Source organism: Chroicocephalus ridibundus, chromosome 9 (assembly GCF_963924245.1).
Source record: "Chroicocephalus ridibundus chromosome 9, bChrRid1.1, whole genome shotgun sequence".
Classification (NCBI taxonomy): Eukaryota; Metazoa; Chordata; class Aves; order Charadriiformes; family Laridae; genus Chroicocephalus; species Chroicocephalus ridibundus.
Window position 1 is genome coordinate 15,623,073 of NC_086292.1, and position 65,769 is coordinate 15,688,841.

The 65,769-nt window shown below is 39.4% G+C and overlaps 1 protein-coding gene across 3 annotated transcripts; it reads right to left on the reverse strand.

Annotated features, from left to right (window-relative positions):
* Positions 1–6,346: 6,346 nt before the first annotated feature.
* On the reverse strand, positions 6,347–48,050 carry RPS6KA6 (ribosomal protein S6 kinase A6). 3 transcript variants are annotated; one of them, XM_063345911.1, is made up of 22 exons: positions 47,773–48,050; positions 38,107–38,166; positions 34,590–34,706; positions 30,754–30,835; positions 29,820–29,900; positions 29,224–29,303; positions 26,272–26,378; positions 25,957–25,994; positions 24,099–24,241; positions 23,217–23,287; positions 21,923–22,011; positions 21,408–21,472; positions 17,661–17,763; positions 16,212–16,336; positions 15,785–15,910; positions 15,117–15,206; positions 14,354–14,512; positions 13,741–13,902; positions 13,266–13,342; positions 11,446–11,563; positions 9,397–9,537; positions 6,347–8,528 (listed from the first exon to the last, which is right to left on the reverse strand). In XM_063345911.1, exons 1-22 carry the CDS (start codon positions 47,851–47,853, stop codon positions 8,403–8,405), a joined length of 2,241 nt encoding a protein of 746 aa, XP_063201981.1. In that variant the 5' UTR covers positions 47,854–48,050; the 3' UTR covers positions 6,347–8,402. The 3 variants fall into 3 exon arrangements, with proteins under 3 accessions (XP_063201981.1, XP_063201980.1, XP_063201982.1); XM_063345910.1 differs by having other exon boundaries at positions 26,267–26,388; XM_063345912.1 differs by lacking the exons at positions 24,099–24,241; positions 25,957–25,994; positions 26,272–26,378.
* Positions 48,051–65,769: the final 17,719 nt, after the last annotated feature.

A 65,769-nucleotide genomic window follows, 5' to 3' on the forward strand; every position in this document is an offset into this window, starting at 1 on the left:
GGCACCGCAACGGGCGCAATATAATTTATTTATATTCACCAATATTCGGTGTTTTGAGGGCGCTGTTATATCCGTACCTAACTAGTACCCATTTCTCAAGAGAAGAGCAACGAGGAGTTGCAGCCCCTCTGCGCAGCAGCCCCCCCGCTGTGCTCCGCCCCTGCTACTAGAGCGGCTTTCTCACCTCTGAAACTAATAAACTCAGCCCAGAAGTTGTTTAAGACAACACAATGCCTGTTTCTAACAGCTGGCTACGCGGTGAACATCCAGTTTAGTTACAAAGACCCCAAACAAGCCTTAAGGCTTTCAGCATACCCAGCTGCCAGATTAGCAACGCGCTGTGCCAGTAGCAGTGCTCCACAAATGCAGTTAATGCTTCCTTCTCGAAAGCTTTTAAAAGTAAAAGCCAATATAACTTCCTTAAATGAAGAAGCACCTAGCCCTTTGCAGTTGTGAATGCCGGCACAGACTGGGATGCAAAGCTGGATGTTGACAGCCACCTGTTCAGGAATAAAGCAATTTGCACTATTAGCCAGTATTAGGGCATTAAACTTCATTGTTTAGACACTGGGGACTTGGCATAGTATTGCTATGGGTGCCAAAAAAAAAAAAAAAAAAAAAGAGCAGGCACCAAACTGGCTATGGCTAGTTCATATGCCCTGAGGCTGGAATTGCAGAGCCGCAAGGCAGCCCTTGCCCAAGTGCTGGGTGAAACCATCCTTAAGGGACTGCAGAAGAGCAAGGAAGAATACTGAGCTGCTCTGAAAGTTCTCTGCCTTTCAAGAAGCCCAGCATCTATCTTTAAGAGAAATTCCCCAGAAGTTGAGAGGAAATTGTTAAACAAAAAATAAATATGGTTAAATCCCTATTTTGGCAAATACACCAGCAGACACTGGCTCACTCTTCCTGCTACATGCTAGTGCTCAGGCAAAGATACATTTGAAGTGGAGGATGGCACACATGCTGCCCCACTGCCGTCCTGCTAGAAGGGCACCACATTCCGTAGTAGATCTTAACCTTCACTTTAAAGACAACAAACAGTCTAAAAGGAGCTCTTAATTCATGATTTCTGCTAAGACCAGTGTATCATTTAACTGTGGTCTCAGTCCTTACCTCCTGCTCGCCATCCTCGGGGTCTGTCACTGAACAGGTTATGCTCGAGGAAAAACATAGCCCGGTCTCCTCAATGTCCCAGTTCCTTGGTGTCCATCATGATAATACAGCTGTTGATGATGTGAACTTGATCTGCTGACTACCTCTGGAAAGCTACTCAGCTGAAGTAAGCATATTTTAAATATCTTTGAGAGCATTTTCTTCACCTTAGAACATTTTCTACCCCATAAAGGCACAAAAGACAGACGTGGGAAGGTGCCTCTTACAGTCATAAAGCTTCAGAGATGAATCACGGGGACAAGCTTCTGAGAACCAACATTTGCAGGAAAGCAAAACAAGCAGGGTGTGATTAAGGCACAATCCGAAGTCTCCTTTCCAACACACGGCCTCTCCCTGTCCTTGGTTTCTGAAAACGCTCACTGGCATCTGATGAGCAAGGTTGGTTGTTTTCTAATCCATGCCTTGTCTCTTCTCCCAGCAGCATCTTCACCAACCTACGGGATCTCACTGCCTGAGACTTTGGGGTTTTCAAGGCTTTTTTTTTTTTCTTTAAAATTATTTTAAAGTAAACTTTTTGTCTAGTTTGGTTATTCTTTCCTGCCTACCTTCAATGAAATTGAGGAAATCACCACCATCTTGTAAACTTTTTCACATGTTGTCTCCCATATGGTTCAGCCACCCACTCTGTCCAGCTCCAGGCATAGCTGTGCAGTTCGCTCTCCAGCTGCGGGAGGACTCCCCAGAACCAGGACCACCACTGCTCTGCCAAGCCCTGGCCTGGCCTCGGGAACCCCCCAGGCATGCTGTGGGCCAGCACTACTGGGCAGGGGCAATGGAACAGCCCTCTGCCACAAAAACCTTTGTCTCCATTTAGCTCCTGCTTTTTCTTCCCTATTTCAGTTACCAATTCATTATGGAAAACATTAAAAAAGGCAAAAAAACCCCACTAAACCAAAAAACCAAAAACCAGGAAAAAAACCCCAAACCATGCTGAAGCACTTAATCCTTCCCCAAATTGCCGAGGGGTTCATCTGCAGATGACCTCAGAGCTCCTTCCTTCAGCAAGAGCCATCCCAGGCCCAGGCAACTCCTCCCCCAGGCAGGCCTGGAAGTGCTTCACCATGTGAGCAAACATCACCCAGGGGATGGTCTTACTTCAGACAATTGTGGAAAAATCCTTTCTGTGTATTTGGACTGACAGAGTAAGTGAAAAATAAGGTATCCATAACCCATTTTGAATACAAGCAGCAATACGAGGTACCAAATACCATAGAATTTTAAGTCCAGATATTGCAATTTAACTCCAATGCAATTTCATGCAAGTATCTCCTATTCTTGTCCCGTGATGGGGATTATTAGCTGCACGCTGAGCTGTTCCATCACTTACCAGTGAGGAGATCAACCACATCTGACTTCACAGTAATGGTTCACGTACAGGACAGAAGAGTTGAATGATCTGCAGCAATTTATCCGCTTAAATCCAGAGACGAGGCGGTGTCAGGAGGCAGAGCTGCCTAACACAGCTCCTGAGACCTCACACAGCAAATGCTGATGCACAGACTTAACTCTGACCAGGTGGGCAGGTCACTTTTTAATGTGATTACTCTCATTCATTACCTACATGCCTGTATTTTCAGAGGACCAGACCTTTGCAGGAAAATTATTTCCTCCTAATATACAGAGCCAAAGCTAAGTACCTGAAAAACATACGGAAGGCAGATCATCCATCCCACCCTGAAGTAATACATCAATCCTATCAGTGAATGTATGTTTTATTGAAAGTGTGGCATGAAACACTTGACTGTGAGTATAAATTTATAAACAGCTCTTGATGTATGTGAAATTTTTGGCAAGGTTTACCAAATAATGCAATCCACAGTACACTTAATTTAGGAATGTTTGCTCATTGGTTTTTATATTAATTTTAAAAAAGAGGTGATGAACTTCCAAATCATAAATGATGGCTTTTTGTCAATTATAAAATATTATGAATTTGCAACCTTTTTATTCTAGTACTCAAGGAACTGCCAGCTATTTAAAACTGTACCTTTATCAATATTCACAAAGTTTAACAAAAATAAATACAATTTCGAGGTTGTCTTTGGCATGTCGTAATTCAAGGCAATAGTATCTTTTAGCAGCACAGTGCAAAGAAGAACAACATACCATACAATGCACTACTAGATTCAGCCTTACAAGAAGAAGAGGACGTAGTACAATGCAAACTTTAATGTCAATATATACAGAGCTTTAAAGAAAACATTTTTTTTAAAATTAAATGAAATAAATACAATATGATACAAAATCCACAATATGCTTAGAGAAAGAAATGACAGTTACAATATCTGATAACGGGGACCTTTTGTATAGTTTCATCTTTGAAGTACCTCAGAGAGCATGTAATTCATTGCACACTGTTTTCAATTAATGCCCTTTTGTAAATTGAGATTTATAGCCAGTCACGTGCCAGAAGAGTTTTAGCTCTAATCAGAGTATCAGTGCAAGATGCCAAAGTGCTTGGGATATTATGACAATGTAATTACGTAGCAGACACTGCTCATAAGCCTAATGCAAAACACACAAAATAGGAACACTTTGTCCTGCAAAGGAGATCTACCTCGAGCATCTTTTCAGTTCTCACATAAAAAAAAGCCCCAAAACAGGATTTAACGTTATTCAAACTCGCTATTTGTAATACACTATTGCCCAAATCTTAGTTATTAAGAAACTTCATCAATTAAATATCTTTCAAAGCTTTCAAAGAAAGTTTGCTTTCATTACATAGGAAAAATCTCAAGAAAAACAGTCACCAATTATTTTGGGGGGGACTTCTAATTACGTAAGTTATTATAAAACTCAAGTTAGCTTTAGCTATACAATAGATGTGGGGTTTTCTAAAATTTGTATTAATTCTTCTATTCTCAAAGGAAAATGTAGATTTATCAAAAACGACGTAATTTGGGGGAGTAAACATTTTAAAAAAATACACTGAAGTAGGGTCAAACAGTACTCAAAATGTGCTTAATTAAAGGGGTGTTAATGCAGAAGGATAGGTACGGTGTGAATGACAGCGGAAGTGTCTTACCAACAGGTTTTCAACACACACCCCCCAGAAAGTTTTTCAATCAATTTTCAAGTAGTTTTATTTTATTTTATTTTAAATCACATAGAGCTCCCACAGGATTACATAAGGGCTCTATTATCACAGCTTCAGAAGCCTTCTGAAAACTTTGAGGAAGAAAAACCTGCTCCTCCCTACCCTCCCACAAACATTTGCAAACTTCCAATTCTGAACAGGACTGACAAAATTTAAGTGCTACAGAAGTACATAAAACCCCATGTTTGCATTGATGTTTTAGCCTCATTTCATGGATACTAATCAGGATAATTACTACAGCATTGTGTAATTCATTTAACTCAATTCTTACAAAGTATCTCAACTTTTTAATTGTAACATTTGAGGGCAGAGAGCTGAGTACTGGATGCAGCAATCTGTCACTGCAAATGGCCAGTTTATAAGTATATTGCAAGTAACTTCCAATTGTTGAAGTTTCCTAGAGTAATTTTAACTATTGTACATATTAAGATTAGCTTTGGAAAATGAATTAAAACATGGAAGACAGAATTCAAGCTCAATATGACTGACTCGGGTGAGTTCTGGATGCAAGGAGAACACTCAAACCATACCACAACATAGGCCTCAGCTGGACAGTACGCTTCGACCACCTACCCCTTAGGCTCTTCACATGGTCGAAGAGAATTTGCTAGTTTTAAGCATAATGGGGGAAAAAAAACCACACAACATGCTACCAACAGCATTGAGACTACACAAGCCACAGAACAGTGGCTTAAATGAATCCACCCATGGGAATGCTCTCGGGTACGGGCACTCTTCATTATGCACCCACCACTGGCTGACATCGATGCATAGCTTTTGGATACAACAGAGTTCCTCACTTTTTATCAAAAGGATAACTGAAGATAGAAATTGCGATATCAAAGGGATGAAAGAACAGCAAAACGTGTCAGGAGCTTGCTCCAGCTATAGCTGATGTCTGTGGGGGTCTACTCTCGTTAGTGAGAATCTCTCAGGCTCTATGTGCACTTGAGAACTCGCACTTATTTATAATTGCCATTACCAAACATCAGAGTAGAAGCTATGCTGCTAGCATTAACAGAAGCAATATCCAAAATATTCTATAATTTAAGATATTAATTAGTTCTCTGGAAATTCCTCTTACTACACAGTATGTACAGCTACTTCTTTGTAATTATAAGCCTGTGTAAAAATTTAACTTTTTTGTTTTTAAAGAGTAAATCAGTAAGATAGAAAGTTGGAACTAGTTTGTAATCTTGAACTGTTCAGAGATGATATGAAAGCGAAACAATTTACACTAACCTTTCACTCCAGCCAAGAGCACATTCAAACTAAGTGTTCTTCCATTTCAAACATTTAACTGATTACTCATGAGCTTTCACCCATGCTACTTTTACGTAATTGCTTAACTGAACAAAACCTGTTTGAAAAAGGATGAGAAGTATGCAAGAAATTCTAAGAGTAGAATCACAAAGATGATGATCATTGAATACTATAAAATAAAAGTAAACTGCAAGTGAACTCTTTTGTATCCCTGCATATCCAAAAAGGTTTCAAAGACTGATATGCTGAAATATTCACAGCAAGTGAACCTCCCCCCCCCCACAATTAATGATTAAAATTGGCACACCAGGATACACTGGCCAGCCTGTCAGATATAACAAAGGTTTCTGTCCATATGTTTTCCTTGTAATAATAAAATTTTGTAATGTCCCAGTCACTAAAACCTTGCTTTAACCCCAGCAGTACCATTTGCACTAGAGGCTAGCAATGATATAAAACCAGCAGGGATAACTTCATAGGGGATGGTTTAAGTTCTTTGCGAAGAATCAGAATATCCATCTTGTCTGTGTACTTTTTCCTCTTACCACCTTTGTGCTGCACACCGAGAAGAACTTAAGTACCTTCAGCTGCTTTTGTGCAAAATGCTTTTAAGGTGCTTATAATGTGGTGCTTCTAAGCAAGCTAAAAGAAAATACCAATATGAACACTGTAAATGATTAATGAATAAAGCCATTAAAGACCAGCTGCTACCTTATGGGAAAGCTGAAGACAATTCAAGTTTGACATTTTAGTTGTGTTCCACGCCTTGCATTACCCTCTATCTCCAACACAGCTTTTACTAGTACATTTCAACCCACATTATACCTTGACCTTGGCTAAGGTGGCTTTATTTCTATCACTTTGTTTTGGGTTTTTTTCCCCCCCCCTCAGAGTGAATTCAAATTCTTCTGGCAGTCATTTGTAAATTTACAAAAAAATTATACCAACAGACTGCAGATAAGAGGTTTACAGGCATTCTCGCTGGCAAAGGTCTTCAGTAATGAAAAGAAGGATGAACCAGCTGCATAAGGGGCAAATTTTGTACTAAACAATAGGCTTTCCAGGAAGCAGTTGTGTTCTTTGATAAGCTTTCAAGCGGTTCAAACAGGCACCTCAAAACTAGGCACAAATGGCCCCTAAAGCTTCCAACATCTATCAAACACTCAAGAAATTTAGTATGGGGTATGTTCTCCATGATACAAATAGCACACCTATGTTTGCTATATTCATTAAGTCTCAAATCTACATATATTCATACCTAACTATTTGGCCAGATAATTTCCATCTTCCCCCACCACAACAAAAGAAAGCAGCTTACCTAATAGTACTTCCAATGCCACCATGTACTTCACAGGTATAAGCAAAAACCAGCCAGCACCCTCTACCTTTTAAGATCGGAGTTACTACTGCCACTCTCGGCAGCTGGGCCAGAATTCTCCTGAAAGCTTTTTTTTTTTCCCCTGTCTCAAAATGTCGAGTTCTGCCATCACTGGTGTCTCGCAACTGGCTACCAAATGTATCTGAAACGGGAAATTCAATGATGGCAAATCAGTCTGAACTACATTTGATTTTTGGTCACTTGGATTCTGTAACTGTTCACAGTCTAGCTGTTGGTCACTAATATACTTAATATATATAAAATGCATATCATCCTACTATGACAGTACAATTGCACAGTAGTGTCTACAACTTTTGAAAATACTTTTAAGCTCATCATCTCTGAATGCATTAGTTCCCAGTCTACTAGTGGTTAGTGCTGGTTTTGAGTCAGAAAACCCAAGATAATTCTGGCCCTGAAATTAATTTCCTCTCCATCACAGCATTTAGAAACAGCTGAAGTCCTAACATCAAGACAGAGAGGGCAAGCAGATATTGTCAGTAACTTGTCCATAACTGAAGTTTCTTGGTCAGAATTCCCTTATCTGGGCACACTGCAAGGCTTATTTATTTTCCCAAGCTACCCCTACAGTTAGGCAAATAGAATTTTGCATTTATGTTCTGTAATATTTGTACATGCGGCAAGAGATTCAGATAGAAGCAACGTTCTATAAAAATCAAATAAATAAAAAGTTAACTCCACGTGCCAAGTTTGTTATAATAAAGTGTCAGTTTGTCTTACATGCCAAATAAACTTAATATTGGGTATTTTCAGTGGAAACAACTGCCGAGGAAACAGTAACATAGTCGTTGTACAAATGGATAGACAATATAAATAACAAAAACTTTGTTAATTAACCTTTTTTTTTTGGGTCATGAGTGATCAAATCAAGTTTATGGGTAAAGTGTGGAATCTTACACATCCCTTTTGTTTGTATTTTCACATAAACTTATCAGTTACTGGCACCATGCAAACACAGACCTTCCAAATTAACACTAATGCATTTAACACTGGCACAATACATTAGTCAGCTTTTCATAATAGTAATGAAAAAGTTAAAGGAATTAAGTGCCCAATTACAAAATTAAGAACTTATTCTTCACAACAGGGTCTGAAGGTGCGAAGAAAAGAAAACTTACACTGACACTTTATGTACAACTTGGTCATTGGCAACGGTCCCCTAAACCATTTTTTAAATGAACCCAGCAAAACTATACAGAATGTGAAATAATATTTGCAACAGATCTCTTAAAGGACAGTGTAGAGAAATTCATTATGGTGTACCTGATGTTTAAATTAACTTAACAGATACGGTCTGTAAAACAACACAGTATGAACCTGTGGATTTTTTTCTTTTTAAAAAAAGGACTTTTACAGAATTCAAGTAGTGTAGCAGGAAACCATAGATGCCTTTTGATCACAGGTCAGGCAAAATAGAGCCACTTATTGGATTTTCCCCTTGCTTCTGTTTGCTAAGGTGTCCCAGTGGATCTATAAGTCTGTTGATGTTAGCTTTTTCATGCTCCGTCGCTGAGCTAAACTGGAAGCTGCAACAGGCTCTAACACTGGCTGAAATGTCTTGTGATTCAGTGCAGAATATGTAGCAGCCATGGCTCCCTAGGGAACAATGAAACATATAAAAGGCTGTAAAGGTCATTTTTATCAGAAAATAAAGCGATTTAATATTAAATTCTTAATTAACTATACAAAAAACGGACTCATAGCAGGTCATGCACATTCTCTAAAGTTTGTTTTTAAAAAAAAAAAAACACAACAAACTTATTGCTGAATCCTCCAGGTTTCTTAGCATGGGTGTCTGACATTTCTTTTTCTTTCACATTCCTTAGATGTAGGAGTACCCTTTTAATGTGGGTCAGAATTAATATCTTCCAAGCAACATTGGCATCAATTTATCAAATACAGCCACTTCAGTGGCTACTCGGGTCCTGACTTATGAAGACAACACAATTAAGACTGGCTATCACAGGTCCTTGGTTTTGGAATCCACTAAAAATAATCAAGTCAACTTAAATGCCTGCATACAGCAGAATGTTTGTGTGTCACAAGTCAAAAACACAGAACACACACAGAAAATACCAATGGAAAAAGTGCAGCATAGTTTATTAATTTATGTTAGGAAGCACAATATAAGTCAGTCATACAGTCATAGAAACAAATCCCAAAAGGTTTCTTGAATAAGAATGCTAGGAGACCTGTGGCAGGCTCAGTCTCAGACAACTGTGTTAGCAGGTTTCTATATGACCAAAGCTACCATAATTTTTGAAGACAAAACACCTCGAAAGATTAGTTTACCAATAATTTGTCTGCTTATGTAACTTAAATATGTATGTTCTAGGAACAACAGAAGAATGCCTATTTCTTTTCTAAAGAAAAGAAAAACTAGTTCTGCCTGTAGCTCTAAAAGTGACCCAATTCACTGTGCATCCACCAGCTAGAGCAACATTCCGCCTACAGGTTGTTTTACCTTTACTAGATGTGGTGCATCTTGCCTGTTTAGTTGATAATGTGGCAACTGGTCCCTACAGGCTATCCACGAATGTTTTAATACTTGCTCTGCTGTATACCGCTGATGTGGATCTACATGAAGCATATGGGATAACAAGTCCTAGAGAAAAATGAAAACCACACATATTATTCAGTTAAAATAACCTTATACAGACTCTAAAGCATTAACTATGGCAGCGATGAAAAAAGTACCCTATGTGGCAGGGATCAACACAATGCAAACACACACACACAAATCAGCAGATAAATTGGATCATTCTGTGCCCTGACACCACAGAAGTCTGAAAACAATGTGTTGTACTATTTAATCAGTTTAACAGAGCAAGCCTTTATTGTAAAGAAACTTACTGCTATTTGTGTGTTTCATATTTCAGTTTATTTATTTTTTCTATAATCTTTAAAAGACTAGAAATCCTATTAAAATTTAGCAGATAGATTTTATGGAAAAAAGCTGTTATTTGCAAATGTCTCTCCTCTTGTACTACATATTTTGGGGTCTGCTGACTACGTATTACAATTGAATTCATATATAGTGATATGCTATCAAAGAATTTTTCCTTTGAGGAGCTACATAAAGACTAAAGCCAACAGAAATGGACACTTGGTTTTGCCTGTTTAGAAGCATCAGAAATAAGCTACTAATTGCAACGTTGGTCAAAGGAAGAGCTGGGTGGGAAGGGCACAGAACAGAAACAGGAATAGCTTGAAAGAACACAAAACATGAACAAGCTGACAGAATGTTCCCTTTGTTTTAGGTACAAAATGTTAAGCATTCTTAAAAATACAGAAGTGAATTACTTGTGCTAAGATAGCATCAGCCAACAAGTATTCTGAATCACTCCTACTGAAATGAACAAATAGTGCAGTTCCAAAGGATCAGGAAAAAATTTAATATTAATGCCAAGCGTTATAAAAGGTAACGGTGGTGACTAAGATACCTACAGACCAGGCCAACACCAAACCCAGAAAACACATGCAGTAATCAATGAGAGATGCAGTCTTTAAATAAAAGGACAGCTGCATAATACAGCTGATAAAGATTTTTGGCAAGATATACAGATACATTTGGTGGTTCTGAGAGTACTAACAAAGACAAAAGACCTGATGACTTCAGCATCGAACGACATTTAAGAAATTGCACTACAGAAGAATTAACCTATTAACACAAAACTAGTTAGCTACTAGCACTAACAGATAATTGTAAAGAGTCATCCTTCCATTTAAAGGATCCCACAAACACATCTACTTTTGGTCCAATAAAAACAAGGAATAAAAAACCTGTGATGATTAGAAAAGCCTATACTGAGACCTGCCTTATTTAAAATCTTTATCAGTGACCTGAGGGAAGGAAGAGAGTGCACTCTTGCCAAGTCTGCAGTGGGGCACCAGACTGGAGGCGTGGGGAAAGAGCTAATGAGTTCAAGGGCAGGGCAGCCGTCCAAAGGGACCTAGGCAGGATGGAGTAAAGGGCTAACCAGAGCCACACAAAATTCAGCAAGGACAAATGTAAAGTCCTGCGCTTGTAAAGGAAGAAAATGTCCTCAAGGTCCAGGGTGGGGACTGACTGTCTGGGGACCAGCTTTGCTGAGAAGGACTGGGAGGTTTTGGTAGACAGCAAACTGAACCTGAACTACCAGTGTGACCTGGCATCCAAGACAACTGTCAGCATGGTCAAAGGAACAGAGACAGAGGACAAAGCAAAACAAGAGATGTTCTGGCTTGAAATTAGGAGGAGCTTTTTCCTCATTACAGCAGTCCAGCAGTGAAAAAGGCTGTCCAGTCTCCATCCCCGGAGGTTTCTAAAGTCAGACTGAATAAAGCCCTGAGCTACCTGGTCAGATCTCATAGTTGACCCTGCTTTGAGCAGGAGGTGGGACTAGGTGACCTCATTGGAATAAAGTTTGCAGGTAATAATAGCAAACTACTGTATTAGACTAGTCTATTTAATAAAGTTCAGTAAACGTTCATTTGAATTCCACGAAAATATAATAACAAAACACATTTACACCTTTGCTGCATCTGAAACAGTGTCCCAGTTGCCTCCACTTAAAGAGAATTTTCCACTGCCTATCCGTACCAGGATCTCCTCTGGAGTATCATTAGGGCCATTGGCAAATGGAGTATAGCTGTTGAAAGAAAACGCAAAAATAACAAAACGTCACCTCGTTATAGGTAAGAAGCTGCAAGAAATTGGCAGTGTCTCATGAATCTTTCTAAGTAGATATCCCACTGCTGACAGAAACCCACTATATACTATTACATACTACTTATATTAGCATTTCATCTTCAAAACTATTTTTTCCCCAAAATTGTGGTTAATTAAGTAGAATAAACAGGAAATGCAGACTAAAAAAAATGTCTTCAGTTAGTATCTAAACAATGCATTCTAATCAGTGCAGACTTTCAAGTTAAATAGAAGTGATTCATAAACACAAATTATGCTAGATTACCAAAGCATCTAAAGTAATCCAAACCTGGAACAGTACTCTAACAGAATGGCCCAATAAAGCTGATGTAATATTGTGTTTAGGGTATGTGCATTTAATTAGACAGAGAATGGGCACAATGTACATACATCTATCATTTGGGGAAAGGCTACAAGAAAATTTTCATGATAGTTTTTCACTCATTAAACCAGAAGATCATTTGTTTTGGAGGCTTATAACAGTTTACAGGGTTTCCTGTAAATTTGTCTTACTTTCTACAAATCCTACTGCAAGGAACTCAAAAGAACTAAACTGGCAAATCTGAAAACTGATCTGAACCACTTAAATACACCTTTTAACAACATCAAGAGCATTACAATGTTCTGGCATCTCCTATGGTCGTTGGCTAGTACCAAGTTAGTTTTAACTACAAAACCCAAATCTTACTCAGATTAAGTAGTTACATCATAATACTCCTTAGATTTCAAATTAGCTTGCAAACAATAATAATTAAGCTTCATACATCCTATCTTAGTACTTTGAAAGCTCTGCATAGAAGAAAGATCAACCAGCATCATCAATTGAGGTTTAGGAACCTAGCTAGTTCTAATCTTTCAGTTGATGAGCGTAAGAGGAACAAAACAGAATGGCAGGAATTCATTCTGGACCATTCCTCCCCCTACTTTTGACCTGCCATACCTTTTGTTCAGACAACGTTTCTCAAGTGTGCAGGCAGTGTATTGCCCAACAACTGCATACTTGCACTGAAATCATACAGCAATCTGAGTTTTTAAGACAGAACTGTAGCAGTAGTGGTAATTTCACACGTAGAAGTACAAATTTATCAAGAGGAACAGTTTCCAATAGATAGTATTTACCTATAAGACAAAAAGTCTGGTATTTTTCTGTTAGAGCAGAATTCAGAAAACCTTTTATAATTCAGCCGCTAAGCATTTCATAGTGCTTAATGTAAGTTTAGAGTTTTAGAAAACTTAAGAGGTTACTAAGTCAGTGCGTTCTACAAAAAGGCCAGGAGTCAAGCCTGTGGCAAGAGATACAAGAAGGTGGACTACAAGGGTACTAAGGTGGGGAGGGGACAAGAGGCAGAAGGAGAAGGAAGAAAACCACCACATGCTTTCACAGACTAAATTCTCTCCTGGAAACTGGGGAGAGTCTTTGGCATCCCCCAGTCATGCACTATAAAAGAGAGAAGCCTTGAACCTACCCAGAAGATAAGCCTAGTTTATGTATGCATTTACTTTAGCTTCCTGTTCCACTTCAGTGTCTTTGTCATTCTGCATTCAAATCAGTGAGGTAACATGTTACAATTTTAATGAAAGCATGGATTCATGCAGCATGCTGGAATTTTAGGTAAACAAAAAAGCTAAGAAATATTTCTCACCCTGCCAACATTGTGTAAAGAAGAACACCCAAGCTCCATATGTCACAAGCAGCATCATATCCCTGTCTCATGAGAACCTATAAAACAAAGAATGTTAAAGACTTCTCATATATTAAGAAGTCACCCTAAAGCAATACCATTACACCACCTATGGAAGGTTAAGTCAATCCCCGGAAAATTTCAGAGGTTTCATTATTTATTTTTCAATATACAGGTTACAGTAACTATCAACAATATTTCTTGTTCCTAGAACATCTCTTCAATATTCTCAAAAGGCTTACAACTCATTTTTGAGGGTGGATTCTGCTATTTTTAAAGCACGTTAATTATAAACACATGCACCAGTGTTTATGAAGTATGTATAATTATACTTAAGCAAAACTAGCAGAATTTTTTTTTTTGAACACTGCTAAAAAGTTTAAGTACTTGATGCATCAAAAACAGCATAGAGAAAGCACATGGCAGCTTAAGATACCTCTGGTGCCACAAAGTTTGCAGTGTAGCACGGAGTCAGAAGTAGTCCATTTTCTCCTCGAAGTTGCTTTGCAAATCCAAAATCACAAATCCTGATAGAATCAGCATTATTTGAATCATCCGTATATAAAATATTACTAGGTTTAAGGTCTCGATGCACTACCTTTAAACAAAGAAATTTTAAAATCTATCATTTAGAAGTTGCATGTACATTTGTTTGTATATGATTTGTAATTTATAAATACTATTCTATAGATTAATATACTCATTAAGAGTTCTACACAATTATACAACTGTCAAGTAACTAAAAATTCTAGTTCAAGTAACGTCATACAAGCCAGTAGGCTTTTTTAATGGAACTGGAACTAACATAACCATTTGTCAACAAGTGTAAGAGAACAAGTATCTGCTGTTTCATGAACTGTAAAAGCAGAGTCAAAAGGGCTTGCCAGAATAAGAGGATGAGTTGTTTATATTATTCACCTTTGTCATAAAATACTCAGCAATCTTCTTCCCTTCTGCCATAAAAATAAGCCAAGCAAAGCACATAACAAAAGGCATTTGTTAATGCTCAGAAACGTGAAAGCAGCTATGTCATAGAAGAAATCACTCACTCCTTGGCAGTGCAGGTAGTCCACAGTCTTGGCTATAGTGTATAATACAGCACTAGCCTCTCGTTCCGAGAAGAACTTCTGTCTGAGAATTCGATCAAGCAACTCTCCTCCTTTCATCAGTTCAGTGACAAGGTATATATATCTACCATCATCATACACCTGATGAGAAGTTTAAGAAGCACATACATATATAAATGAAAATTACAGACTAGATCGTTCACCTCTTCACATATGAACATAAAGCACGAATAGCAGGAACCCAAAAATTTAATTCTGCAATTCAGGAGCCTTAGAGCATGAAGTATAAGAAAGCACTGAGGTAGTAAATTGTTAGATTCAGAATTAAGTTTTTCAGTCTAGAAACTTCCATGGTAAGAGGAGAGTAGCCCTGCCATTCCCTGTTGCTCTTCCCTCCATGGACAGTTTTTAGCTGCTGACGCTTTGCATACACAGGACAACATGGAACTGCTTTTTCAGATTCAGATTACCAACACATTAGCTACTCATTTGAAGTAAGAGGAAATGTGACATTTCTAACCTTTATGTTATTTCTCACTTCTAGTTCACTAAACAGCATTTATAACAAATTAATATCAGGACAATGTCATATTTTGAAATACCCAACACTTTACCATATGTACTGCTCTCCTAATATATTTTACTACGTAAAAGAAATTTAATAAATTCCAATAAACTCCCTACATCTATATTTATTTATTGACTACTGTGTAATAAGAGGTAGCAGAGAAAAACAGGTACATACATCCTTTAAAGTAATAATATTTGGATGTTGTCCGTAACGCATGAGGATCTCAATCTCTTCTGAGGGATCCCTCTTACTTTTATCAATTATCTGCAAAATATAGCAACAGAAAAAACAACTTGGCTAAACAAAGTCTAATTAATAAAGATTTTTTTTAATTTATATTCTCACTTCAACAACAGAATAAAAAAAACTTCCTAGAGTTCGTTACTTCTTACTAATCATGACTAATTCATCTTCCAGCTTCACATCCCAGTGTTTATTCATTTCTTGCTCTATCCTTGCTACCAGTTAACACCGTGTCATTAATGCAGTCTATTCTGCTCTAATGTTCAAGGAAAATACAATGGATTGTCTGAAGCACCACTGCTTCCCTGCAATCCAGCTCCACCCTTGTTGTTCTTATTTTACTTCAGGCATGCTCATCATCATACAATATTTTTAAGCTTCAAGACTGTAACTGCAAAGCCAGTTCTTCAAGGCCATAACTTTACCCACAAGAAGAGCTACAGAAGCCAATACACAATTTAAACAAATGAAGAAAATACTGTTTTTCATTTCTCACAGCATGTAAACAGCTATAGTAACAAGAAAATTCACACATTTAAATTTGAAGATCTACTACACAATAGCTTCAGAACTGTCACAGTGGAATTTATTCAGAGTACCTTTACAGCAAACTCCATATTTGTGGCTATGTGTATACATCGCTTGCAAACAGAGTAGGAACCAACACCAATATCTTCCTTCAGTTCGTATACATCAGTAAACTGTGCGCTGTTTCCATGAAGTTGCTTAAAAAAAAAAAAACAACACACACACAAGCTGTCAAGTAAAGCAACAAGATGCTCCTTCCCATAATACTGTTTCCAACAGGAAAAGCTTCTTCTGCTTGCCCATGCTTTCTCCTTTGCATTCTGCCTCCAGACAAACAGCGACTTGCTTTTTAAAATTTAAAAATATCCCATGAAAGCATTTTACTAATGCACATTTTATAGTGGTCTCCCCAGCCAAAAAGGAACAGACTGTAAACAGTAAATATTAGTCAATCTTTGGCATGTCAAAAAAAAGTTTCCCCCCAAAATAAAACATTACCTGTACTATTGGCAGTATATTGGTGAGCGGTGATATTTTATGATCTTCTACAGTAGTAGTTGCAACAAAACTAAATCCTTTGAAGAGCTGATGTGCATTTGCGCTAGGTGGGACTCCTGGAGAATCTAGTGGCGTACACATTTGATTAGCGTGGCTAAATCCTGGCAAGGCTAATTTTTAACATTCAGGAGATACATTGGAAGAAACATTTTGAGGGAAGGGAAGCAAATAAGGCAATGCTAGATGTTGAACAAGACTTCTAGTCAGTTATCTCTCTCCTCTTATGTCAATAACACACACAAAGCAAGTATTCTTGAGTTTTATCTACAACTGCAAAACGCTGCAGGAACTAAGGGACAAACGCATGTTCTTAGGAAGAAGTTTACTGAAGGACAACATTACTTATGAGAAAGAAATAAAGATCATAGTCTTATGGTCAAGGACTGCATCACAAGGAAGAGTAACCACCGATTTTGCTGCTTCAGTGGCGTATGTGCTGCTGGCAAGGCAGAAGTGAGGCAATACAAGAATATTCAATTAGTAATACTACTGAATAATTAGAATCAAAGTTTTCCTCAGATTATATTACGTGCGCGTCTGAATTCACTGTTTAAAATTTCACAGTAAGCACAGCTTGATAATTGTGTGGAGCCTACTAGAACCATAGACAACCTCCAAGCAAACATGACAAGTGGTTTTAAAAGTTGGATGCATCAGTAAAGAAAAAAAATCACTAAAAAAACCCCCTGAAGTTAAACTTGAAGCATACCGAGCAATGAGTGTTTGCACTTAACTGTCTTTGTTCCAAGTTCAGTTACTTGGAAATTTCCATACTACAATAATGATAAAAAAGATAAATAATGATAAAGATAAAAGAAAAAGATAAAGAATGATAATGATAAAGATAAAAGTTTCATCAGCTTCTTGAAACTGAGATGTCTTTGCAACTGACCTAGTAGTTACAGTGCCCAGTCCACTGTACATTTTACCCACCCTTCCCTACCTTTGAATAACCGTTTTCTCAAAAGTAAAGTCAAATCCATCATGGGTAGTGAGGGGAACAGCTCAATGAAAAAATCATAATGCTAGTTTTAAGATTTAATTTTAATAATTACAATAATCACTGCTGGAATTAAATTTAGTTTACTTTCAGTATTAAGTAATTCCCCCCAAACGCTGCATGTCTGACTTTAAACCGTAACAAGAAACCATAATTCAGCTGTTAATATTTTTGGTTGATGGTGCTGGTGAATCAAAGTTTAGCAGAATATTTCAAAGAATAGGCACCCACTGAGGAGAACGTACTCCTTCACAGTACTGAAACCCTGTTGCAGGCTTTCCTTTTAATTTTGTCACTGTCTTTTTTCTCTTCATAAGCTTTTTGTTGTAACATTAATTTGCCCCCTCTTGTCCCATGAACCTCTCCAATCTATAACCACGCACAATTACCTTTTGGTGTTTTTGCTGTGAATTCTGGATCAAAACAAAAGGTATCTTCTGGCTTTCCAGAAGCGGGTTTAAATGGGGGTTGAATTTCTCTTCTGAACAGTTTCTGAAGTAGAATGACAAAGTCATATAATTAAGAGTGAATGAAACTTCCATGGTTTTATGAAAGACTGAATAATATATAGCAAGGAAAAATCCACAAACATATATGGAAGACTGAGTTACTGTCATGTACCTTTGATTTGAAATGCTACAGGAAATGTTACCAAACAAATCAAATAATACACATCTCTCTCCTCATTCTTCTGAATCCACCTCACCTACAGATCTGCACTTCTACAACTGCAACAGCAGGCTGCTACTCACCACTAGTTCATCTTTGGCTTATTCAGAAGAACCTGGAACAGCCACAGTGCATCTTACCTTCTATCATCAACTCAGACCTCGTTCACTGCTATTTTGCCAGCACCCTGAAAAACCCACCCCAGAGGGACGATATGGAGTACAGCCTTTGCCTTTCTAATCTGGGTCACAAAGACCTCTCACAAGTAACAGGCCTGTCCCTTTTGGCAAGGAACTGCCAATTCTCAGAACTCAATTCCAGGTTTTTCCTAATCTACTACAGGGGGAAGGAAGGGAGAGCAGAACAATGGCTCCTCCTTTCTTTCTCCTTTACTCAACGTGCTTTAGAAAAATGCATTGTCCAAGTGATCTCAAATCAGCAATTAGTCCCATTTACAGTTAAGGAACAGAAAATTTCATGTCAAATGACGTTGAAGCCCCATGCAGAGTTCACGACATTCTGAGAACATTTTCTTGGCATTTCTCTCATCCTTTCAGACTTTTTTTTTTCATTTCTTTTCATTTAATCTTCTTGCACAAGAAGATGAAGTGTATTTCAATTTAAAAAAACCAAACAAAAACAAAACCAGAAACCAAAACAAACCACACCAGGAAAAGGGACCTGAATTCATCCCAAAGAAATAACAAGATACAATACAGAAGTGGTCATCAACACCACCATCGTGAAATAAATACAAAACACTGTCAAATTAAAAAAAATAAAAGAACAAAAAAGAAAAGAGAAGTGTCACACAAAAAGAAACTTTATAAGGAGTGGAAGAAAGGACAGCTAGAATGGGGGGCATATAAGGAAGCTGTCCGAACAGCAAGAGACCTGGTGAGAAAAGCTAAAGCTCAGTTAGAATTAAATCTAGCCAAGGAGATCAAGGGAAACAGTAAAAATTTCTACAGGTACATTAATGGTTAGAAGATGACTAGGGAGAGTGCAGGCCCCCTCAGAAAGGAAACGGGGGAGCTGGTGACAAGTGATATGGAGAAGGCCGAGGTTCTCAACGACTTCTTTTCCTCAGTCTTCACTGTCAAGGGCTCCAGCCAGACTCCTGGAGTCACAGAAGACAATGGCAGGGGTTGGACAGAACTGCCCATCATAAGTGAAGATCAGGTTCATGACCATCTGATGAACCTGAAAGTGAACAAGTCCATGGGACCTGATGGGATACACCCACGGGTACTGAAGGAACTGGCAGATGAGGTTGCTAAACCGCTCTCTATTATATTCCAAAAGTCATGGCAGTCTGGTGAAGTCCCCACTGACTGGAAAAGGGGAAACATAATCCCCATTTTCAAAAAGGGAAAGAAGGAGGAATCAGGGAACTATAGGCCAGTCAGTCTCACCTCCGTGCCTGGTAAGATTATGGAGCAGATCCTCCTGGAGGCACTGCTGAGGCAGAAGAATAACAGGTGATTGGGTACAATGAACACAGCTTCACCAAGGGCAAATCGTGCCTGACAAACCTGGTGGCCTTTTATGAGAAGGTCACAACATCAATAAACAAGGGGAGAGCAACTGACGTCATTTACCTGGACCTGAGCAAAGCCTTTGACACTGTCCCGCATGACATCCTGGTCTCCAAGCTGATAAAATATGGGTTTGATGGACTGACAATTCAGTGGATAAAGAATTGGCTTGACGGCTGCACCCAAAGAGTGGCTGTCAATGGGTCCATGTCCAAGTGGAGGCCAATGACAAGTGGAGTCCCTCAAGGATCAGTACTGGGACCAGTGGTCTTTAACATCTTCATCAGCAACATGGACAGTGGCATAGAGCGCACCCTCAGCAAGTTTGCCGACGACACCAAGCTGTGTGGGGCAGCTCATAGGCTGGAGGGAAGGGATGCCATCCAGAGGGACCTTGACAGGCTGGAGAGGTGGGCCCATGCCAACCTCATGAAGTTCAACAAGACCAAGTGCAAGCTCCTCCCTCTGGGTCGGGGCAATGCCAAGCACCGACATAGGCTGGGCAGTGACTGGCTTGAGAGCAGCCCTGCAGAAAAGGACTTGGGGGTGCTGGTGGACGAGGGGCTCAACATGAGCCGTCAGTGTGCACTAGCAGCCCAGGAAGCCAATCGTGTCCTGGGCTGCGTCAGGAGAAGTGCGGCCAGCAGGTCGAGGGAGGTGATCCTCCCCCTCTACTCCACTCTCCTGAGACCCCACCTGGAGTACTGCATCCAATTCTGGAGCCCCTACTACAAGAGAGAGATGGACGCGCTGGAACGTGTCCAGAGAAGGGCCACGAGGACGATCAGAGGGCTGGAGCACCTCTCCTATGAGGACAGACTGAGAGAGTTGGGGTTGTTCAGTCTGGAGAAAAGAAGGCTCCGAGGAGACATTATAGTGGCCTACCAGTACCTTAAGGGGGCCTACAAGAAAGCTGGTGAGGGACTTTTTAGGATGTCGGGCAATGGTAGGACTAGAGGGAATGGATTAAAACTAATACCTTGCTGGTATTTATTTCAATATGAGTCTGTTAAAAAAGTAGATAATCAAGCCATAATAACATAGCCTTCTCTTCTGAACTGTACTCACATAAAACTGTGAGGTTTTGCTTTTACTGAAAACTCTACTTGCTAATCAGGACTCTATGGTAGATGCATAAACATAGCTAGAAAACCACCTTTTCAGAAGTAAATAAAGGAGATAAAGAGAAGGATAATGGCGACAGGCTTTAAAGAAAGAGTTGAGCACAGTACTGGCTAGCATTGCAGGTAGTCCTGTCAGCACAGCAACATCTTATTTTTTGTGTCTATCCATTTGTAGGTATTCTAGCAAAGGAGTGTTTTCAGAGTGGATTTATTTGATATAGAGCATCTTAGTTTTCTGAATGTTTCTGGGAAACACATCTGAAAAGCTCAGGGAACTGCAGCAGAAAAGCATCAAGGTGCTTGTTAAAAATTTAAGGAAGCAATCATGAAATCGTACCGACTTCTGATCATCTCAGAGCACCAGAGTCAATATTTCAACTGTGAATGCAGTATGACTGATAAAATAGGAACGTGCTGTGGGTAACTAGACAGAAGTCAAAGTGAATTACAGTCACAGTGAGTTTGTGTGCTCCGCATGGAAGCACTAGACAGACACTGAAGAGCAGGATTCTTGCACACAGGGAACACCAGCATCCTTTCCCAACTACAAATGCTCTAACAGACAATTAAAGCTTTGAAATGCTGCAACTCAATTATTTAAGAACTAAATGCACAATATATAATTAATACTCTATACCATAGATACTACAGCTCCAGATGCCAAGTAAGATAACAGTAGAAGCCAGAACGTAACAGTCAGCAGTACTGCAGTGTTTATTGTGCCCTATTCAGATGCAAATACCTATAATGCTACAACACAGAAAAATTAAAAACAGCTTTATCATTCAGATAATTTTGTACTTACATTCCAGTCAACAGTAGAAAAAAAAGGATGTCTTTTGATTTCTTCAACTCCGTCTGAACCAGCTCCTGAAGAAAGAAAATACTGTATTTAAAACACTTTCAGGTAGCCTTTGAAGAAGATTACACTAAAAATTAGTTCATTTCTAGAAAGCTTGCATAGACTTGGTTATTTGAGGGAACTCTAAATACAGAAATATTCCAAGGATGTAAAATACTCCATTAAGTACCGTACACCTCATCAGGGAGGCAAACAGAGTACAAGAAGCCCATAAATACAGAGAGTCAATATTCTTTGCTCAGACAGCCAAAGCTTTGGTTCACTGCTAAAAATCACTGGTTGAAGAAAGTAATCATTCTTTAGCTAAACCCAGGAAGTCACAATCCAAGCTAACAAGAAATGGTATCTAAACCCAAATCTTACTGACCACCTGGAGCTTGAGAGTCTCTAGCAACTACTTGAAGTAATCAACTCAACCCAACTACTTTTATTTCAAAGATCCAAATAAATGGACCAACCTAATCTATTTGATGGGTTCCTTTTAAACAACATCCTCAGAAGACTCTGTGCTTCAGGGCTGAGGAACTGAGGCATTCCAAGTTTTGCTCTAAAGGAAAACAGAGAACAAGTAAGAGGAAGAAACGTATCTTACTAAAAATTGTCTACATAGACTTCACTGCACAATTTGATGCATCAAGGATATATTCCAAAGTTCTGTAGAGTGTACACATTTAATTCATCAGCTTTTAAGATACACATTGTACGAAAGGTTTTCAAAAACAAACAAAAACCCTCATGTGAGACCAAAAATCCCAACCCCCACCCAAGTCCCCAGAACAAGCTTTAGGCTAAAATAGAGTAGAACAATTATCTCAGAAATATGTATTTTTAAAGGTATCTTCATGTCACCAGTAAGTTATCACCAAAATACCTCTACCAGAATCAACGCCAGAAGAGACTCACCGAATCCCAGATTACTTGCCCCTGAAGTGATTGCTAATATTCCTCTTGAAGCAAGAGCCTCAAGAAGTATCTCATTAAACCATCACGTAAAAGCTTACTGACTTTACCAATCTTATTTTATGAAAACAATTACACTAAGGCAAGTGATCTAGTCCATCCACTTTCACAGGTGATATCACTAGAAACTCATACCCAGGGTAAGTTCAAACTGTTGGTTTGAACAAATGTTGGCCAAATTGATCAAATGTTGGCAAGAACAGAGCTCCTCTCTCACCCCCTCCCCTATCACCCCCTCAGACAGCCCAAGGCTCTGCATGTGGTCTAAAGGAAATTCTTTGTTAGCTAAGCACAAATGAAGATGAGAACATGTTTGCCCAACAACTTCACTTACTAATCACCAGTTTACCCAGTCTGTCTTGTTAGACAGCTTCTGCTGTAACTGAAGTGATTTAATATGAAAAATGCAAGCATGTACGTGCACTCTCCATATAGGCGTACACAAAGCAACACCTGATTAACTACTGCTTACAAAATAAGGTATGCTGTAACAGTAGCAAGAGAGCATAACCACATGAGTGGTAAATAATGCTGTTCTAATTCACTGTACTGTTTTTATCTTTATCATACACCTACAATGAAAATACAAGTCCATCCCTAAGATTATAACTCCTGCAGACACTTCACAGTATTTGCATGGTCCGTGATCTAAACCCTGAGGGCGGGGCTTGGCTTTTTTTGTTTCTGTTCTAACTTAATGCTCTCCAAGCATAAGAAGTTATAACAAGCTGTTAAAACATGTTTAAAAATTACATTTTCTGACTTTTCATAAAGTAAGAAGATTATACTTACTTCAGTATCATATTCATAGTTTCATTTCGATCTTTACCTTGAAATGGTAGTGTACCAGTAAGCATTTCAAACTGAAAAGAACAAATGTTAATCTAAATCAACATTTCTTCCCCCAATTGATCAAACAAAGTGTTAAGTACTGTATTGTTCCTTACTGCTATATTAGACACACTTCCTTGGGCTTTTTAAGAGATTAACTGGAAAACTTCACAAATGTAAAGCTTTGTTTTAATCTGTTTACATAGGCGTCGAGTGCAACGTAACGATGATATAGGAGTATTTTACATCCATAAGCTACTTTAAAGTAAGAAAAATCTCCTCCGTTAACCTAGTTTTAGGTATTGCTGTACTATGAAAACAGGAAGAATAAATTCTAGAACAGTACTTTACTTTTAATGTCAATATGCATATTTCAGCCCGATGCTCTAACACACCACAGCAAAGGCTTAAGTGCTAGTAGCTAATGGCTTATTTCACTGCTCCACTCCAGTATTCCTTCAACAGGCTTACTCTTACAAAAATGCAATTAATATTCCATCAAGCCAAGTCTTGAATTTTTTCTTTAGCTATCAAGTATCATGCAAAATAAATATACAAACTTAAGTTTTACATTGACTACACTGTTCTAAAGGACTAACTACATGTATGATTTTTGTGGTTCCTGATAAGTACTCCTTACAGGGCTAAACAGACAAAAAGAAGTTTTATTCCATTAAGTTGATGTTTCCCAACAATTCAACTACTGAATTCTCTCCTCCCCTTACCCAGACATTCATAATCAGATCTGGACAAGCTTATTCTAACTACGTTATTTCACATTCACTTAGACATATGCAGTGTATTTGTGACCTTAAGCAAGGTAAGCAACGAAGCATACAGTACCATGAGAACACCAAAGGACCACCAGTCAGCACTCTGGTTGTGCCCTCGCCTGTTTACTACTTCAGGTGCCATGTATTCTACAGTACCACAGAAAGAATAGGCCTTCTTCTCTTGATCTACTGATTCTTTGCTGAGTCCAAAGTCTACAACAACAGCATTACAAGAATATAGCCAGTAAAGAACTTCAGGAAAAAAAAAACCAACACACAAATAAAACCGTATACAGAATTTCAAAATTAAAGCGTTGACAGATTTTCTTTGTTTGCTTTCAGGACTATTATGCGATTATCCTAGCTCTTCATGAAACAAGAAGCTGCAGGTATCTAGAGATACTGCTGACATTTAGGTTACTACATACCACCAAAACCATTTTATAAGTCATATTAAATTGATGGTTAGCCATCAACTTTACTACTCAAAACTATTACTACTCAATATTTGAAATATTACACATTTATAGCCTTAGAATAATCCAAAATTCTAATTTTCTCTGTTTACTGCCTGCTTTATTCACAAAAAAAACCCGGATACAAGTAAAAATGGGTTTCAAAGAGAACAGTCTGCACAGTCTAGTATTACTGAATGATGAATAAATAAAAGCAGACTAAAAATAGTGTTGTTATATAAGACAACCTGACTCAAGTTCTGTGAAGAGTCTCGCATATTTGCTCACTTGACTCCCAGAACACTTCCTCCCCCCCCATTTGAACACTGCCATTGAATATACACGTCCTTGTTATTAGCACAACTCTCAAGACAGGGCTCTCAAGCATCCCTTTTTCCAAAGGGTTAATGACTGCTAATCAATAATCCCATCAATTATTCTTTCCACTTTCAGAAGGAAGTGAGAATGTTAGGATTGAATGTGATTTAAATATATTATGCAGAATTTTAAAAATTATGGGTATTATAAACAAGATTCCCATTATTACATCAAATCTTTGAGAGTTTAACACACTTCTTTCTTGGAATCCAATAGCAATAGCTACAGATCAAAATCTATAATGAAATTACAATACAAAAGTATCACCTTAAGCGTAACTTAAAGCTTTCAGAAATTTCCAAATAGTCACAGGCTTTTGTATATATCACTTCCTAGAATATTGCAGAAAAGTGTTCTATGAGGAACAATTAATATGCATATTTTACATGCATTTAAAAGCGATAAACCAGAACGCAAGAAAAAGTAGTATTTTAGAAGTGTTACTGTGCACTAAAAATCTTTTTATACCAAAAGCAACTACGCTCCCTTTTAAAAGTCTCGCAGACAGCAACTTTTACCCTGGGTCTATGACCTCTTTATCTTCACCTAAAAGGCATTTGACAGTAAATGTTGATACAGCTTACTTTCTAACCTGAATTTTGGATAGCTTTAGTTACTAAAACACCACCACCTGAACTGAAATTCCTTAAAAAAAAACCCAACAATTCAGTGTCTGGTCTTGTATTTTCAACTACATTTCTTCTATTTTAACCACTGCAATTAGGATCTGCACTTTACAGTAATATTGCTGCTAACTCTGCAGCTTGAGCCATGCAAATATTAGCCAACGTGAAAACTAACTTCAATGCAACCTACATGGACATCAGGATCTAATAAAAGACAAAACCCATCAGATACAGTCTCTCATTATCTAAAGTACTTCAATAAAAGTATTTAATACTCTATATAGAATCAGTATATAGGGAAGGGATACAGATATACAGATTTATTACAGAAAGTCTGTCCAATAAAAAAAAAATTTAAACAGCTAAATAGTGGCTTGCACATACTCCAGCCATCACTATATCTAAGGCTTATAACTAAAAGCTTATAAATATATATTCAGGAAGTGCTATACTAATAAATATTACCTACCTGTTAACTTGATATGTCCTGCTTCATCAAGCAAAATGCTGAAAATTAAAATTCACATTCACCAATACACATAAAGAGGAACATTTACATACAACATTTAAAATATAATAATTAGCAATTTTGATCTACAACTTCCATCATTAAATTAACAAGCCAGTATTACTTCATTTAAATCACAGGTATATTTTTTACATTTTATGTTTATTTACATAGTCTAACAAAAATTTTTTTTTTTTTTTTTTACATCACTATAGCAGAAAATGCAAAGCAGCAAGCAAAATACACGTAATAGTGGTAAAATACATTTTACTTTACTTTTCTGGCTTCAGGTCCCTGTATACAATTCCCAAGCTGTGAAGGTGATCCAAAGCAAGGGCCAGTTCTGCGAGGTAGAATTTCACATCTTCCTCTGTAAACATAACCTAATAAGAACTGTATAGATTTACCTTCTGATCTTGTCTTCAGTTTTTAAAACTGCAATCTAAAAAAAATACTCCTGTCTGCCTAAATTTCAAAATAAGTTTTAGAAGTACCTTGTGAACTCATAATTCATGAATTCACCTAACAGAAATGATATGCTAATATAGACTAATCATCAAGTACGCACAAGAACTACCTGCAATACTTAAACAAAAACATCAGCAAATGTTGCAGAGAATTAGCTAACTTTTAAGGTAATAAACCATTATATTTGATGTTATTGACCATCAGCACTCCTTCTGCCACAATCCTACACAGACTGTTTTCCACTGCATCATAAAATTTAATACAGGACTGCTGTATCGTCTCTGTGAATTCACATTACCAATATTTAGGGAAAAAAAGGCAGATGTAGTTAAAAAAAAAGTATGCAAAATAAAACACTTTGGTGAAAATAACAATGACATGAAAATTTGCAATGAGTGTTGAAGAACCTACTCTGCGCTTAGAAAAAGAAATGTGAAGAACCCTAGTGAGATACTGAAAAACCAACTGACATTGCATGTAGAGCATTTGAGAGATGCATTTCTATCCTAAATACTCAACAGGTTGCTTCTAATTTCATATACAAGAATCATACCTGCTTTGGCTCTTGTCATGTTCTACAAGCTAGTAATCTTTAAATTGCTGGAACTGAATTTGAGGTTTAAGTGAACTATTCCCTTATGTGTTGAAAACACCAGGAACAAGGAGAACAGCCATCTCAACTGCACAGTAGATACCTAACAACTTCAATGAAGGTAACAGGGCGTATCAGTTTAGTATTACACTGATCTGTACTTGGAATTGCACATATGTAATCTTTTCTACTGGCAACAGAAATATTCCTAGTTTCCATAGTGATAAGTATTAATTTTGTATCAACAAAGCTGTTAGGCTACACAAAGTTTCACCTTGATTTTATAAAGAGCAACGTTGATACCACTTTTCGTCTACGTCCAAAAGAGCAAGAGGAAGCCCCAGACATCGCTACTCCTTGGAGTAGCCAAAATGCAAATCTCAGAATACAATGATGCTAAATGGTAATCTACAACCTCCCAACAATAATTTCATTTAGAACTGCTTTCTGTGTCAAATGAAACACGATGCAAGTCCATTTCATTAAGTTTTACTAATGAAAACTTCATTATATACTTATTTCATTTCCACAGCTGAAACTCTCATACCCACATTAGAATTTAAAGACCAACAAAAGTCTTTTAATAACCTCACACTAACCAAATTAACTTAGAATAATCCCTGTGTGGGAAGTATGAAATGCCATGGGGAATTTAACCTCATGTGTATTGCCCATTGTCTTTGTTTTACCATGTACTTTTGAAAATAACTTGTCTTCCCACCAGAAAATAAAAAGGCCTGATTCTTTTCTCTTATCTACATACACATCAAGTGTTTAAAAGTCAACATAGAGGGTAATTGAAGTCTTGCAAAAACACACGTAGAGACTTAACACTAAGAAAACTTGACAATTATTACTTCTTTATTTCCAAAGGGAATACATACCTCTTTCTATCACCTAGTTAGTATTATTATAGATAGACTTCTAGCCCTTCTTTAAGAATGTTGCATACTCGGTAATCCCAGCTGTGTTAGTGTAAAAGAATAGTTCTTCCTGCTATACCAGCATTTCCTCTATAATTAAACATCCTATATCAGAGCAGAGACTGACCTCTTTCCTACCTACTGTTCCAGTAACCCTTTGCAAGTCAGTCAGTTTAAGCTTTTAACCTCCATTTTAGCCTCAAGGTTAATTAATTTTGAGCTCAGTTCTTAGACATGATCACTGTTTTACCAAGGTCTGCTTTTTATAAAAATGGAAAACAAAAATCCCTTTAAAATCTTCCTTCTCTTTTGCCTGTTCCTAAAGTAAAGCTTTATTTTTATAAAAAGTATACAGGGAAAAAACCTAGCTCATGGCCTTACACGCTGGGGATACAACAACCTCCAAAGGAAATAAATAAATAAATAAATCAGTCAGATACCCAGTGTTCTCATTTAAGAAAGTGGCTTTTTCTATGCATATGCATTAGCAATCTAAATGTATTTACACTGGTGAAAACACTGAAAAGCTCTCTTACTGTGAAGTTGTTGAGAAATTGCGTTGAAAATTTAGATCTTTATGAAAGGTTTGCAGAAAGAAAATAAGTCTTATAAGCATGTTCACAATACTTAAGGTAACATTTAATAAACATTTGTCAGCAAATGTTTGAAAACACACCCCAACAACAGGCTGCATCATATTCCCTCTTCTGAAGCTCTCCCTCTCCAGAAAACAAAAATAATAATTAAAAGAGACAGTTTCAGTTGCATGCCAATGTTAGATGAAGGGGAGTGATCTCAAAAATACTCAATGTTCACACTTTGTGAGATTAAGCATTAGGATTTGTATTACAGCATTATGAAATCTTACAATGCAGCAGAAACCTCTTATAGATTAGGCTTCCAGGAGCACCTAAGCTGACTATAAGCATGAGAACTATATGCCCCTTTCCTTATTGCTACATCTTCATTTACTTCAGCTAGGTTTCCAAGCAACAAAACATTTTTAGACAAAAGAACTGTCCTGTGTAAATATCAAAGAAAAGCTCAGGCTACTGATCAACACACACTCATGTTTCTTAAGGTTATAGAATATATTCTAGAATACATAAGGGAAGCCCAACAAAGTTATTAAAAACTTGACTATGACAAGAGTTACATGGGAAACAGCTATAGGAGACAACCCTACCCTGACAAAAAAACCCCACCTGCCTAACCCTGAGTAGAGATAAAATTTTAGGTACTTACCTCTTTGGATAATCGTGTGAATACATCTCCTCCCCTGAGAAAATCCAATATTAAATATAGCTTCCCTTCAGTCTGAAAGGCTTCAAAAAAAATTAAAAAAAAATAAAGTCAATCATTGTGTGACAAAAGGTGATCTACAAAACAGATCTGAATGCTTTTATAATTTGGGAATTTCAGTGAAAGAGAATACTTTTGTTATGAAACGGAAATAATTCTGCAGCACATGAGGTAATTTACTGAACGATTACTTCCTCCTTCACAGAAGACAATCTTAGTCATAAGAGATCATGAAAATACTCTTCTTTTATTTCTCCTTTGTCAAAAAAGGAAATACCAAGTATATGAATTACTGTGTTTTGGCTTTACTCGAGTAAAAAAATCTCCACAGAACTTATAAGAATTTTCCAGGAAATCTTGAATTTCAAAAATACTTAACCTAAAGCTTTTATATACATGTGGATTTATATTCCTTTTTTAGTCTTGTCATTTAAACTTGTAAGAACCTAATTTGGGCACCACAAAACTGAGAAAGAACCAGACCAGCTATGCCTTCAAGTATTGAAAGAAACTGTAGCAGAAAAAAAATAAATACCAACCATAGTGCAGTTTGACGATAAATGGATGATTTACTTCTACTAATATATCTCTCTCCATTTTTGTACGAACTCTATCCCGAACTGGGGAAAAAAAAAAGAAAAAAGAAAAAGGACTAGTATGAAACAAATGTATTTGGCATAATACAAACGGAGCAGAAATTAGGATATGGAAAGTCTTTGCTGTCTAAAGAAATACTTTTCCTTGTTATTTGGTTTTAAATTTTAAGTCTCCCACAAAACACACGCTTTCAGACAACTCTATTTTGTTTCTTACCTGTCCCAGTTTCCTTAATGTCTACATTTTTTTCCCCCCGAACACATCCCAATATTTTGTGATTAACCATATTACTTTCAAGAAAAAGAGCTCATATCTACACTTCCAGGCAGCTAACCTCAGCCTCTGAATTAACTATCCGTACTGAATATATATTTTCCGTCTTTTAAGATTACTTCTTCATCTTCAACTAGTAAGAATCCCTATTTACACACAGTGAAGTAGCAGCCATTAAAGTCTCTGCAGAAAGTCAAAACAGTAAGTTAGTTTGCTATGGCACCTATAACAAGAGGGAATAACATTTTTAACCACAGTAGAGTTCTAACTTAACAAAAGACACAAGGAAAATTGTTTATGAAATTAATTTGTTTTAATATAATGAAAAGACTCAACAGAATTAAATAATGCAATTTTATATTTTGAAAGAGTACTTTTTACCACATAATTAAAGCTATCTGGACAAATTTAAAGTAATTCTAAAACATGAACTTACAAGTTACTCTAGAACAAAAAGCTAGGTTCGGAGAAAAGTTATAGACTCACTGAAAAATATTTAAGATTAAAAAAAATTTTAAAAAGAAGTATTTACAAGACTCATTTAAGAGGTACAGGTGCACTGAAAACCATTTTCTAAAGTTCCAATTCAAAAGACACACGTACCTTTTAAAGAAGCTTTTTTCAATACTTTCATTGCATAAAGTTGCCCAGCATCAGGACCAATTATTTTCCGTACGAGGAAGACCTGACAATATAAACACCACTTTTAAAATTAGTGCAAAAAATATTTTATGTAAACCTGACTAAAAGACATTACTGTGTCTTTGCTTTAACTTCATTCACAAAGATAAGGAGATAGCATATTCCTAGTCCCATCCCATTCCTCAAAAACTCCAAGGAATGAAAAGATGCCAAATATTCACAGCAAGTCTTTTTGCATAAGCAAGCTTAGTAATCAAATAAGCAACTATCACGAAGCATTACAAACCACCTATTAATTTCAGACAGCTTTCCATGTTCTTTCCTAAGTATACATCTTTAAAGGAAGGGAAAAATTGCATTTCCTTAACCAGACTAGAGGTACATGCACCACCAAGCTCTCTGAAGTATTCAGATTGGTCATAAACTATACATTCTTTCCTATAGCAACCCATTTAAATAAGTACTTATCAAGAAAGTACTTACATAAATGTGCTTCTTTATATTACTTTCCTGGAGAATGACAATTCTGCCTGGTCTGCCACCTCCTAAGAGATTTTTGAGGTTTAAGACCCAAGTCTCAAATATGTAACAGGCTTTATTAATGAATTCTGTAAGAGTGGCAAGATGAAAGCAAGGAAACCTCACCATCTAAGATCAAAGCACCCTTTCCCTCTGGAATAGCAACTCCAACAGGTTTTTCTACTCTTTTTCTTTCCAGAGGAGTTTTAAAGATAGATGGTATATAACTTGACACTAAGAAAAAGCATCATATTAGATGTATTCGTACTGCATTATTTTACCTATCTCCACTGACTGATATTCTAACTACTACGTCTTTCAATTTACAAAACGGTTTAGTATGTGCTCCTGTTTCTAAGGCATTCTTCTTATAATAGCAATTATTAGTTATAAGGAATGTTTGTACCATAAAAAAAAAAAAGTACGAGTCACAAGAGAATGCCAAGAGCTACCCAAAATTGCCTCTCTGATCTTACCTTATTCATATTTTCAATAACACTAGATTTATTCACATATATACCTTGTTAGAAATTATTAAATAGCTAGAAAATATTTTTTAAGAGAAAAACCAATTAAGCTTGTTAAATTTTCCATTCTAGAATCAGAAATTCATACACTGTCACTGACTGAGTTGAACAAGGTTGGGAGAGGGGTTGTTTTTATTTTAAGCTCTGGTTAGAAGAAAAATGTCATCATGTTTCAAGGTTATCAGGCATTTTGTTTAGGTTTTGCCCAATGACTGACCTACAGTGCCGCTCTCCTATTATATGATGTTGATACTCGTATAGTAAAGGGAGTAATTCAGACACCAGCAAGTAAAAAAATATCTGTAGATTAATACACCCACAACTGTAAAAGTAAAATTGATAAGCATGTACAAATATTTTAGTACTTGATAACTAGCCGCTTGTAAGAATGTAAGGAATTCATGTACAAGTTACAAATTCTAGCTAGTAAGGGTCAAAATAGCAGCCACTGAAAACAACTCAAGCACCATCTATTTAGTTTGTAGACAAAATCCCCATAATCCCACATCCTGCGGAGGAGATACAACAGTCACTTGTTCGATTGTAAAGCAAAATCAAGATGGGCACATCTTGCACAAATCGATTCACCTAAGCAAATGCAGGACCATTTTCAGCAGACCGGGTGCTGAAGCCTCAGGAGGTTATCAAAGGCTGAACAAACTCAGTAACAGACATGAGGTTTAACCCTTCATTTCTGTGAAACTGTTAAATCCTGCACAGATGTTGAAAAAGACAGGTAGAGGATGGGCTGTAGCACTATACTAGCCAAAGCAAACAAAGCTTGTGTTTGCTAAACCCAAAGGGAGATCCCTGGGAAATATGAACTGGAGAGAGAAAACAAACACCAGGAAGGCAACAATCATTGACCGCTGTTTGTTTTTTCTTTTCAACAGAAAGCAACAAATACTAGATAAAATGAGCTCTGTTCAGACAGGCAACAGTTACTGTCCAATTCTTAAAGTTGGTTCCTGAACCAAGTACTGCCAGGTTTCAAAAGCTCTAAAACAGACATCTCACCAAGCTGTTGGGATTCTGAGCCAGAAGTCTGAACTCTGTAAGTAAGAACCTGTCTGAGTCATGGCTAAGATGTCCATACCAGATGTACTGAACCTTAAGATAGCTTAAGATGTCTCAAGTCAGGAGTAATAAGCGCACAGAGCCTTTTAGTCCCTGAAGATGAGAGGCATGTGAGAGAACTGGAAACCAACACTACCAGATTAAGAAATCTTGCTTAAGCTGTAAAACATTAAGAAACATTTTAAAGTCTATTTTTTAAACTAACACTTATTCACAGAATGCCTTCCTAATGTCTCCATTTTTGCCCTCTCATACGACTCTGTGCAGAGGTTTGCTCCTGACACAAGACTGACAAAACCAGCAGAAGAACAGGAAAATGGAAACATACCTAAAGCTGATTGTCTGATTTTTGTGTGTTGCAAAATACCTAGTTTAAGAGTCTGGTTTTAAAAAATAAATTAGCTTCTTATACACTAGGATTAATATTTTAATTAACGTGTTTCAAACTAGTGACTGAGACATTTGATTTTTAATTTGATTTCCGCCATGTGACACAAAGTGGCACATTACAAAAAGAAATTATTTTAACCAAAAAAATTCCCATATTTCTTCTATAACCTACTTGAATAATTGTTTACTTAGTGTCTTTTAACTGTAGATCACTTGACAAATACAGCAAAATAAAAAACCTGAAATACATTTCCCAGGTTATTTACTTTATTGTTACTTTGGTTCAAGTTCCAAACTACCGCAATCATTCTTCTGTATCTACAGCAATATGGATTTCATATATTGAAGAGAGCCAAACATTCACAGTGTGTCAAGTACCATCATTAACAGACAAATCACCATCTCCTCCAGAAGCATCTATCGATCTCTATTACACTGCTGATGCCGCCCAAGCATCAACCCAAACTACAGATGATGTGAGGCAACCTATATGGAACAGAGATATTATTCATTCTGATTCTTCACTAGACGCTGCAATAAAGTCTCGAGGCAGTCAAAAACACCATGATTTTATTCCGAATAGCCATGGCATTAGACAAACAGAGCTTGACAACACCATAGCTGTTAAATAAAAGCCACCCCTAACTCTATAACCCAACTGGTAAAATCCCTTGCTGTTGGTGCTATACCTCCCATGAAGCTGCAGATGCCAGTCCAGATGAACTACAAACATGCCTCTATGTTCAGTTAAAGCAAACCGTAACTTTCCATGGCAGACCTCCTAAAATTTGCTACTGACTCACCCTTCTGCCTAGAAATTGAGGCTGTTGCCCTCTCTGTCTCCAATATGATTTGGTGTCCTGCTATAAACAGTGCTCCCTTGGCACTAAAGCAAGATTAGAAAGAAAAAAAAAATAAAAATGAAATTTGTCAGTAACTTTTCAAACATTCCCAGCGACTCTGCTATGGCACTGCCTTTCTTATCCAAAAATGTACTTGAGCTAACTCCTCCTGGGCTGACTGTCTGAACATTTCTGAGAAAGACATCGCTTTTCCTCTAAAAAAGGTGAAGTCAGAAAGGCTGTCATAGGAAAAACAAAAAAATCCCACATCAACCAACTGCAAAACAGGATGGATAACTTCCTCCAAAACAGAGGAATTTTCACAAGATATCTGCCTATACTCAGATTTGTTAGGTTTATACCCAACCTTGGGAGTAAAACATTAATAAGACAAAGCAGGCTCAAAGCAGACATCAGACGAAAACAAAGTTTGTTATCTTACCTTTCCAAATGATCCCTGTCCAAGAACCTTAAGTAGTTCAAACTGTGCTGGATCTGCTTTCTCACATCCTTCTTTCACATGATGTGTGATAGGAATTTCTTTCACACTTCCTTCATCCTATTATTTCAAGGCAAACAAAAATACAACAATGAACAGGCCTAAGTTAAGCAACTCTAGTTAGAAATACATATAAATGCCTGCTTCTTTTTTAAAAAAATAAAATATGTGAAATTCTAACAATGCATAAAAAAGCTGTTCAAATGAAGTTTTCCCATCCATCCTTTCTTAAATAAATGCAGCTAAAATTTCTAAACTGAAGCAAAATTTTCAAAAAGTGCTCATTTATTTCCTTTTGTCACAAATATTACAACTATAGCAAAGATGGATTTTCTTACATGAAAGGAATAAATACACAGATTTTTAAACCAAATCGAAGATGATCCTTCTGTGCTTCACCTCTATTTTAGCAGCCTCTAGTTTTCCCAGTGATTACTCTTCTCATCTTTCCCTTCCCTGAAATAGTCTTAATGAAAGCTAAATTGAATTTCATCATTTTAGGTAATTATTGCTTTTCACAGCAGCAAGTAATAAACATGGTCATTCAGTTGTAACTAAAGGAATATGCATCATTTGAAGAGCACAAATAAGATATGAGTCATCTTAAGAACTCTGCAAATTCTTGCATCCAACAGAAGAAACAGCTCTGAGGTGCAGAGCTCATGGAAAGACTACCCTGTGTGGAGACCTCCTTCAAAAAGCTGAGGGTAATTGTGAGGTAGGTAAAAGACTTAGTGTTCTGTTTACTTTTTCCTGTTACTCTCATCTTTATCAAAGCAGGGCACAGCAGCTACAATTGTGAAAAGGCAAACATTCATGATGAAAACAAATCAGATGATGTATTGCAGCTTTTATGGTGCAAGAGAAGTTTCTGTGAGCCAAAACAAGATGTCAAAACAAGCACCCCTGAAACTACACACTGCATGCTAAGGCCTACAACAGCAACCTCAGCTTGCGTGTCAAAAAGGAGAAGCACCCCTCAGCCCTATCAAGAACACCAATGAACTACTTGTACGCAGCAAACGCAACCCAGTCACAACAAAAATACCATCTGATTTGCAATACTTCGCTTTTAGGGTATCCAAATGATTATTAACAGTCCTCCTAACCTCTCTTTAGGTCTTCATCTTGAAAGCTTCTCTTAATAGAGACCAGGAAAACACCCTACCAACCTACAGTGCCTTGCTTTCACTCAATTCCAAGTACGAACACCACCAAAAAGAAACCTGACCACTTGATGAAACAGTTGGTTTTAGGAAAGAACATCATTCTATAGTCAGGTTGACTACAGAAAGTCTTGCTGCCCAAGACCATGCACAAACACCTACAACCAGCATTATCAGATTTGATACTGGAGTATCTAGATGAAATTCTCTAGGTGGGTTTACATAGAAATTCAGGGTAGAAATCTGATAATCTAAATGTGTATGTACTCACTGCAATAATTAAAAAAAAAAAAGGGGGGGGCACAATCATCACACTGCATTAATTTGTCCAGAGGGGGAAAGAAAGAGTTCAGACTAACATGTTAGTACATTCACAAACTGTATTCCAGCTGTTGTCACACAAGTCCTTGCCCTTCTTTGTTCACAAAAAAAACAGCCAACATACACTGATGACAGAGTGTATACATCCCAAGCTCGTTTCATCCATCCATCTTGTTGACTGTGCATATACATATTCATATGAAAAATGCGCATATCTTTTCATTTTTATTTATTTTCTTAAACACATGCCTGGAATTTAAGGCAGGTAAATACACTAGCATTTCAAGTCATCTGACAACAGATGAGAGCAGCAAGTTGTCTAGCTATACACCAAGTTGCACAACAGCCTTAATGGCTGCTTCTTTCTACGAAGTATGTAAATAAGCTATTTAGAAGCCGTTTTCCTTCACCATAGAATTTGTATTCCTTAACACTGCGAACCTTTGCATGAGAAAAGATCTTTAAGAGTTCACCTGCTCTTCTATTTATCACCCTCCTAGAGTCATTAGCGTGTGACATCACATGTGGTTGCTGTGGAGACTGAGTATTTCTAAGTATGAACTGAGGAGAAAAATGTTTTCCATGCAAATACAGGATAACTTGAGATGTATGAAACAAGTTATTTTTTATAAAGTGTTTTACCTTCATAAAAGATGTCTATATAATTTCACCTACTTAACTATCATTAAAGAACTAAAAATTGGTGTGACTGAAGTATAAAAAAAGACTTCTGCATCATCAACAAGAAATGAACAGGTAAGAGCTGAACAGATACATAAGCCAGTTTCATTTTCATTTCTAGTTTGGCTTCCATGAACTGAAGATTTGGTTATCTGATTTTGTGCTCTGTTGCTTGAGCAGCAAATCTATTTCAGGGCTCAGGTACGGGCTCCCACTGAGCTACCTTGCACAAGAGGTAACTATTCCCAGCAGGTTCAACAGAAGACAAAGCACCGAAAGAAACGCCGCAATCGGTTATGGCTTTGTGCCATCTTACTTCGTTGCAGCTTGACTGGTATGTAGCTCCAAGCACCTAACAAACAAGCTTGGCAACATCCTTCTGGTTCAAGCACAGTGAAAGATTGAGACAACCCATTGCTCATCTTTCCTACCTGTAAGATTACAATGACACGGACGGTTTATTTACTTACTCCACACCAGAAAACGTACAAGCACCACATGTTTCTACCCCCAAGAGTTTATTCTCCAAATCACTTACTTAAAAAGTTATTATTACCATACAAAGTAGTGGTTACAGCTGGCAATAAGATCTACTTGATACCTTCTTCCATCATCCTGTTCAAAAATATATGGATGGGTGTGTTGAAAAATGATGGCCAATTTTTCCATGCAAAGTCAGGCATTTTGCCACATACAGAATTAGTCTGAAGTTTAGTTTAAGATTTAGCCAGCATACAGAACACTGATCTTCAGCATCTCCTCAATACGCACATCACCAAGGCACTGGACAAAAATCATGCTCAACAGGGTTTATCTGGGATATTTCTACATAAAAGTCAAATTAACATACCAGTGTAAAAATTAATTCTTTTCTGAAATAGCATGAATTAAGTACCTTCTAGATGAATGCACAGCAACTACATTAAAAATTACCAAGAAAAAATAGATGACTGTAATAACAGCAGCATTATGCACATGGTGTATAAAAGGTTCAAGGCTGGACCAAGCGTTTTCTGAGGTTGAGGGATGTGTAAATGTTCTCTCTCCAGCACACAGAATCTGTTTTCATAAAGCACTGCCTCATGCAGCAAACTTTTCCAAACAAGGCACTTATGGACCCTACCAAGGTACTAATTTTCAAAATCATCTTTGAGACTTAGAGCCTCTTCAGATCTGGTCAAATAAAATGATAGGTTCAAAAGTTACTAAAGAGCAGGGAATGCATAAATTTTGCGTCAAAAGGAAGTCATGCTAATGAGTGTCTAAAGTGAACATCTATCAAATATACTTACATGGTAGGAATATGGTTCACCTTCTTCCATAGGCTCATCTGCCATTTTAAGGCCATTTAGCTAGAGAGAAGAAGGAAGGGGAATGAAGAAGAGAAAGAAAAAAAACACACAGAAAACAACATTAAGACCTAACAATTTCAAATAAGCAGAGTTCATAATTTGACCAATTTACGTTTCAGAGTACACTAGTGAAAACTGGTCTTCTTGTTGCTCTAATTTAAAACTGTAGTTTCAAACAAACACTACTGCTTAGTAGTTACATTTAGTATCTCCCTAACGTATCACATAGCTTATCCCTTCATAAATGCCATTCCATAGTAGTTTAATTGGAATCAATTTAAAATTCCTTCTTTAAAAGCTATAGATACCATCCATAAAAAAATAACACTAATGTAAAAGTCTTCCATTAGGCACAAAAATTATGTTGCCGATGCTTTTTGGAAACCTAAAAATCATGAAATCTGATGCTGAAAATTAGTTTGCAGTTTAAGGAGAAAAGATTCATAAGTGATTTCAAGTCTTTCTGGGGCAAGAGGGAGAAGTGCAAGACTAGGCAGAATGGAGGATACATACCACAGAATTCTTATGCACACAAAAAAAACCACCACAAAAACTATTCCCTTAAAAAATTAGATTCCTCTAAAATTTTGCTTGCATCAAGTTATTTAAATATCTAGCAAATAGAATAATCAAACTTTAACTAAGTACCTTTAGAAACTGTACATCTGTATATTAAAATATTTGTGGATCGATCTCAAAAATAAGACCTTTAAGTGGCAAAAAAATATAATATGCATCTGGACAGAAGCAAACAAATGTCATGCTCTTAAATGAGCAGAATACTTGCCAGCATTTGCCTACCCGCCTTTCGCACACTTCAAACCACAAAGAAGATATCAAGCCCACAGTGACAGTAAAAAAAAGTTTAATTTATAGATAAAATTATTTAGTTCAAAGCTCTCCTTAAGTAGCAAACAATTCAATGCTTTTTAACAATTGAAACAAAAAAATTAATACAGAAATATAGAGGACATGATCTGTTTCAACATGCAAAGCATTAATTAAAAATTGGAAATACCTGACTAAATAGGTGAAGCCAATTATGGATTTTGCTAGTGATAACTGCTAATTTATTTATATGTTAATTGTTCAGCATCCCTACCTTCACGTGGCATAGATCTCACAAAGCAAAATACTAACTAGAAATAACATAAGGAGACTCAAACTACTTTTTTCCTGAAAACAGAAGTTGAATCAATTAAGTTCTTAGATCGGGCCATGACAATTTTTTTCTTGTACTTCTGAATTTACCCAAAACGCATGCCTAAGATAGCACAATATGGTATGATTATTGGTATGTGAACTAGTAAAACACAGGACTACAAAGAATCTTGAAATGCCATCTGGACCATGCCCCTATTTAAAAACCAAACAGAAAACTTGACAAACAGGTAGGGCTGAAGGGACAGGTTTATACCACCACAACTGAGTCATCTAAGCAACCCTCAACCACTTCCACTGCTTCTTCTAGGACTCTTGAAATCAAGTAGAGCTTTTAAGAGCTAAGTCCTAAATTAATGAGTCTGATAAAATTAATTCTCCAATTTTTGTATCAAGATACTGGCACTTATTTTTGGACTATATCCTCACTGAAAAAAGAAAAAAAAAGTCAAGGAAAATAGCATGAGGCTTTAGTTACTTTCACTCTTCTCTAGTTTTTATTTATTTTAACCACAGTTTACACACATACTCTTCATATTAACTATAAACCATCAGTCTAACCCCCTGATGACATAGTCAACACATGTTCATCATTCATGTATATCATGCATTGCCACTCCAGTTTCTCAAGGCCAAAAATCACTAACCTATTAACCTGAATTCAGAAACCTCACATATGCTACAGAAACCAATGCTACTAGGTAATTTACTACATAACTTTTTTTTTTTTTGGCATAACCATTTTTTCCAAATTAGATACTGGGAGGGATGAGACACCCACTATACTCGCTCTTGTATGAATTAATTTGACACATCAAGAAATAACGCCAAAGTTCAGACCAGATATGAACTCTAACCTCATTTCAGACGGTTCACTGCCACGTGATTTCTTTTCACAATATCACTAGATTACATTCAAGCCTGCATTAACATGAGACCCACCAAAGTTGTCCTAAAAACTTATTTGGACCTAGTAAGAAAATGAGTTTCCACTCCAGGTGCTCAGAAATATGATACAATTGATCACTCATGGGCTTTAATTTCAACTGAATTCAGTGTGCATTTCACCTTTTCTTTCTCTAAACATGGTCAACGTTTTCCAAAGTGTTTTACTTGTATTTAAGCTCTGGAACCAATACCACAAGCCAGAAAAACTGTAGATACACTGAAAACAGTAGCTTAACTCCAGGCAATCAGATAAAGAAAGCTGTCACTGCTGGAATGGGGTTTTGAACCAAAAATCAGCATGTTATTTGATCTACATAGCTCCTGAGCACGCCGTGTAAGCATACTTCCAGCTTTATAGCAAATCAAATATAGTAAGTTATTGGATTTTTATGGCAGGTAATCAAATGTCATCTTAATTAACAATTTCCTATCGTACACTTTTCCCCTTCATTGTTGCTCACGTCCTGTTTTTTTTCCTGTCCAGTCTCTCTGTAACTACAGAGACTGGGATGCCTGCCAATTTTTAGTCCAGAGAATTTTACGTTCAAGTGCATGAAGCTACTTTTATTGCCTGATATACAGACTACGTTTTTGCCGTATTTGTTTGCGAACCCATGTCACTGTCCATTAAAAACACAAAACAACAGACAACAAGCAGCCCATTGGATTGCAACCCAAAGTCTAGTAGTTTGTTAGTTATTCAGGTAAAAAAATTCAATGACAAAAATCAAATCATTACTGTTCTGTACAGTTACTTATATTGACCAAGTTTCAGTAACATGAGTTTCCACTGTCCCCTGTATTAGGTAAAAAAAGAGAAGTTACAATTAATACTTAGTTCCCACCTCTATGGAAACTAAATACAAAATTCTGCTTCTGCAGCCAAGTGGGACCCCTTTTAGTGATTTAATCAGTAATATTTGTGTACAAACATATATAGAACAGAACTATTTTGACCTCTAAGTCACTACTCACTAACTACCTATGAATGCACAAGTTTCTTGAGAGTTAGAAAGCACAAATGTCTATAAAGAGAACAGGTGAAAGGAAGCCAGTACCATCATTCTGAAGGAGATTCTTTCATCCTTGAATCATTTTGTTGTTCAGTACTACTAAAGTCCTACAACTAACTGAACATTTTAAATATTAACTTTCACTAAAACACAAACTAAACTCAGACTTTACAGAAACAGTGCCAATACCTTCCAAATAAAAAGAAAAAATTAAAGCCAGGCAAGGTATTCCATATTGTTGATAAGTATAAAAATAACCAAGGTCACTACATAAAAAGAGATGAGAACAAAGTTAGGGTCAGACAACCTGGCAGGTAAGAAACTTACTTTTCCAGAGGTGCAGGCTAAGAGACCCAATTCTCCGATGCTAAACTGCCTCTGAGGTAACACAGTGCAATCTGCCTTCTGATTTAAATAGCTGCGATGGATCCCATGACTAGCTGGGACTGTACCCTGTTACCTTGGGAGAATATCCAAAGGGCTTTTGTGGGCTGGTAAAAAGCTTAACCACTATTGCACATGTTTTTCCTCTGATAATTACAGCAGAACAGAGCAATACCAGTATTACCAAAGATTAGAATCTTCTTCCCCCCCATATTAAGGATGTTTTAACAGTTTACATGGTAAGCGCGTTATGGTTTGGTGGCCCTATAGGTGTCGGCCAAAAGAAGCTAGACAAATGGACAGCAGAAATGCCTAACTACAAGAAAAAGCAGTAGAACATGTCAAGCTTGTTCATTCTGCCCTGTTTTTATGTCTCTTCATTTAGGCATTCAAACAGAATTAAAAATTTTATAGAAAAAACAGAACTTGGAATTTTGTAATCATAAAATTATCTGAAGTAGAAAGTGTTATTCGTCACCACTCACGTATAATCTAGTCTGGCTTCAAACAGGTAAAATTCTACATACAGACCAACAAAAGCTTCTGCATCATCCACGGCTCCTCCTTCACTGCACTCAATTTGCTAAGGTACTGCAGCTACAGCCACCAGACCCACACCTCTCAATGAACACAAGACAAACCAGTTTGCTTCCCCACATACAAAAGTATTACTTCAAATACTTATTTCAAAATGTTAGAGTTGAAGCTTACATTAGAAACCCCAATTATTTTGAAGAGACTTTGGAAAAAAAATCCTTTGGAAAAAATCCTGCTAAGACAACTACATTTGTTCCTCATTTATTTTGAATTACATCTGCAGAGAGTTTGCATCATTAATTTAATTAGCAACACACTGGCCTGCTGAATCTTATTTCCTGAGACAGGTTTGAGAAATTTGGGGGTTTTCCATGCAGCCAAGCAGGTGAGGGGTTTTATTATTCTTTAAAAAAAGTCTAAGAGTCACTGTGAACAAACCTGAAGCTTCAAGGCACCTGTTCTTCCTATAAAACATCCACAACTTTTCTTCATGCAATAGTCATCTTTTTTTTTTTTTTAAAATGTGGATATTGTTATTGTGCGCAGGTGCCCAAACTGGATTCAGTGCTCTTTACCGCCTGGGCTCACATGCTTTTGGGAAGGAAGAATTTCACCCAGTACAATAACCAACCCCATGATGTGGAAGACGAGGCAGTGTTATTAGGGTTACCCATCACAGAGTTACACCAACCACAGCCCAGTCCCACCCTCCCATGATGTGACCAGAGCAAGGATGTCTCGCCAATGGCAGGGCCCACGTGAGACTCTGCAGGTCTACGCTGAACCTTCTTCTCAAACCCTGTGCTAGTCTCAGTCCCTCAGACCCTTCTACAAAAGGAAGAGGCCAGGTAACTCAGTCACATTGTCTTTAAACATACCAAGAGAGGAAGATAAAGCCAGCTACCTTAAAAAAAAAAACAACAAAAAAACCCAAAACCACAACATAAAATGCTTAAACCCATAATCAATTACAAGGGAAAGTTATAAAGTTCTTTTCCTGTGGCAAATAAATCATACATTCAGACAGGATAACAATCCTTCAGCCACATGCAAGTACTAATTTTAAGAGAACATTTTGATCCTTCCCATTATCAGAGATGAGGGGAGAATTACGTGTGTCTCAGACTAGCTACAGCAATGACAAGATGCAAACCTAACCACAAGCACAGGGGTCACTGAACTGGTGAAGGACTTGAGATCTTTTCACTGCTGCCTGTCTGGGAGACAACTGTAATTCAATAATCAAAGGACATAAAGAAGCCACTCTAGAAATTGTGTTTAATGGCAGATTAGAGAATACTGGAAAAGGGCAAAATTTAAACTTGATGAAAACAACATATTTCAAATTTTATTCTTAATGTGGTGAAGACTTACATCTACTACGTACTAAAATTCTGTATACTATGAGTTAACAAACCACACCGTTCTTCTGATTTAGGGTTATTGCGAAGTCTCTCCAAAGCTATTCTGTGGGAACTGAGGTGAGTTACATCGAACAGACCCCCTGCTCCATTTAGAGACTCAGAATACTATAGCAGATTTCCAAAATGATCTTCAGAAGTGCTATACCAAAACAGAATTATTATTATTATTATATTGCAGCACTTCTCAATGCATAAAGACACCCATTGTTTTCCATTTAAGAGTATTAATGTGCTTGCTTTTTTTTATGGCAGTTTGTTCTCATAATTCTTTATAGAAACTGTACATTGTTGCAATGGTTGAGGGTACTTAGTTCAAGTTACATGCAATACTACTTTTTTTTTTTTTTTTAGCATAACACCACCTAATTGTGGAGATTTTCAGAGATGCACAAAACTAGGTAGCTGAGTCATCCACATCCCTGCCAGTAATTACTCACAGAGGAGTTATGCAACTCCTAACACTGACAAAATTCGGTGGCCTTTGACAAACTAGGCTCAGAACATGCTTAAGAGGATGGGCTAAAAACATGAGCCAAAATCAAAGATGTTATTTATTTAAATTAGCACGGGCAACAGATTATGTCCAACAGCAGCAAAGCTCAACTCATGAGCATGCCTTTTGAAAGGCAGCAACTTCCAGTGCAGACCAGTTTTCCAGCAGAATAGTTTAATTTCCAGTCACTTTGTTGTTTCAGCCTTGTCTTCCTTGTCACTGTCAGCCAATTAAGCAACTGGCTTCTGAAGTATTTATTTCAAAAACAAATATTTGAGTATGAGGTTACATTTATGCAATTCACAGCATTCATGTATTGCAAACAGCATCCTCTTAAGTCAATTACACTTCTCCTTTTAAATGCAAGACTACTTCCATTAAACAGGCAGAAAATTCCAAACTTACTGTATTCTGCCCAATTCCAAGTATTTTTGCACTTCATTCAGCTTGGTCAATAAAATGGCAACATTTACTTTGCTGTTTCTTTACAGACTGCAATCATATTTTCATAATCTACAACAGCTGATTATAATCAACACCCTCATACCTATTTTCTATTACCATGACAATATTTATTAATCCTATATTTAGGAGGAAAGAAGTTCACTCAATATTTGAAGCTTAAACTGCATAACACTGACCCTTTCTACCTATGCTTAAGGAATTCCCACAGTCAAAAAACTGCTTCACAAGTGACACCGTCATAGGAATATAAAAGCAGATAGGAACAGCGCAGTATATGATCCAAAAATGTAATCCTTAGCATCCTCAAAGACCACCAGCATGAAAAAGGGCAAAATAATTCAATCCTAAATGTATTCCAAAAGTTCATGTTGTTTTTATGCCTTGAAGCATGAAAATTTGCTTCCTACCTTCAAGATCACATCTTTCCCTTGCCAACTGTTTTTACTTCGTCAACACAGGCGCTACTTCACTGGCAATGCACTTATTTCTAATAACATAATCCTAAATTTAGTCAACAAGCAGATCCCTCAGAGAGAACTGCTTCTCAAATTTCTCCTCCTATGCTACAGCTGATAGACAAGAGCACTAGTAAGCGCAAGTAAGTTAGTCTTCAAAATAGAGGACAATTTCATGGCAATAATGTTGACTGTAGTTCCAGCAAGGCCAAGGTGACCAAGACCTACCGGATTGCCAACATAAGGTTGTGGTAAGTACTATAGGCTATAATTAATTCTGTAAAATCTAAGTGAAGAATCCAAACCAAAATTCCTTTTAACACAAGAAAAACCTTTGTTAAATCCCCAAATGATACAAGTATAGAACTCCAACAAGTGAAAAGTACTACACATCCCCCAGATGTGCTTAATATTAAGCGTTATGGCAATAACAAGTATTTGCTAATGTAATTTGGGAACTTCATACGCAACTTGAAGAAACCGGCTGTAGTATAAATGGAGTCTCAAACGCTGCTAGCCAAATGTAATCAGAGCACAACAGAAATAGTTGTACGCGGACCCTGTTAAGTAAGAAGTTCATGTACAGGCTTGAGGAAAATACAATTTAAAGAACAACTGTTGCAAACAGTTGCCTTCAGATGTTAAGAACACAGAGCTGTTTCAGTCTGACATCCACCAACCTAAGCCCTGTTCGCTACATGAGCACGACTTCAGAGCCTGGCTCCCACAGCATTGCATTGTCAAGTTCACGTCTCTCTATTAGCCCAAGCTCAGTAAAGTATTTGAAGATCCCTGAAACGTCACCACCGGCAGCAGAACTACCTGCCTGAGCTTTGGTGTGCTGGAGCTAGGGCCAGTTCTCCAGCCTCTTGCTAACTGCAAATACAATATTTATTGCAAAATCTGTACACAAGAACAGGACTGAGCACAATACTCTGAAAGTTGCACCAGCCTTGGTCTAGGGGTATTTGTCCAGCCAAAAATTACTGAGAGATGCACAATAACCACAAATGATCACATTTCAGCTGCAATACCCTAAGTTTCATTATTTTAACACTGATGTATCGCAATATTCTTAAAGAACAGATCAACAGGGCCAAGAAAGTTCTCAGACCTTCAATAAGCTTCATACCTTAACCACAGCATACTATTTTTACAAACCATAGGATTAACAAATAAGCTTTAAAGCTTCTGCTGAGTTTTTAATCCTTACCTGTAGCTTCACTAACATAATGAGGATTTCTCTAATATTAAGATACAGGGACTGCATCAAGTATTATTAGATCATTAGAATATTTTAAAGTGTTAAAGTATAACACCCATGGTATAGAAATGCATGCCCAGTAATTATAGTACTCGGAAGTGGCACACTGCAGACACAGAAAATAAAAAATGCTAAGAAATGTAAAACCTCGTGGCTTTATTCCTATTGTGAATTAGTTTTTTTTCCTTTACACGTATAAATTTTTATTAGAGAATAAAGTTTCACCATGGTCCTTTAAAGGATATCCTTTCACTCTTCCCAAAACTCTAAACTACGCCTGTTTTGCACACTTCGTACTTCAAGATGAATTTGCTACAGACCTTTTTACTTACGATAAGAAAAGTCTACTGCATCATGGAAAGCAAGTCTGACCAGTTTAAAGAAGCTTTATTTAGATAACATCTTTTGTGTGTCTTATACACCTAGGTGTAATCTTTTATTTGTCATACGTGATGATACTTGATACGCAATCCTATGCTTCTGATTTAAAAGTGCAAAAGTTTTAACTTCAGTGTCACATTCTGCTGAGATACATACATTATTACTGCATAACCAGTTTTACCATTTAATTATTATTTCTTTTAAGTAGCATTTGGTACTTGCTCATGGATCACCTGGAGTGCTAAGCAGTATGTCAAATACACTCTCGAAGTCATTCCTCGTTCTTCACAACCTTTAAACACCCAAACCTCAGTCACACACTCCTGGTTCGTTCCGTTAGTTGTGTGTACAATAATTATTGTATAGTTATTCAATGAAAAAGCAAAAGGACCTCTCCTAGCCACAACCCACCTGGACGCGCATCCAGATTAGTACAATCAAATGTTCAGAAGTTAAAGCAACTTTCCACAGGAGCTACGGCCATAAAACTGAGCGTTTACAGACAACCTCCAGAGCTGTATGCCAGCCGGGCACCCCACAGCCGCGACACGAACACCGCCGGGAAGGCGACACGAAGCTCGCCGGCCTTTCGGGCTCTTTCACAGGCGCTGTTCCTACGAGCTCGGCCGGCTCTGCTCTACCTCCACACGTGTCACTGCTGCACCCCGGCGGGGACCGCGCTTCCACACCGCTTTCCGCGCCCGGGGGCGGCGGCCTGGCCGCCCTCTCTGCGCCCGCCGGGCCGGGAGGCCTTGGCCCCCCGAGGGAGGCCGGCGGGGACGGGCTGCGGGTGGCGCCCGGGGGCCGCCGCCTGGCCGGGACGGGCCGAGCGCCCGGGAGGCCGCTCCGGGGGAGGGGGCGGGCGCAGGCCAGGTGCCCGGGCGGCGGGGGCCGGGCGGCAACGCCGGGGCGGGGGGGATCCCGGGGGAGGCGGCGGGCAGAGCGGGGGCAGCGAGGCGAGAGACCCGCGAAGCCGCGGAGGGGCGGGGGGAGGCCGGGGGCGTTGCGGTCTGCGGGGGCCGGAGGAGCGGGGGAGGCAGGTGGCCGTGGGGAGCCCCGCCCGCCCCGGCCCCACACTGACCTCGCCGCCGCTCACGTACAGCTCCATTTTGTGGCAGGGCTCCGGCTCCTCCGCCTCCTCCAGCGGAGCGAACGGCACCATGTCCCGGCTCTCCTCCTCCTCCTCACCGGGCAGCCGCTACGCATTCCCCGGCTTCAGAGGCGACGGGCAGCCGCGGCAGGCTCCCTCCTCCCGCCCATCGGGCGGCGGCGGCGGCGCTGGGGTTACGGCTACTGCTGCCGGCCGGCGGGAGCAGCTCCACTCTGCGCTCCCCCGCGCACACCCCCCAACATGGCGGCCGGCGGGGGCGGGGTCCGCGCGGCGTGGGGATGACGTCAGGGCGGGCCGGAGATTCCCCTGCATGGGGCGGGGGCGCGGTGACGCGCCGTGACGCTGCGGTGCCGTTAACGTTCGTCCCGGCCGCGCGGCGCCTCGCTGAGGGGACGGGACGGGACGGGACGGGGGCACGCTGGTTGGTGGCGCGGCCCTGCTGCGCTGCCCTGCCCTGCCGCCTGAGGGGAGACTGAGGGAGGGCCTCAGGGGGCCGTTCGAATCAGAACAAAAGGGGGAAAAGGAGCGATCGTGTGAGGGCGGTGAAGTGTCCCCTGCTTGAGAGACCCCTCGGCCCGCAGGGACGTGGCCGATCCCTGCCTTGGGTGCGGTGAATTCCCCTCAGGAACGCTGGCGGGCCCAGACGGCGAGCGGCCCCGGCGCGGGAAGGCGACGCCTCAGAGATTGGGTCTCCTACCCCATGAAGTGACAGAGGCGGGGAAAAAACACCAAGTTTAGTTTGGTTTTTCAACATTGAGAGGTGTCAGGAGAGGAAGCACGGGCGTCTGGAAAGTGGGAAGCCCACAGCCTGGTTCCTCCCGGGCTCTTGGTGAGACGCGAGGCGCGCATAAGCTGTGCCGGGCCGCGGGAGAGCAGAGCAGCGCCTTTGCCATGGCCGCAAACAGCGGACAGACGGATGGACGCCTTTGTATCCAGAGTGTGTTCAGAGAAACACAACAGTTATTTCCAAACCTGAGGGGGTAGAAAAAAAAAATGTGGATGAAAAAGTAATGTTTCTCCGTCACCATTTGAGCTTAGGAGCTGGAAAACACGAAATGACGCTACCAAAAATACTTACTTTTAAGGATAGAAAACTGCCTCAATGATATTGAGCTTTTATTTAAGCACTCTGCATGACTTAGTAATAAGCCCTGCGCTTTAGATAAAGCTAGCAAAGGAAGTCTCAAACCCTAAATAATGTTGATGAAATTAACACGGCCGAGGGAACAAGCTGGGACACCCCATAGTCCAGAATGCTCTCGGATTTTTTTTAACTCTGAAGTCAATCATCATACAAAGAAGTATATAGTGTGAGATGCTGTGCTCCTGTAGTCCTTGATTAAATTAGAGCAACCTGTTTGACAAAGCTAACCGTTTCTTGTTCCTGTCGCTGAGCCTGCTGAGGAGCGTTGCCTATTGTGAATGTATCATTGCAGCAACAGCCAGCTGGCATGTCAACGTTTCCATTGCAAGCCTGTTTTTAAAGGTCTGTAACTCAACCATGGAAGACAAATGTTTTGGACTGAAAGGGGGACTGTGTACCAGGAATGCTCATCCTTCGGAAAATAAAAAGTATGCAAGAAAATGTAGCACCAAGGTTACCAGTACTTAATATCAAGAGAGAATTTACATTTTAAATATAGGACTATTTAGGCTAGGTCACTTGTAGACATTATTTTTGCTATAGTAGCAATGTGCGAACATGGAGCTTTTAGAGCAATTAAGTGACAGGAGACGAAGGGACAAGCCACAGCTTCATGGGCCTTTGGTTCACACACAGCTACCTACGCCCGTGCCTCTGTTTGTCTGTGCATCCACAAGAAGCCAAATGGACAAATCTTTTCTGTGAGATTAAATAGGTATGTACTTGAATAGTGCCAGGAGGCAGATCTTAATTTAAATATGAAGGAAATCAAGTGAGAAGTGACTTTTTGCATGTGCTTGAGTGCTCAGGAAGAACCTGTGTCTAAAACTTGTGTTGCAGATGCTGTTTCCCTGCATCTGACTTTTCTTATTGCCTCAAACAATAAGAGATTGCAAACAAGTGTTCTGCGTCCCCAAAGTCTTAACACTATAATATTTGAGAAGTTCGGAGAAAAGCAATAATCAAAGTTAGAATTGTTATTCATGTCAAAGACTATAAAAGGGAAATTATGATATATGTAGATATAATAATGACCAAGTAAGAAAAAGTAAATTCAGAATTTCTCTTACCCTAGGTCTCACAACCAAAGAGGCAAAAATGTATTCAGCAAGAAGGCAACAATAAGTCACTGAAATGTAACACTTACCAAGATATCCCCCCCCAAATGGTGTTTGGAAAATAGAAAAATAGAAACATAGAAAAATGAAACATCAAAAATATAATAGGAAGTCATTAATTTAGGAAGACCAGGGCCTCGTGTCTTGGGTTTCAAATTAATATTTAAATACTATATTTGGATATTTTTTGTATTTTTCTCCTAGACCATCTAATGTAACCCGTGTCCATGACTGTATGGATATCAGATCTCATTTGGTGTGCAGTTTTCAGATGAGGATATCAGATCTCATTTGGTGTGCAGTTTTCAGCTGAATATTTTTTACATTCCAGTACCTTAATTTGTTCAGCAGGTTCTGCCCATTATGTTCCTCAGCAGGTTGTTCTATGATCAGCATGACATTATAACCACTTTTTCCTGTCAGGTGCTTTTATTAGATGAAGATTTCAAAGTAACCAGTTTCTAAATATTTATTCACTTTAAAATTAATTCTATGACATGGCAAAGTTGCTGACAATGCTCTTTTACAGAGCCTAATAGGAAAGGAATAATAATAATAATAATAATAAATGGTATCTGCAGCCAAAATTCAGCTTGTTCAGTGTTAGTAACATGAACTCCAGCCACTCAGTTGGCCCTTCTATAGACCTTAGGGCTGCGGCCAACTGACAACATCCTTGCTTAGTTTGCTTATTCAATTTCCCTGGAAGTATCAGTCATACACTTGAAAATACGAGCAACAGATTATTTACGAGGTAAAAAAAATCCCTGCAAATTTCCTGCATATTGTTCCTAGTGAGACATTTCTGAGAGAGGCGTGTTACAGAACTGTATTCCCTCTTAAGTTTTCTGTCAATTTGTATCAACTTTGTCCCTTAACAAGATTATTTCAGAATAAACCTACAAACTTTGTGTTCATTCACCCAGAACGTTTTTCAAGAAAGGAAAAACAAGAATAGTATCATCAGGCCAATGTCTTTTGTTCCCCTCCTCTCCCCAGTTAATGATACTGGAATCCGAACCACGCTAACCATGGCAAGTACAGCGCTGCTCCACCCTGGAAAGCAAAGCAGAAAAAACAGTGTGAATATAGGAATATGTGAGTAGTAAGTATCTGGTTCAGCAAGAGCCCAGGAAGGAAACTATGCAAAAAGCAAAGTTTGAGGAAACTGCCGAAGGCGAGACCGACATTTTTATTCTATTTTTGCTATGATGGTAAAGCCCCTGAAAGGGAACAGGTACAAATTCAGGTTTTGTAGATTCAATTCAAGGCAGACTGTGAACTCCAGTGTTGTTTGTGAAGGGGGTTTTGGGGGGGATACAGTTAATTTCTCAGGGCAAGTTTATTCAAGTTCATCATCATTTCACCTTTAATCTTTTGTACAATACGATTTAACAACACTTGCACAGTCAGAATAGCACAACTCTTTCCTATTGTGTGGATGAATTTACGTGGGTACAAAGCAGGCTTCTGTTAGCATGACTCGTTCTCATACGAGAAGGAGAAAGAACTGTCCTGATGCTTTGAAAATGTATAGTTGTATGCCTGTGTCTACACCAGCATTTGTCCAGAGGAGGAACTGATCTGTATGTATTTAGATTAAATAATGGATCAGGACCATGACAAACTCTTTAGTCAATACTACCTTAGTCTGAATATGAAATAGAAACATGAGAGTTCGTATCCCATCCTGCATGTACTGCTATTTAAAAAATGGCCAGGTGTCAGACAAAAAATACAAACAGGGTACGCAGTAGCTAAGAATACTTATCCAGAATTTGTTTTTCAGCCTCCAGCAGCTGAGGTTCCCTGAGCCAGGGGCGGTATCTTGCACGGAATAGTCTTGATGGAGATTCTTCCTTCAGTTTGCCTAAGCCTCCTTTGAATGTCTAAATTTTCAACAAGCGTAACAACACACAAGTGCCACAACTATTCCTTACATCAAAAGTATCTCTGAGCCTACTGATTAGTTTCATCGGATAGTCCCTAGCCTTACATTGGAAAGGAGAGTGATTAATTACCCTCTCCACATCGTTTGTGATTTTATGCATGGTATATACCCCACCTCCACCATCATACCATGCTCTGCTCTGTTTCCCAGGCTGAAGATCCCTGGGCTGTTTAGTCACTCATAAATGAAGGGTGGGGAAATTCCGGTTTTTCTGTACATATTTTCACTAGTGATTTGGAAGTAAATATAAAATAACTACCAATAACATGTACAAATTACAAAGAGAAAGGAAAGTAATGAGCAGTCATTAGCTATATAAGTCCTTTGGGAAGCGACAAGGGACTCAAAGTGAATTACAGGCCTGCCGCCAGGACTGGATACACCAGCAGTGATGGAGTAAGGAACAGATGGGAGCAACACTGCAGAGACGGATACTTGGGCTTCTCGTACAGTTTTGGAGTCTGTGCTTAGAGCACGCCGGCTGAGAACCACAGATGTGCTCCAGCCTCTGCGTGATGACTGACGGTGAAAAACCCAAAGGCCCAGCTTTATCAAGCCTCATCCTAAATACTCATCAACAACAATTTCCTTGGTAATTCAGTTCTTTACAAAGACTACAGAAGAAAACTTAAGCAACTATAGTTCTCATATAAACTCCTAAGGTTAGCCGAGCCAAATGCAGGTCAGAAAAAGTAATTAAATAGAGAAATAAGTCACTGCAGCAGTGTGCATACACCAACAGATGGCAAATCTACCACAAACAATTCATCCTTTTTAACCAAATCTCACATACTTTTGTATTTTCCAAAACTGGCTTCATTATTTATCTTCAAACCTGTTTAAGCCTTGAAGCTGAAGCCAAGCCTGAAAAATTCAACTTGAAGTCACAGTGAATTTTGCTTCAGAGCACAGAATAAACCATTACGATATTCCAATATGCAAATATATCAACAATGATGAATACTTAAGGAATTGTTTGCATGCAAAATCATTGCAATCTCAATCTTCAGGGAAGTTTTTGTGACAGCAGAGGGTGTTACTTCTGAAATAATACAGAGCCAAAGATGTTGCCAGATCCTAACTTTAGCTAGGAGCCCACATATCATGCCTCAAACCAATATCCTAATCATCCCAGGTGAAAATTCTTCCCATTTTGGAAGATTATAATTAACTTCCTACTGAGCCATGCTTAGAAAAATGTCTCAACCTGGAAGATGAAATAGGGACTTAGTATCTGTCAGAAAAAAATCAGCAGCAGCTGTTTGTGCCTTGCAGTATAAAGATACTGATTTAAAATAATATATTTAGAAATTGTTTTCTCCTTATTGTGGAACAAAAGGACTTGACTGCATGAGTAATAGATACATTACTGGGAACAGAGAGTAAGTCGCTGAATGCCACTTCAGTAATATTAGTTTAGGTCTTCAGATAATTGCTGTAGCAGCAGTACTTAAAGAATCCCCACTCCTGGAGGAAGAGAAACCGGCGTACCTTCCCAACCCGCTGCTATTTTTGTAGCTTCTGGGGGTCAACATAACTTGAACTGATTGCTGTTTCTTCTCTGCTATTATCAAGGTTATTTTCAAGCCGTCTTGACTTTGCTTTTGTTCCAATTGGGGCACAACTTGACTCATCAGTTCTTTATTTGGAATGCACATCACATTTCTTCACTTCATCAGTTCTCCTCCCAGTGAGGTCACTTGTTTGTGGTCATTCAATACTTCCTGCAAAGTGTCCATTTCTCAGTTTAATTCATTTTCATACTGTCCTGTGCCAAGAGTCTTGCTTAAAGCCACAATTCAGCCCAGTATCTAACTTGCAGAAGGGTGACTTTGGGCTCAGCAGGATGTAAGTACACGGTAAAAGCTGAGGACATTCCAAAATACATTTCAGAACCAGTATCTGAAGCCCAACTTCTTTTTCCATTAAAAATGGTGACAATATTCATAATCATTTCAACGGGAGCATGATCATTCTGTAAGTAATTGCTATCAAGAATTTAATTTAAACCTCATTTGACTGACATTTCTTGTTTGCAAGATATCTATTTTAGGAACAATGTCTTGCTAGTATATCTCTCTTCATCTTAGTCATGACTGATAACAGAATAATCATCTCAACTACTTTCCTTTTCTTTTCCTGCATAATGGCTTTATTGCATTTTTACATACCAAACATACAAGAATAGAAACAATTAGACAAATAACAGTATTATATGCAGATGAGCCAGTAAGTGACTAGAACTTACTTGAAGCTCTTTACTAGGCTGGATGTCAGGCTGAGAAGCCTTCACAGTCACATACTGGTTTGTTTAAAAGACTAAGGAAAGATGCAAGTTGGACTTTGACGCATGCCTCTAACTCACCTCACTCTCGGCTGGCATTATGCACGTGTATTAAATACAGAATCTCTATCTACCATAACTCCAAACTGCTCATTACTTCTCTTTCTAATTTAACTGCTGCTCTGCAAGAGTTAACTGCACGGTCCCATCAATGCTATCTGATAACACAGCACCGCCAGCAAAGTCAAAACTATTTATCCCAGTCACATTGTGCTTTCCCAGAACAAATCTGAAGCAGCAATTACACCGGCAATTTTTCTTTAAACAGTATCTTCCATATAGGGAAATGCCACAAAATGCTTCGCAGTTCATTTCATTATCTTGTTTCTTCTACTGCTTTAATAAAAGGCAGTGGTCACGGGGCAGCTGAATGCCAAGTTAAGAAAGGACATTACTTGTGACTGTTCCCAGTTCTTTGTAATATTTTCTCGTTTGCTGTAAATCTATGAGGACAAGCGATTATGAGGAGTTTTCAACAAGTTGACTTTGACACTGAAAGAGCTGCTTCTCCTTTTAATGATGAGCTGTCACAGGCATCGATCAGTAGCCATGGCAGAACAGATGAAAGCAGTAAAAAATGACAGACGAACAGACTTCTTAATGATAAGAAAAAAATACAGTCCATGCCATCTGAGAGGCAGATTCTCAGCGCCTTTTTTAGTAAATGTTGTGTATTGGCTTCAGTGGGAAATGAGAGCACTCAACGGAGGAAGCATCTAATAGAATGAGGTCAGACTTTTAAAGAGTGGCTATTACCCAGCAAACCAGAACATCGGCAGACCACTATGGAGTAAACAATAAATAATCTTCTGTTAACAGGAACAATAGTGCCGGTAGGGGGTATCTTGAAAACCTGAATGAACCTACTAAAGGTCAGCTCCAGCCTGGTATAAGCTTACAACATTTCACCAGTTAGTGGTGTTTCACTGAATTTAAGCAGATTAGAACTGAGCCTTAGAGCTGATGTGACAAGTCATTAAAGAATATAGCAGAAAGGAGCTACATCTAGAGCTCCTGTCACCCAACAGTCTTCACGCGAAAGGGGAAGAGGCAAAGGCTGCATCGAAATGCAATTCTACAGCAATGATCTGGCAGTGCTGTTTCTCTTTAAAGTTTGGGTAACTTCATAAACAGACTTGCTCCTGTTCTAGCAGTGTAGGTAATACGTAATGAAATTACTTTCTAGCACTAATGAACCCCTCCGTCTAAGACTCTGTACTGCTCCCCTGTGAGAGCCAACCCTCTAGAGCTGGCTTTGCGCCTTCCCTCTTTGGAGCTACAAACGTGGCTCAGCTGATCCTCACCCCACCTGTAAACGGATGGATCCAGAATACCCAAGAGTTTAGAACCACCAGTGTATCTTATGGCTGGGTATACTTTTATTAAACACTGCATTTTTTGGTTTTTTTTTTTTTTTAAACGTGTAATTCTGAGCATCAACCTTTATCTCATAAAAGGAAGAGGAGGAGCCCGTGATATTTTTTCCTGCAACCAACACAATCTAGTACCATCTTTGGAAGGACAGCAAAAAGCACCAGAGCAGGACTCTTAAAAAGAGTAGGATCTGATTTCTTAATATAAGAAAATTAATAAGACTCACTTTTAAAATATTCTAACAGTAATATAAAGAAAAAAAGAAATAATGCTGGGTTTGTGTGGGAAGGAAGCATATTTAAATCTAAAATGAATGACGTACCTTGTAATTACAGGAACCATTGAAAGAGATAGTCAGAATTAAAAGACTTTAAATATTCACATTGAAATATTAATTTGAAAATTTTAAAGCATGTATAAATGCACATAAACAGAGGCAGATGATAAAGGGCTGAAGTTCAAATCAACTCAAAGAGAGAAGTCAGCCTTGTTAAATGAAAGCTAAAATTGTCACTGAGCTCAGCAGCGAGGGCTTTAGGCAGCATGTGGCTGGGTGAACAGCTCTGCAACTTCAGATTTAGTGCTAAATTGTGTATTTTAGGGTACCACAACTGCCTTCCAATGCTGTTTTTCTAAAGCACATGAACTCTGAGAACTCTTTAAATTTAAATCAAAACACCCTTCTAAATTTTGAATCACCAAACAATAGGTGATTAAGCACAATTATTAAGCTTGCAGCAACAGAAGTAACATATTTCTTCTGTTATGACAAAGTCCTCATTGCTTAATGTGTTTTTATAAGACAGTTATAAAGTATTTTATGTTTTTATAGACATTTCACTTCCAGCCATTAATATTGCTTATTTAGCTTACTAGATGGAAGGTGTTTTCACTCAGAGATTATTCTATCTGCATTAACAGCTACAAATAAATCTATGTACCCATTTAATATTGACAGGTGGCATTTTTTCGAGCAAAGGTGATGCTTATCTGAGCGCAGAACCAGCCCAAGACTCCTGCAGCGCCCAAGTCCTGTTACAAAGTTAGATATGATTTCAAAGGGCTAAAGAGGTTTTATTATTTTTCTATACAGGAGAACATTTTGACATAAATATTTTCTTCGTAAAAGATTTTCCCTCCCTAAAACATCGCATTGAGTGCTCAGTGTTTCCTTCCGAGTGCCCTCGTGTCCCACTGATAGATCTGCTTAACCCACCGATAGTGGCGGAAAGCTTGGGGGAAGCGAAAATTGTCATTCCATGTTTGTCTTCTTGTTTAACTTCAACCCTGCAGTTCTGGCTGCTTCCAAAGCTGTTTTGAGACTCTGGGAGTGCTTTTTTAATGCTATCGGCATGTCAAAGTGACACCTACATTTCATTATACTCTATACAGCTGGAAAAACCAGAGAGCTCACCTAGAAAACACCGTGGCTACTGAGCACAACCAAACAGCTCTTTAGCAAAGCCCGGCCTCAAAAGCGGGTGATTAATCTGCAGGGGCTGGTGGTTCATTTTGAAAAGCACCTGCCAAAACAGCTGCTGATGCATTTTTGTTTCAACTTTATTGAAATATTCACGCATACTGAGTTATTTTCTACTGACATACACCCCAAGAACCTCAGTCCCTCCTCCCACAAAATGTTTTTAAGGGAAATTATGGTTTGAGCCATGGTTTGAAACCAGGAAATCATGGTTTGAGCTTTTACAGGAGTCCTTAACCCCCCAAACAACAAGCGGGTTGATCAGCCCTAATGCAGCCCCAAGCCCTTCTGTGTTTTTATCCTCATCCCACTCTCTATGTAAAAACATCTTCCTTCTGTTTTATCTCCCTAGGAGTCCAGTGCTTCTCAATTTGTGTTTTAATTTGTTCTCGAGTCTGCTGAAAATTATTAAGCACATTGAGTGCTCCAGAACCGGCTGTTTTGCCTCCAGACTGTCCATCTTTCAGCTGGCATCCATTTCACAGAGCTGCGAAAACCTTTTTTTGCGTCGTCCTTCAGATTTCCGGAGAGATTCAGACTCCTCGGGGAGCTCCAGTCATACACGTGAGCTATTGTAATCCCAGTGCAGCACATTTGGAAATCGCTCAGAAACGGCATCTGAGCAAGGTCCACTTCAGGCAGGGTCAGAGCTGGAAGTGGTTGGCATTGCTTCCCACCAGCGCGGCACAGTGCTAGCTCCACCGCTGCCAGACGGGTCTTGCGAGACCCCCTTGGGGATACAATCCCTCCTTTTACTACAAATAAGAAATACACTTTTATGAGCCTGTGGCTATATTTTAAATGACTAACCAGCCAAAGGGGTCACCGAAAATATGTAAATTCAAGTTATCAGGTCAGATCGTGGCTAAAGAAACCTGGAGTGGCTCAGGTTATTTCAGGCATGAGTTGAATCAGTGCAAGATCTCTTTCCTTGAACTAAGACATGCTTTTAGAAAAAATACTCAGCGTTGTAGAATTTTTAGGATGTGGAAAATAATACGTAACCCACTGTTATTACTAGATAAGGGTAAAAACAGTCTTTAAAACCTCTTGAGCAGGAGATTTTCTAATAGATCATATTTGAATTTGTGCTTATAATTGTTATACTGCTTTTAATACAAATTATTATTTTGTGCACAGATTTTATTTTTCACATCTAATACATTCCTGAAACATTTCAATGAAAAAAATCCACAATATGTAGCTTATAGTGAGGATATAACCAAACAAAAAAAGGTTGGGTTTTATTTTTTCCTTATTGAGCCAAAAATCAACCGTCATTTCATCCCACTGATACACCTACAGGCAGCATCGTCAACGCGGCGTGCAGCACACATCCCGCACCAGGCTGGTACCGACAAGTCTGTTCCTCCTGAACCTGGGCCAAACTGAATCGATGCAGTCCTGGATGACACGCTCGTCTTCAGGTGACTTCTCCAACCCTGTTTCTGATTAGATCAACCAAGGTCAGCCCCCTCCCTTGCACCACAACAAGGGGACTCTTGTGGTTTGGTCCTGATTCCCTGTCACTCTTTCTTTCTCCCCCAAGACCTGTATGTCCGTCCCTGGCATCGGGTGCATTTGCAACATGTCCCTACTTCCAGTGAACACTCCAGCACGCCCTTCATCACCTTCATGGTGCTCCATCTTTTCTGTCAATAAACTGCTTTCTCTTCTCTTGCTCTTCCTTCCACTACCCTGTTCATGTGCTTGCATCCTTCCTTGTACTGCATTTGCCTGTCTCCCAGGGTTGTCCTTGCTTTACAGGCTTATCTTCAGTATGTCCCGCACTGCCATTTTGTCTATCAGTTTAATCTGTCTTTATTACCTGTAGTTTCAAGCTGTTTGGTTCTGTTCCTCTATGGTTGGTCTGTGGAATCCTGCTGCTACCTACATCCAAGAGACAAATGAAACAAGGACTTGGGTGATATTGGATCCAGAATTTAAAGTCAAATCCAAATCATGATGGCCGCAAACCTGGGAAGACAGGAATCCAAGCTTTTGTTTTATCTCCATTCTTAACACCTTGTCTTGGCCTCAAAACAAGGCAAAACTCTGCATTGCCTAAGTTTGTCTCATGCCAGACCTCAGGATTTAAATAAGCGTTGCTTTTGCTCTAGAAGCCCAAAGCAGGGAGTTTGGGAACACTTCCCCTCATTCCTGGGCAGCGCTGCACTGCACCTGCAGAGCCAGTCCAAGATGGGGTGACCCGTGTGTCTCCATCCCTGTCCACCTTCCAGGGTGTCCCCTCCCCTCCTGCCTGCTTCAGAGCTTCCCCTTCTTTCTCTATGTACACAAGTTTTCTTTTTGGGCACTGAAAAAGAGCTCACAAAGATGCGTGTGCAGCTCTGGGGTGTCATAATATTCAACCAATTTAATCAATATTTAAACATTTTTTTTGTTATTGGAAAGCCAGAGGGAGATCACGGCACTTTCCTCTCTCTTCTTTAGAAATTTGCTTTATACAGGAAGCCAAGCATTGACTGCTGAAAGGCAGTGATCCCCACGTGAAAGGTGGCAGCCGCTCAGTAAGGCGGAGATGGGGAGGTGATGGTGAGGAACCACAGAAACAGCCAACAAAATGTACCTTGCTGAGCTGGAACTGCTCACTGCTCCTGTATTTTTAAGAAAAACCTGGAATAATTCTTTATGTGGTCAGGATGTTAATTTGAGCTGTACTGAAAAAGCCAGGGCAGCAGAGCCAACGGGAGCCTCTAAGGCCGTGCTGAGATATTGACCGTGCGGTGACTCAGAGAGGGGCCACCCACCCAACCAGCCACCAGGAGCCTCCTCGGGCGAGAGGCAACAGTGACACATGCTTCCCTGCCCATCCGTACATTTCCAATTCACACAGAGACCTATGAGTGTGTGTATATATATACACACACATTATACATCGACATTTAAATATAATATACTGCCAGAGTTATGATTTTTTAAATATCTGAAGGATGTGGTATCTTGGAAACCAATTGCCTCGACTTGCCCAAATCAATTACACAGTGAATCAACACATCGCTTCAGCGTGGGAGCAGTGAGCAGTCAGCGATGCTGGCTGTCCCCATCCCTGTCCCCATCCCCATCCTGGGTGGGAGCACGTTGGGGGAATGGCTCTGTCAGCCCCAGCCGCTCCTGCTCCCCCCACGGCAGGACACCCGAGCAAGCAGCTACAGTCAATGACTTCATATCGGTTATCTTAGATGGCTTCCTTGGCTGAAAATTGATTCAAAGGTGGGGGGAAATAATTGAAACATAATACAGAAAGGTGATATGACTCTTCATTACAAATGTTTGGACAAAATTGGGGGGTTTTGTTAGCTGATTGTTGAGCAAGGCTTATTTTCTTACTGTTTTTTCTACGCGTGATTCAGACAATAAGCAAGATATACTCTGAAAATTGTCGTGTGTGTTCATCGTATTTCTTGAGGAGGAAACAGATCATAGCAGGCGACAAGTGAGCTCATAGCCCACTGACGGCAGCAAGAAATGACATTCTCAGCCAAGCACTTAGGCTTTTATAAGAAGAATTTTAGATAAATTAACACCTTAAAGAAATGAAACTCAGAAACCCATAGATTCTGAAGCGTGATCACAGGGCACGCAGAAAACGGGTCCATCCTCTTCTTGTGGCCCTGAGCTCAGTAGGGAGGAGAAAGACACACTCAGAGGGGATTCACCCCGCAAAGGGTTAAAAGAAGGACCCTGTGGGCAGGGCTCTGCCCAGGCAGGGACCAGAGGGCCCAGGCTTGCTCAGGTTCATCTGGGTGGGCTCAAACCCCACTCCTTGGCAGTCCAGATTTCCTGTGAGGAGCAAATAACCTCATCCACAAACAAGAGCCGAATGCGTTCATTTGTTTTAGTCCTCTCAGATCAGTTTTGTTTCTTTGGCCAGCTCTGTGAAAATGCTGAAATTTTAAATAATGGTCCAAAAATGGGATTATGTAGCTAGGAGAGTGTGGGTTGCTGAGGGAAGAGATTGCTGAGCTAAATATTTGGCAGAATTAAGAAAACCAGGAAAGACATGTGGGCATAAAGAAATAATTCAATATTAAATTTCTGGCAGAATTCGTAAAATCTGTTTATAGTTCAGATCACAGTGAGCCATTTACTTACTATTATTGGAAATATGATCTAATGGATTTTGGTTGCAATGGTTTTGCATCTCTTACAGAGTGTAAGTATTAACAGAATATTCAACACAGGCAAATTAACCTGCAGTCTTCGTTAGGGCTACCTGTAAGGCACGGCGCTCTGCTGTGCAGTGTCAGACGACAAGTACCTGCTCTCCGGTGCCGTTTCAGTGACTCGGGCGTCCTGAGACGTGGCTCCGGGTGCAGTCGCTGCTCTCCTGCAACAGGCTCCATCTGTCTTTGGTGGGGGTGTCCTTGCTGGTTGTCTTTTTTTTAATTCACTTTAAATTCCCTTCTGTTCCAAGTGCTTCCACGGGGTTTTTGTTCTTCTCCCCCTCCTCCCTTCATCTCCACCTCTCAACAGCTTTCTCATCTTTCACACTTTGTTCCGTTGCTCCTTTCTTTCCCCCATTCCATTTATGTTCCCTTTCCTTTTTGCCTTCACTACCTTTTTCCACTTGCCTTGCTCTCACCCCACCTTGTCCTTCCCCGGAGGGAGCCCTGGGAGTAGCTGCAGCTCCAGGCACGGGGCTGGTAGCTCATCTGCACCCGGGGCTACCTGGAAAACCAACGCCAGCCAGAGGAAGAAAAGATGCTCCTGGGAAGAACCTGTGTGTCAGCCTGACACCAGCATCACCTGTTAAGCAACAAGGGGAAAGAAGCGCCAGTTACATGGCCTCAGCCTTGGTTTTGTGAACCAAGGGGTCACCTGGGAAGATGAGACGAGTCCATGGGAGACGTGGCTACCACCACCTGCTAGACTGCTCTGCTTCCTAAGCCTCAAACCAGCAAGGAAGTTTTTCAATAGGGCTTCAGCTATTCGGAAGCATCTTAGCTTAAGGAGAAAAGAAACCATCCTCTGATTTGAAATTAGGAAGCTACTTGGGGAGGGTGCCCCCCCCCCAAGCTCCCCTTCCCCATCTGCCTCTCGGGGTTAATGCTCCTGACCCGTCCCGGATCGATGCTACCAGCCTTCCCTGCTGCAGGGATGTTTATCCAAGCACAGGATAGCCCTGCCCTGGCGCTGCTCCCTGCCTTGGAGTTGAGACACATCTACAGCTGGCGAGGGGCTGCTGGGGGCTGCAAAGCCTGGCTGCTGCAGGAAAACAGAGACACCAAGCAAATAGCAAATGCCTGCCCTCCGCATGATGTGTATAGCACATGGGAGGGTTTTGCTGGGTGATTATTTAATTAAGTGCTACAGGAGAAACAAGGAACCAGCCGAGCGGGGAGACAGATCACCTTATGTTTGGTTCCCATGGACAGGAGAGGTGGAATCCAGCGTGTCCCTCTAGAAAACGGGTGACGCTGTTGTGTGAGACGGGGTTTTACGAGCTCCGGCATCCGCCCGGCAGGGCTGGTCCCCCCGGGGAGCAGGCGGATGATCCAGCTGGCATCATGCCCAAGTAGTAACACTGCAGTCTTGTTTTTAAGGCTTTCCAGACCAAAAGGCAGGGCTGGTTCAAGCAAGTGTCAGGACGTGATCCTTTCCTCTCCCCCATCACTGCCGCAGGAGGTCAGCTGTACCCGAAACCCTTCTGGACACAGAGATAAGGGTCCGTTAATGGAAAATTCACATTAAACAGAAACAAGGAGACCACCATTGTGGGAAGACTGGTGCTAGTGAGAATTTTTCCTTCAAAAAAATTTCAAATCAGCTTTTTTTTAGTGAAAAATTTTATGCAATCCATGATTATTCCAGAGTTCCAGCAAAAGAGAGAAATAACCAAAAAATCAGATAAAACATCAGATAAAATCAGATAAAATTCAGATAAAGTCTGAAAAATTTCAATTCTCCTTGTCAGGAATAACAGAGCTTCTCCTTTCCTGCTCTTTTCTTTCCCACTAGAATAAAATAAACTGCAAGTAAATAGGAAAAACCTATTTTTCCTGTGTTTTTTTCTTTTTTCTTCCATTACCATTTCCCCTCGCCCTAACTTTGATGGAGAACAGCTCATGTTTAGCTGGTCAAATCATTCACTATGAAAGATTTATTTACCTTTCCACGTCCCCAGCTTGTGCGCGCTGTGTGACACGCTCACGCCAACAGGGGTGCCCCTGGCTGCTGCAGGCTGATGTGTGCTGGCTCCGTGGAGCCGTGGCTGGGCAAGATCCAGTGGGGAATATTTTGGCTGTGGATGAAGTTGCTGCATGAAAAGAACCAGCAATTATGTATAAAGTCCCCCCTGCCCCCAACCTGTATCTCTTACAGCTCGGACATCTTAAAAACCAGCAGTGCCGTGTATGTTCTGTTCAGCCACATTAAAAAGAATAAATCCAGTATTATGGTCCTGGTTTGAGGACAAAAACCAAACCACGACAATTACCTGTAGCCAGATAAGTGTGTTGATTTGCAGGAGCACGGAGATGGAGCTGCTGCCCCAGCTTGCCCCACATCACCTCATCTGATAGTGCAGCTTTGGGACTCCCCAACCTAATGCCTTGTGGAGGGAACTAAACCAGAACATGCACCTGGCTGATGATCTCCAGCCACCCACAGGCATCCATTCAGTCCGTCCGTAGGGTCAGAGCAGAGCTGGTGCAGCCAAAAGCTCCACGAACCCCAAAACCCCACTCCCTCTGGCTGAAGCCAACAGTGATGGAAGTTTTGTAGTCCTTTATACCCTTCAGCAGGACTCCTCAGGTGACTGCAGACAATATTGCATCTTTTTGATAGCGTTTCTTTTACAGGCATTTCTTGTAGAAACACGCTGTTCGGACAGGAGAGAATGCCAAATGGCCGGAAGGCTCCATGTCAGGCTGCAAGTCCCTGGGTGCTTTCCTCTAATTCCTGGGAAAACCCTTCAGGTTTGAACAGATCCAGGAAGTTCTGTGTACCTGATACATACTTGCTCCTTTTTCATTGGCTTAGCAAAAATACTAGTGTTGAGTCTCTTTAGCTATTGTCCCCAAAATCCTACTTAGTTATTACTTCTGCACAGCACTAAAGTAACAAAAAAACAAGTTTATGACTGATCTGGTTACTTTAACGCACTGGTTCAATGTCTACAGATGATCTTATCTAAACTTGAAATCAAATTCAAATCTGAAAGTATCTTTAAGGATACAGAATTCTGTATCAAACTCTTCCGTCCTTAGACCTTTACACACGCACATCTGCCTAATTTTCATAACTAAAAGGGCAGAGTTAAACCTGCACATTCAGCCTGGTGTCAGTCTCCTCATTACTAGATGTCAGATTCCTTATTTTAATATTAGATGTATTTTTCATTTAGCTGAAAATAGTTGCTCATTGTGAAACACGAAGCTTGGGGACAGTTAAAGGCATTTTTCCCCAATTACGGGGGTTTTTCGCCACCAGGTGGCGATACAGCTACAGCCGCCATCCCCCCCGGAGTTGTTTTTCCCCCTCCGAGTTCGGTGTCGCCTATAAATCTGTTACTAAATTAGAGATTTAGCTCTAGTGTCAGACAGGTTGACTTCCTCTTCGTTCGTCTGCCGCTCTCGCTCCGGTCTTAACCTCCTCCACAGCCATCATTTCAGGAGCTGGATGTGGTCTTAGCTCCAAGTTTTGGGTGGATTCAGTTGACTTGTGAGCGTTTAGAATTTTGTTAGTGCCCAGGTTTACACATCTCTGCAGTTTAAGAGAAAAGAGCCGGGTTAGCGCCGTGTGCCCATGCGACAGGTTTGGATGCAGCCACACTGCCACCTGCCAGCGCTCCTGAACAAAAGCAGTTTGGGATAAAACAGTTCTTCGGCTAAACCTCGCTTACGGCTCCTTCTCTCACTCTCCTTGTGCTGGTCTGGAAATCATTTTAAATTATTTCTCGTAGCCGTGGTGCCGTGCTGGACGTTCTCCAGGACAGCTCTGGTGTTATCTTCATCACCTACATTTTCTCAACAAGCAAAAACTAACCGGCACTAACAGTTTTTGCCCGATTTCCATCAGGGCGTCAAAACGCTTGCTGGCATTCCCAGCTGAAGTCAGAGGCCACGGTATTTAGCTCTGGAGATTTTCAAGGTAGGAAGTGGTAAAAAATGATATAATGATTAACAGCAATGTAGAAAGCTCACATTTATCTTAAAAATAACTTAAAATACCCCACAACACCTAAGCATTATTGGTTCACCTGAATCAGTCGGAGCTGTTAGTGTTGCACGTTAATTGCTTTCATCAGACACAAATTCACGTTACGGAAAGGGAGAACATTTCAGAAGTGGTTTTGGGACAGAGGGTTGCAACTTCTTCATGTAATTCTGAAAAGCCTCTCTGTAAAGTAACAACAAATTAAGTTAAAATATCCCTAATTTTAAGATATTCCTGACTCAATCAGTCTCTTACAGCAGCTATTCCCCCCGGAGCCCCGCCCCGAGGGGCAGCAGAGCTCCGTGTCCCTCCCCATCCCAGCTCTGTTCCAAACCAGCACAAACTCGTTAGGAGGAATGGCTGCCGTCAGCACAGGGT

Coding starts and splice junctions, on each gene's coding strand:
- RPS6KA6 (XM_063345910.1), bottom strand. CDS start 47,853: ATGGTGCCGTTCGCTCCGCTGGAGGAGGCGGAGGAGCCGGAGCCCTGC. Junction 29,901..30,753: donor GAAAAAAGCTTCTTTAAAAG/GTACGTGTGTCT, acceptor TTTTTTCCCCAG/TTCGGGATAGAGTTCGTACA. Junction 25,995..26,266: donor CCTGAAGCCAGAAAAGTAAA/GTAAAATGTATT, acceptor TTTAATTTTCAG/CATTTTGCTTGATGAAGCAG.